Raw genomic sequence first — 61,396 nt, forward strand, 5'->3', positions numbered from 1 at the left:
TGTCCTCTGGGTTATGCCCAGCAGGTAATAATTTACAGGCTCTATTTCTGATATACAGGATCAGCTGAGCTGTGCAGCAAGAGCTTTGCAAAGTGATGTCTGGGGCCAGGTTACAGAAACTATTTCCCAACTCTTTCCCAAGCTCACAAAGCTGATACAACGCTTGCCACACAGAATCCACGCCAAAAGCTCTTCCCTCACATCTCACAGTCTCACATTTACAGCTTCACTATCAATTTAAACCTTAACTGGTATTATTAAAATACCTATAAGTATTCTGCTGTTAGATTCATAAGTAAAAGAGCAAATAAATAATAGCAAATGTTTTTGTCTAATTTTATCTGATGACTCAGTGGGATTACTAATGTTTTCTATTTATGCATTTTGAAGGTATCCAGGACTTTGCACAAGAAAAATCCTGCTATTCAAGGATTAAAAGGGCTGAACTGTGCCATTCAAAAATATGTCAATAATTTCTCCATGTCATACTATTATTAGTATTAGTATTATTAGTATTAGCATAAATATTAGTCAAGGGTTCAATCTTTCACAGCAGAGCAGTTTGTCCAACATGATGTAGGGATTTTTTGGAGTCCAGTACGTGGTTGGCAAGTGAAATTCCTGCAACAAAGACAGAATTTCCCCTGGGCATCCCCTAAGTGTCAGGAGCTCCAGGTTCAGCCACAACTTCCTCAGCAGGAACATTGCTGCCCTTTGAGCTGTGGGAAGGGGAGGCATTTTATTAACTGCAATTAGAAGAGAGTTAAGCCAGAGATGAGCACATTATAAACCTCCCAAGTGTCTTTCTGTAAATAACTTGGACATTTTTATGCCCCAGGCATATTTTATACATTATTTCTGGAGGTTATAAAGCACTTCCTGCCACACAAATGAATGCATACAATGCCATAGTGAGTATGCTTGCTATAAGTCATGATTGTCAATTAACAACAAAAGATCAGTCATCAGATTAACTTGTTTTAGCAATTACAACTTCTGATGTGTTAGAAGTCATTGTCGTTGAAGCAGTGACTTCCTTTGGGGTCCTCATGATGGAATTTAGAGTTCACAGAATAGACACTGTGCTAGAGCACTGAATTGCTGAAGTGCTTTTGCTTTGAGGAAATAAGAAAATGGAAGTGTAATTTCCTTTTTTTAGTGGAAGATTAACAGAATATTTCCAGCAGCTCAAAAGCCAGGCATCCTAAAGGCAAATTCTGGTATTATCAGCTCATTCCAAGACACAGCAATAAAACTGAGCTACATTAAATGGGTGTAAGGTGGAGAGCAAGGTCAGCCTCACAGTTAAGATTATCAAGAATCAGAACCAATCACAGGGAAAATATCAGCTCAGTCTGTTTTGTACTATTATTAGTATGTTTCAAATAAGTTTGTTAATTCTTTTGAACAAAGTGATTGGGTGATATTATGACATATAAAGGTATTTTAAATTTTAGTTTTCTAAATTGCTTTCTGATCTGTCCTTCCTGCCACAGGGCAAAAGGTTCTGGTGCTACCATTGTCAGAAATATTTCTGTATTCCAGTTAAAGTAGACTTGGAATAACTGGATTCAAGGCAGATATTATAATTAGAAAGCTGCATGTGTATAGGTCTACATATTTTTGGACTGAAAATATACATCTTAATCCTCTCAAAATCCATTTTCAGAGGTAAGAGAACCAAAAGAAATAAGTGCTCTCTTTACAGAGCAACTGTAGCAGCAGTAAACTGAATTTAATGTCACTGCAAACTGTGTGTGCTGTGTGTTTCAACATTCCCTAAATCTGGAAGAACTTCCAAGAAGCTGCCTGACAGAGGGAAGCACTGCAGCAGCTCTGGGCTGGCAGGACAGGAATGACTGCAGCAAACAGGCTGTGCTGTGAGTTCCTTGTGATCAGACAGCCCACCAGGCTCTTCATGAGCCTTGCAGCACTACCCATATAAATTTTATTCCTTGGTATTTTTTTTAGAATCGGGAATTTTAGCTGAAATCAATAAAGAAATTCAGCATTGAATAAAGGACGATGATTGCTCGCCTACAGCTCCGTCTAGATGTTCATCAGGTTAAAAGCAGGTTTTTGGGGTTTTAACTCTCATGGCTTTGATTTGCATTCATTTTATCCCGTGTTCCTTCACTAATTAAGGTTTTAGGAATGCTTTTTGGGAGCTCTGATCCAGCATCTCTGAGCGCAGTACGAGTGAGCTTCCTGTAGGGTACTGACCCATAACTGTGAACAGATGTGCTGCTTTGAGGCAGGCAGAGGTTACAGATGTTCTGCTGCCAGAAAAGCAACGCTGTTATTTCAGAGCAGCTCAGAGCACCTTGACCCATCCAAGGAACACCTTACCCTTTGCTTTACTGTGCTGCCAGCTTTTGCTTCTTTTCATGCAACGTCGTGATGAAGCTTTAATGTGTGGGAGACAAGGCTGTTGCTGTTTATCAGGCCCTTTGAAATGTCCAAAGGCATTGCCAGCGCTGGGAAGCACAAGTTTTATTGAACTGACTCTGCAGTGAACTCTCTACACCAGGGTATTTTTGCTTCCCCCTCTCCAGCCCCCCCCAGTCGGTTTTCTAATAAAGCAGCAGCTGACTCAGCAGGTATGCCCTGCTCTTTTCATTATCATTTTAGGAAGCTTGGAGGACAGGGATGCTGTAGAAAGCAGCTTTTCCAGTAAAGGGGAGTGATGGTTTTGGGGGAAGAACATATTAAAAAAATCACTTTTTAGTAGCTTTGGCTTGCATTGCTTCTGGTCTAGTTTCTCCTTCACGCTGAGGAGGCAGCAATGACAGCCCTGAGGGCAGAAGGAGGATTAAGGGGTGACCCTCTCTGTTACTCACAGCTCCCATTCCCATGGATATTGCCTGGAAATGCTGATTTTTAAGCCTACACAAATTCTGAGCTCGGTTCTAGACCAAGAAGGTTTCAGGAAGGTTTTTAAGATGGGGTGAGTCTGCTAGAAATAACAAACAAGAGAAAATATTCACTGGAATGAAACTAAAAATGCTTTTTGTGATTCGAAAACATCAAGGCAAGCGCAACAGCATTTCTTTTAAAACTGCAAATTAGAAATAAAATTAAAAAATGCCACAATTATTTTCTTCCCTACTTCAGTTATGTGTAAGGGCTGCTGCTTCCACGTGTGTGAAGATTAGAAAGAGTTTAGGCCAAAATGTTCTGCAAGAAAATTAATCTTCTGTTGTCTGTCTAAAGCATTTTGGGATACACTTGGTAATCTAAGCAGTTCTACTCCATTTCTTACTGTCAAGTTCTACATTTATCTTTGCTCACTTTCTGAGAAAATAATGAAACACTGTTTTCAAAGTGGCACAATAACAGATGTTTCTAGAAGGAGAGTGATTTCCTTTCCAGAGAATACTGCACAATTGATTTTCAGCCTGCATTAAAGCACTGAATACAGGTGGTTTGATAATAAATCCTTATAAAATCATGTAAGTGCAATGGTTAAATTTCAACTTTAAAAATAATTATTAAAAAAAAGAAATAAAAATGATCAGCAGCTAAGGGATGTTAGTACATATTAGCTTTTAACTGAGGGAAACCCACTCATTTGAGGCAAAGCAATCCTGCCACCAGCTTTGGATGATTGCTTTGCAGAGGTGCAGAACAGCCTGGATTATCTGGGGGGAAATATCACTGCAAGTCCATCCTGCCCATGCCATTGAGAACGTGAGGAATCTTAAACTGCAAGTGCTGACACATGAGCAACTTGGCAAACAAATAACTCAGCAAAAGGTGGAATATCAAGATTTCTGCTAAACACTGCAGCTGCACTGACCCAGCTCCTGCCTCCCTGGCTTCTCCATCAGCTCAGAGATTGCATCCACTGCAGGCAGCAGAGCCTCACCTGGGAGCTGCTGCTCTTCCCCAGCAGAAAGCTGCTCTGGCAAAGCGAGGTGCCCTTGCTGGGGGTGGCTCTGCAGCCCCTGCTGGGTTTGTAAAGCCGGGGTAGGTTTGGGGACACAGCTCCTTCATTCTGCTTAGCAATGGGTTCGTGTTTACTGAGGAAACCTGGTATAAACCAGCTCCCTCTTGCCTGGCAGAACTGGATCTGTAAATCAGGAAGGTATTAAAATAGGTCTGTCCTTATCCCTGAAATAGGCACTGAATGCACACAAAGGACAAACAGGAATTAGGAGGCAAAAAGAGCCACTTTAGGCAGTAAATTGAGAGTGGCTGTTGTTGTTCATGGTAATCAGGTGCTGTGGTACTTCCACAACCAACCACAATAAGAATTGAAGGTGGATGTTCTTCACCACTCATATAAAATTGAAATCCTGTGCTAAACATCACTGATTACATTGTTATTGTCTTAATTGCTACTATTTTATGATATGCATTATTAATTATTTATGTATATGCTCCATACAAAGCAGATAAGATTTGAGTTTTTCTCATATTTTCAAAGTGGGCATAGCTACATGATAATTTTATCCTCAATCCTGAAAAGCATTAGTTAAGTTCCATTTGGGAAATTTAACTGAATTTAAAAAAATTATTTGCATCTCAGATCAATGTAGAAAGAAACAATAGAAACCAATGAATGTAATGAGATGAAGAAAGAAACTATCCTGCAGAACTGTCCAGATGCAGCCAGCTGTTATTAGGGATATTCTAATCTTGCAATCAATCCTTAGTCTCATAGAACTAAACAGCTTTCTGACTTCAGAACTATGAGGTTTGTTGATTATGTCTTTGAACTCAGATAGTCCAAGTACAAAACAGCTGTTTTTCACAAAAAAATCAGACTTACTAAAAACAGCAGCATGAGGATGGTTTCTGCTAACACCACTACTGCATGTAGCCTCATTCACCAGGCAAAACCATTGTAAGCAACTAGATTAAATAAAGGGTAAATGATGGAAAAGATAGAATATTCTGACTGGAGCTGGTTTATATTCTCTTTAACTTGTCTTAATTGCAATCAAAATAATGACATGAATTGCTAATCACATCACCTTGGATTCATAAGGCATTAGAAAAGTAAGAACAACACAACAGCTACAGAGACATGTAAGTATTTCTAAACTTCAAAGATAAAAGGGAGGCTAGAGACAACTATCAAATGAACATGGAGCAGCTCAGCTCTGTGCTAATTAAGAACCACAGCACACTCTTTCTTAAAAGCACGCTCAGACTGAAGTTTTACCTTTTGAGTGTTAACTCTCTTAATGCTTTGTAACAGTCTAAGAATTTGATAACCACCTGGGTTAAGACCCTTCCCCTTTACACTGATTTAAGCTGGAGTTCAGGATCTGGATCTGTGCTATGCTGCTCTCGTGTTCATTAAAGCTCTGTGAGGGAGATGTCATTCCCCTCATCATCATCCTCCAAACCTTCATCTTCATTATCCTTCTACCTTGTAATGGGCTCAAGTGAACGGTGCCATTCCTCAATTTGATGTTTTCTGTTTTACTTTGCAGGGCAATATGTGATATATGTACTGATTCAGAATCAATACAGATGTTACAATGGTAGCACTCACCCCAAAGAGTAACTCTTCCAACAACAAGAAGTAACCAATCTTACATGAAAACAACTGTAATCCAGCTGGCTGTCCATTATCTACTGAATTGGGAAGGAGGACAGTAAAGGGAAAGCCATGGCTGAAATCGTTACCAGAGAGCTGTGTGGGGCCAGGCAAGGCCCACCAGGATAATGATGAGTGGGAGGAAACTCATCCTGCAGAGGAAAGGATTTCTGCACATTGGTGCTCACTGCTCTTGGCTGTAGAAGGAACCACGGGATGTGGAAAAACATCTTGTAGACCCACATCTGCTCCACAGAAAAAGCTTCTTGGGCCCAAGAATGTTGAGGAGAGTGCACCAGGCAGGTCCCCTTGGGTGTCCCTCATGTCAGCCCTGGTTGGGCTCCACTCAGAGCAGCTCCCTGCAGGCTTGTGCATCAGTTTCTGTGCTGGAAGTCAGGCTTTGGTTTTAAACATCGGTAGAGCACAAACCTTCAGCATCCTGCTTATGAAATTGCCCACTGAAGTCTACAAAGGTTTTGTATTCGAAACAATTACACCTTTAATAAGTGATCTAAATGTCATCTTATAAATTAAGAAGAGGGTGTTCACACATAAAACTCATTTGTTCCCATGTTTCTGTTCAGTTATTTAGGAACAAGAAAACAGAATGAAATTCCATAGCTGTACTGCATTAGAAATGCTGTCAAGACTGGCTGAAGATTACTGATTCTGCTTCAGCTGGAATTTGTACAAGTAATGTTATCTAAAGAAGAACCACATGATGGCAAATTGAGAAGCACAGAATGAAAACTATTAAAGTTTAACCTAGCGGCAAAGTAATTAAAAAAAAAAGAGAGACATTCAGCAATCCATGTGAACATCTAAGATACCCAAAGAGCAAACCAAATTCCTCCAACTTCTCTTTATCAAGCCCTAGTAAAAGTCATATATTCAGAGCATCTCATTCAATTATAGATCCACCAGTTACTTTCCCTTGCTAATGCTGCATCTGTTGATTTATAATTCATTGAAGAGGACTGACGCTTGAGAACAACAGAACATGCCAATTTTACAAAGAGCCATATGCATAAGGAAAATTACAAAGAAAAAAATCTACTTATTCAAATAATTTAACTCTATGAGTATGTATTATCTTAGCACAGGCAGTTATTATTTGATATGTACCAAACCTCCTTCTCTGAATGCTATTTAGATTAGAAGTATGAGCAGTTTAGTTTGAAGAGGGTCTCAGACAATAAATTACCTTCACTTGCAAATACTCACTTTTATTGAGTATTAATACTCACTTTTATTGAGTATTTTATCGAGTATTTGCTTGTTTAAATGCTGGAGTAGTGGTACTCAGCATTAGCACTGCTCACTATACAACACTGATGCATGTTCCATAAAATACAACACAAAAAGAGTCATGGGGTGAACAGTCACAGCCCAACATATGGCAGCAACTTGTGCAGTGAAATGGAGCAACAGTAAACCAGGAAAAGAAAGATAATACTGGACAGCACTTTCCTCAGCTAAGAAATTCTGAGCCTTGTAGTTACAGCACAAGTGAAGGAGACAGGAAATCTGGGATTTATTCTGGGATCTGTCACAGATTTCCTGCATGGCTTTAAGAAAGTCCTGTGGGGTTAACTTCAGCCATGGGCTCTTGTTCCTGTGAGAGCAGCTCATACCCCTATCTCAACCCTCCTTTACAGTGTGGGCTAATTAACACTAAGGGAGGTGATATTTGTGCAGATTTTGTACAGAAAAAACAGCAGAACCAGGTCTAATGCAGGTGAAACTGTATGATCACAGCAGCCTGGGCAATAATGGACCAAACACCAAGGCAGGCAACACCCCCTCCCCAGGAGCTGGCAGGGAGGGAGTAAAAAGGATGTGCACTGCAGTTGTGACACTGCGGGAATCAGGAAACAGAAATTTATCTCCACTGGAAGCCAAGACTTCATTTCCCTACTTTCTTCCAAGCCTAAAAACTAAAGAGGGACATAGAGGGCTTCTAATTTCTTGAGTGACACCTCCTTTCCAGTTGTCACACAGAGTGCATTCTCCTTGTGCAATCCTGCTGTGGGAAACCAAGGCAGTCATTCTCCTAAAAGACTCCTTCACATGCTCAGCTAAGTTAGCCCAGAGCTTTCAGTTAGAGAAAGCAGTATGATAATTTCAGCAGGTCAGCTTTATTCCTCCGGCTTTAAGCCTTTCTCAGGTTAAATGTCTGAGATTTGAGCAAAACAGAATAAATCCCACATGTTCCTGTTGGGACCTGATTCCCCTTTGGGTTCTTCTGGCTGGAGAGATGGTTCCATTCATTCTCTGAGGACTACCCCAAATGAAGGCAACTAATCCACAATAAACCACTTGATTTAGGTCACTTGCCTGGTGCTCCTAGATGATCCCTTTTTATCCCTTGTGTTCTGAGCTATTTTGTTTCTACTCAGTGTTGCTACCTGCAAGAGAAGTAAAACCTCTAGAAGACAGCTCAATGATGCTCTGGTGTTCAGTTAACAAGGATCTGGAACCAGGCATTACCCAACTGAATTTCCCACCCTCTAGCCAGTGGGGGTTATTGAATCACAGCAGGTGTTTCTACTTGTTTCATGATGTTAATAGATGCTTGGATGCTAACTGAGTTTGTAACACATTTGCAGCTTTTGGTTATTTATGGAAAATGCACTCTAGAAAAGCCTTATTTTGACTTTGATCTGTGTGAAGAATTTATCAAACTTCTGTAGTGATTTATTTTAGTATGTGCATCAAATCTTCAGCTGAAGAATGACTTGCTTGAACTTTCATTTTTCAGAGAAAGACAAGACTGGAATTGGACACTTGGGTCATAAAATAATATTGCATCTCAATATATTAAATCATCCTCAAGAAGAAAGATGTGGCAACATAGAACTGCATCCACATAACCCTAAATCACAGCCTTTGGTACAAATTGTCTTTATAGACAGTTGTGGGATTAAATTTCTAGGAGACCTGAAACCACATTTAACCACTGAAAATGAGGCATCTGGTTTCTCAAAGACATCCAGCTCAACTGGATCTGCTGGGCAATTGTGAGAAACCCATCAATGAAATCCTAACTGGAAACAAGTGACTAGTGATCCTATTCAGACCCACAAGCAGCACAACTCTAGAAATAAAACAGGAGGCAGGATAACAGCTTGTGTCCTGAGCTTCAGGCTCAGCTTTGAATTCAGACTTGATTATGGATGGAAATGTAAACCTTAAAATCAAAGCTTTATAACAGAAAAAAGTTCAGCATACAGGGCCACAGGTTGCTTTTGTCCACTGTAACTCTTCCCTGGTGTGGAGGTAAATCCCATCCCTACAAAGCCTTGCACTGCATTGAAATGGTTGTGTCTGTCTGCTCACACTCATCCTCTGCCTCCTCAGCCACATGTGCAGCTTCACCTTCCAAGCAGCGTGCAGGAAGCAGTCCCTGAGCAAATTCCAACATCATGCCAAACACACGAACCTCCTCCTGATTTAGGGCCACTTATTAGCCCTCTTCTTCTTCACCAGCTCCTCCAGAGACCTACAGGAATATTCCCAGTAACAGGTCTAATCACAAGCATTAAGCATTCCACAGATCCTAAAGAGGTGCAGTGTTAGACCACACCAAAATAACTGGCAATGGGCTTTCCCTTTCCTAAGGGCTCTAAGGACCCTAGAACAAAAATATTCTGGACATCATTTTTCTCTTTAAATCCACAGTGACTCTAGAGACATTGATAGTGGAAAGATTTCTGACCTGAGGTATAAAACCAACATCTTCCTAAAACCTACAGGCTTAAGTTCTATGACTCTTGGACATAGCATAGGCCATGCAAATGTCTGTCCTAGTGAAATGTATCTGATTGCCACGTATTGTTCCAACTATTCTTTCCTCTGATGCTGTATCAGAGTCTTTAAAATCTCCTCAGAAAGTAGAAAATTCAAGTTTAGGGTAAAAATCTCTTCTATGGTGGAGTTTAAGATGCAAGACAGTCAAATCTGTAGAAAAATTAAAGATTATGAAATATTTCTTTGGCATGAGATGCATTTTGTGTAAGTTTTTACATTCTCTTTTCCAGAATTCACATCCACCTATCTAAACAAACCCTGCTCACCTGCATCCACGTTTTCTAGCATGAGTTTTGCTACTTGTCCCCATTCTTGGGTGTGTGTTAAATGCAGTTATAAATCACCTAGGCCTACAAGGGGAGCTCCCACAGCCTCACACTGTTAGGGTTCAACTATTCCATGGTGCTCCTCCTTTGGAGCAAGCACTCCCTGCCTACAGCCCATTACTTCCCAGGAACACCAAAACCAGGCTCCAATTTGGAAACACAAAATGAGAAAGACTTTTCACATCTTCATTTGAGATTAGAGAAACAAGAAGTCTTTATTTATTTTAGCTCTAAGAATGACTCAAACTTTCTAAACAAAACTGAAATTGCGTGCTGCTCTTTTATAGCCTTGGTTTGTCTAAAGCACCTTGGGAAAGCTTCTCCACGCTCTGCTAACAGGAACAACATAAAAACCTCCCAGTTATGACTGTATCAAATTTGGGCCATATCTTTTTCACTGTGTTTGTGGGCCTCTAATGCTGACACCTTTCTGAGAATACAGGAGAACAAAAACACAAAAGGGAGGCTGATGGTGATGCTGCAGTGGTTGGGTCATTCTGAGCATGGATATGGGGTTCAGCTCATCCAGAAGGGATGGGCAGACCAGATTGTTCACTACATGAGAAAAGATTCAGAAAGCTTTTAATAAATATTTTTTAATGCTGTTACTGCATTTTGACAACAATCTAATTTTTTTAAAATATCATAAGAATAGTTTATTAACTCAGAGCATTCCTTCAAAATCTAAACTGAGTTCTACAGAACAGTTCCAGATAATTGACATCAGAACAGGCCCATCTGTTTTTCTTCCTGGAAAAGTGGTACCTCAGAAATGAACTGAAATTAGCAATCACAAAGATTAAAAAAATGAAAAATCTCCTTCAAAAAAAAGAAAATGTGTGAGTTAAAGACAACACAACCAATGACTGGATAATATGTGGATAATTTATACAGGACCATTGTCCTGTCTAAATGACTGGATAATATATGGATAATTTAGACAAAACCATAGTCCTGTCTAAATTACAGTATTGTAACTCTTTTATTCTCTTATATATTACAGTTCTAGATAGTTTTGTGTTATAGCAGAGAGCACCTTTAGAATATTTTAAATTTTTTTTCATTTACTAAGTCTTTATCACCATGAAACAGACCCTCAGTCAGAGTAGATTCTTGTATATAATAAACTTTATCATTTTGTAATTTTTTTGCCAGTATCTTACACTATTACTGAAAATCTTACATAGATCTTCTAGGAAGCAGAGGAAGCATAATTATCCCTTTCTAATTTGGCTTCCTTGGATTATTGGTTTAGCATGAAGATTTGTTTATGTTCACTGATACTTTGCTTAAGTTTATTCTTCATTTATTTGAATTTGCTGTTCCAAGGATATTTTACTGAACACTCCTTGTAAGACCTTCAACTGTGGCCACCCACATCCTGAAATTTTCTCTCTACCTAATCCTGCCTTATGTCATAACACAGTGTATATATATACATATATATATATATACAGTAATATGTATTTATAAAAATATATATTATATAAAATATATAAATATAATAAATAAATATAAAACTATTTATTAATATATAAATGTAATATATAATAAAGAAACAAATATTAAAATAGACATAATAAATATAATATAATCAATATAATTAATATAATATAATATAATATAATATAATATAATATAATATAATATAATATAATATAATATAATATAATATAATATAATATAATATAATATAATATATGTATATATATATATACATATATATGAAATATTGTATTTACAACACAAATTTCTTCCAGCAAAATATACTGAGTATTTTGTATGTTATTTTAAAAAGCTTATGGAGCATTGCACAGTGTGTGTGTGTATACATAAACATGTGCACTTTCTAACCTCCCTAAGAACATGCACAGAGCCATTGTTGAAAATTTTCATTAAAAGTGTGTAAAGGAAGTCCATCTGCCACAGCTCAGGATGTCCTGTTTCTCTGAGGAGCTTCAGCTATTGCTTGGCCATTTTCTCACTGAAAACACAAGTAGGAGACTTGAGGGCATTTAATCTGCTATTAAAACAAACTGATTTGGAATGGGTGTTGTGAAGAGTTTTCCCCCACCAGCTGAGAACCCTGAGGCAGGGACACCTCGGCAGACACAGCACACTCAGGTTTGTGTCCTCTGCACTGGTGCCATCAGTGGGAAGGGTGGGAGGAAAAATTCCTTCTGTAGGGAGGGCATATCATCTGGTCATTGAGATAACCTCAGAGAACAGCTTTGTTCCCAAGCAATATCTGTGCCCTGCTTGTGTTTCACAGCAGGGCCCAGCCAGGCCCTGGGGGCTGCTGGAGTGAACTGGGCTGCAGCTCCTGCCCTGCCCCAGCCCCTCAGCACAGGGAAGGCACAGAGATCCTTGGCTTTTAAAGCACTGGGGACACAGTTTGGAGTTAGCCTGTGCTCATGGTATACATCTGCCTGCTCTGAGACTGATTGCTTTGCAAGAGGATGGGGACAGCTCTGTGGCCAGTTTGGATCCTGAATTTATTTTGAATCAAAACCCCAAAATTTCAAACCTCAGGAAAGTTCTTTCATGATTCATTGGGTGTATTTTGTTTTACTTTAGCACTGCTCTCCAAAATGTTCAGCTTTAATTTTACAGTTGATCAGTCTACAGGAAGTCCCAAATCTTATTTTAACTAAACAAGGGCTTTCCTTGTTTGTGTTCCTCATTGAGAAATAAAAGATTGTAGCCATGAGAGGTTTACACTTACATACAGTTGTTATGAGGACCCAAACCAAAATGTTTTTGGTGGGGACTGGTATCAGTCCCAACCAAACAAAACCAAATGCCACAGGGATACGCCCTATTACCAGGAAAAGAAGAGAAGGACAGAAAGAGACAATGGGTGGAAAAAAAGGAAGTGCACAAAGGGTCAAAAATGTCAAAATAAAGCACCAGTGGGGAACATGGAGCAGAGAGACCAATGGCAAAGAAGAGACTGGGGGCAGAGAAGGGTCATTAATAAAGGCCACAAATATCTTAGTTTTCCCATCCAAGTTCCCTTTCCCAATGGAATGACTACTGGTGTTTATCACAAGACAGCCCTGGATGCTGCACTAGGATGGAGAAAGCAACAAGGAGACACTGGAAATCAAATGTCTGCTCTGGGCTCTGCCTCTCCTTTTGGGCATGGAAAGCAGCATTGCCTCTGAGAAGAGAGAGAATGAGACAGTGCTCCCTTCACCCTACATTCCAGGACAACCACAGGCCATGGATGGCCCTTCAATTCCATCAGAGCACAGCTGAAAGAGCCTTTTCACCCTCCTGTTGCAGAGGCAGACACACCTGCAGACACAAACCCTTCCTGCCCCATGGAGAGCCCTCCAGTGCAGGGGCAATCAACCATTCTGGGATGCCTTAAGCAAAATCCCCACCCTTGACAGCCATGGTGGGCCCTCACCATTCCAGATTTCCCCCTTGTCTGAACAGCAATAATACACTCCATGCAAAATTCCTCAAGAAATTATTTCTACCTGCCTGCCTGCAAAGTGAGATCATTGAGCCTGACAAACATAGGGCACCAGCTTATCTTGATAAAAAGTGACGCTCACAGGCTGGTCAGGAGGGAGACCTAAAGCAGAGGTAGGCTATGAAAAGGAAAAGTAGAAACACACCTCAAGGGGTTCAGCTTCATTCCCAAAACACACATAATATTTTCTATATTTTCTAGACACCCTGTGCAGGATTGGGCCCTTCAACAACTGTCAGTTGTGTGGTTTTGAAGCCACTTCTTTTGAAGTCACCCAAAAGCATTCAAACACTGACAGCTGCTGCACTGGCTGTCCTCAGGATGGCTCCATGGCTTGAAATAGGGGTACAAGTTTCCTATTGCCACCTGAGTTTTTAATGTCCATTCTCATCATTGCCCTGACACCAAGTAAAAGGTTATTTGAGGAGAGAGGGGAGGGCAACATCTTGTCATTCCTCCTTCTTCTTTCATGGTAAGGAACTCCCTAATGATGCCAGGAACTGGAAATTCTGCCTTTTGATAGATTAATCAATTGGAGAGCTTTACAGCAGACCAAAAAAACGGGTAAATGTTGTACTCACCAGTCTAACTCATTAAGAAATGTTCCCCGTGTAGTCATAATGCAGGAAAAAGGAAGTTTGCACAGCTTTTAGACTGCAAAAAAAGGAGCATTTACACATTATAATTGTTTTCATAATAAGAAGGCAATATTACAAATATTTTTGAAACACGAGGATTCTCTCACGTGTGGAGACTTTCGCTGCTGCCGTTCCCTGGATGTCGCACAGCCACATTGCCATCTAGCGCCAGAGGCCACTCCCGCAGCAACAACTTGGAAAGGATATTCCAAATTAGTTCTCAATAACAAACACAGATCAGTTTTGTTTTTCACAAGTGCAGTACTATATAATAGAACAATCACATCTAACAGATGTCAAGGAAGATTTTTTTGTTAGTCATTTTTTTAGTTGTATTGAGGAAACTATGAGGAGAAAGCAAAAAAGTCTGACTATGAGCAATGTTGAACTATCAGTTGGAAATATAATAATATTTAGAGAATATAATAAATTGCACATATTTTATCAGCATTTGGAAGAAGTTTTATTGAATCTACAATGAAAAAAAGAGAGAAGAAAGGAGAAAAGAGTGAACAACTAATTCAAATTATGCTCTCTGCTTTAAAGGCAAATATTCAGTCCTTCAGGCAGACATGTGCATTAAATGGCACAGTTAATTTTGGAGTGTTACAAAAAACCCTCCAAGCAATACTCTGCTTAATTTGCACGTATCAGTCGAAAACTCCCCTGCCTCCCTACAAAAATGAAATTGTCTCAGTGCTGCCAAACTCTCCTGTGAAATACCCTTGGCTTGGCTGCATCTCAGTAAAATACCTTGTAAGGTTTAGGAGAGGTCTGTGCTGTTGCAGAGACTCGAAAGGGATGGAATCCAGTTTGCTTTTCCATTTAAGCTCCCTTTCAGAGTCAGATCCTGAATTTCCGTGTCACAAACTACTGTGCTTTTAATCAAAATTCACAAGGAAATTATTGACTCTGTTTAGTGGCTGTTATGAAGAACAAAATGTTTTTAGAGAGGGCTTGAACAGAGGAAACAGGAAAGTCTGAGATCAGTTTTGGGCAGATATAAAACTGCATCTTGAGGTTGCAATTACCTGAAAAGCTGCTAACAAACTGGGAAGATTCCTCTTCCATTTTTTCCTTCAGAGGATCAGGAACTCAGTGGGTCCCTCTGTAACTCGACTCAGCTCACTAACCAAAAAGAAAATTGATTCATTGTTTCCACTTGGATAATATGCTGAAGGTGTTTATGAAAAGATATAATGTGTGTATTTGGTGTGGGTATAAAGGGAGGAGTCAGACACAGCCTGCCCAGAAACGGGTATATAAAAAGAAAGACCAAGACATTCCCTTTTCCTGTGCAGTTGTAAAAAAATTAAATAAATAAAAAGATCTAACCAGACAAAAACACTTGGACTTCTAGCACTTTCAACTTTAATTTTCAGTCTACTTGCTTGCTGAAGAGTTGTTTTTTATCCCCTTCCCCAACAATGAAAGAATTCCCTGCTCTGTGTGTCCCACACTCATCCCTCAGACAATGGGGACACCCTGCTCTGTGCACAGGGCAGTCAGGTCTGTCTTTTATATTTCTATCACTAATATTTCCCCTGCCATGCTTGGCTGTCTGCTGGCTTTTATTTCCCTTAAAGCATTTAATAAAACCACTACTAGATGCCTCCAGCTGCCCGGCTACATTATTTATTAAGATATGAAATATGTGCCTTCACAAAATGCCACTGCATTGCTGCAGAATGCTGTGGGCAGCAGGCAGGGCATGCAGGAGAAAGCCCTGTGGAAATGCAGGGCTCTACCCAGAAACACTCTCTGAAAACCCCCAGAAGCATAAATGCAATTGATTCCTCAGTGTACAGGCTTAAAACAATTTATGAAGAGCATATATACATATATTTTGGCCCAAATACATCAGGGATAGCACCAGCTGAATCATTTTTTGTTGTGGCTCTTCTGGAAATCATCTGGTGATGGCTCGTTCTCCAATCAGACAGTTTGTCCAAAAAATGGAGGGGAGCCTTTCTATAGCTACAGTGAGCTAATAAAATGTCAAGACGTTTATTTGGAAATAAACGCAAAAAACAATCTGGTAACTATTTGACAAATTAATTATATTTCTCTTTTGGTTTCTAGAATTTTCTTGCTTCCTTTCTACTTAAGCAAGTCAGTTAGCACAAACACAACTGGAAAGTGTCCTTATGAGACTGGCTCTTCCCTAAAGAACTGAATAACCTTTTTTTCCTGGGCCTAGACACAACCTTCATATCAAACAGGTAAATAGAGCTGTTTGATTAGCAAATGAAAATGTTTCTGCTTAAAATGAAAATGAAAAAAATGTTGGATTTAACAGGAATGGCTAAGATTTTAACTGACACAAAATTCTTTTAGCTCTGCTTCTGTGAGATAAAAATATCTTTAACTTTCTGAGGCTTTTCTTTCACTTATTTGATCCTGAAGAAAAGATAGTGTAGATTTATGTGTTGTTTGTCCTGGAGAGCACAGCTGGTTTAGCTTTTCTGTCAGACCCCCAGGATCCTGTTTTTAAAATGACTTTTTAAAATCCACAGTGGGTTTGCCTAAGCAAATTTAATTTGTATTACAGTTTGGATCCAAAGGAAAGGATGAGAAAAAAACAGAAGGAAAAAACAAACACACAAACAGATCTCCAGTGCCACCTTTAAAAGAGAGGTGATTCTATTTTAAGTAGTGTGATATTGGTATGAAATAGTTAAAAATGTTGGCCCTATCATGCAGGCTATTTATATATATGATAGCAAGCCAAAGGTACACATTGCCCTTATCAACAACAACAAAGTAAATGAAAAAGTGCAGACTGTTAAATAGCAAACTACAGGAGCTATTTCCACAAAAAATTCAATCGGGGAAAGACAAAAGAAGAATCAAGGTGACATAACAAATCCTAATAAACCCAGATGAATTCAAAGTGATATGAAGACAGGAAGGCTTAGGGGTACTATAAAGAACAAGTAAGACACTTAAAGAAAAATAATTGCATAAAAAGAGAAGTGAAATTGTAAAAGAATCCCAGACAGATGAGTCTCAGAGGGAAAAAGAACTTGAGAAGGGAATGGCATGCAGATAAGAGTAGTTTCTTGGCATCACTAAGCAGCAAGATGATTGGTGTTAAACTGGAAAAAATAAACAAACACAATTATAGAAATTGAACTGGTTTGGGAGAAAAAATTAATGCTATTAACTATAACAAGTCACAAGAAGAGAAATATATTCACCTTCTGAGGCAATTTAAGAGTGAAGTAGTTGCTTATTAATAAAATCAAGAACAAGCTGGAAGAAACAAAACTTGGCTTGAGTGGTATTAAACCAGTTTATAATTAGGAGGATGTGCTTCTTTGCCAAGTAAATTCATTGATAAAATAATTAAATAAAAAACCATAAAATGAGTCAATAGCCCAGATGAAACTTGGATCTAAAAAAGCAGGAAAACCACACCTCCAGGCTTACTTGTAAGGATCACAAAACACAACAGTGTAACTAGCAGACACACGGGATTTAGATTTTTATGAAACCTTTGACAACAGACCAGACAATACACACAACACATATCTAGGTTTAATTTGGACAGTTTTGGTTTCAGAAGATTCCCTCAGGTGTCAGGTTTCAGTGAAAAACAGATAAAAGTACAATTATGAGAACAAGGTATTGACTACTTGTGCTAGCAACAGGAGAGAAGGAAAAGATTACAATTAACCTTTGAATTGGAAGGTGCTGTCTTCTCCTAATTTTTCTGTGCCCAAAGAACAAAACAAATCAACAAATCTGCCAGAATCATTGCTCTTCCTTCTCCTGTGAAAACAAAGGGATCAGACACATCCCACCTGCCCACACATAACAGTTTGTGCTGCACACCAGATTTAGTTCACAGTGCCCTGGCAAGTGCTTGGATTCAGAAGGAAAATAGTGATGGAATGTAGAGGGAGGTTAAAAACTATTAAGACTGGAAAAAAAACCCCAGTTGCTGAAACCATACCTTGCTTTGAATAATACTGAATATGTACTATTATTTTTTTCCTTGATAACTGTTTTTAAAAGATAAGTATTACAAGAGGACAAAGGAATAATAAAATTAATTTTAAAAATAGGAACTCCTAATTCAGAGCCCGCTGAAGTTAGGAAAGGACTTTAATGGGCTTTGGCTCAAGCCCTTATAGTGTAGCAAAGAAAACAATATAAACTGGAGTGGGATTTATATCCCTACTATAAATAATGTATGTAATCTCAACTACTGGAGACGGGTTTTGTGTGTATCTAATTCATCATTATTAAAGTGAGATTACGGCAGCTTTATGTGAGACAGAGGCAAATGTGGGTCATTAATGGCAACAGTTTATTTACACTACCCGCTGCAGCTCCTCAGGCACTTCCCTTGCTCGGAGCCCTCGCTCCTGCCCCGCAGTGGCCCGCAGGAACACAGCACAGAGCGCTGCCTGAAAACAAGGCTGAAAACTGGAAATAAAGAGCACGGATAATCCTTCCTGCTTTGCCATTGCCCCCTCGAATTGCAAACACAGATGTCAAATAGTCACGGCACAAATAAAACCTCGAGGGGCATTTGGTGTACAACCTGTGCTGACTAGGAGCACTCGCTAAAAGTGACAGCACCAAAGGAGCAGCTTTGGGAGCCTTTCCATCGCATTTCCTCAGGCATCTCCCTGGGGATGTCTGCAGCAGCAGAACACAGCTGGCTGCACAGCTCCAGCTCCTGAGGTTCAGCGGGCAGCTCTGAAAACAAGCAGTCCTACAGAAAATCACAACTCCAACAATTGTAGCAAAAAATATCCACTCCCTCAGTGTACATAATGAAACAAAACCAGCCACGTGTAGTATTTAATTCCTTTAAAAACTAATAAGGTTTGTGTCATCTTTCTTATGTTAGCATTCTACGCCTTCTCTGGAAAAAATAATTTATCTTCAGACTAATCCATGCAGGTTTAGTAAAAAGAGCTTCCAGCTTGGTCCATTGTGTCCTTCAGAAAAATATTCCACAAGATTGCCAGACTTTTTCTTATCAGGATGAAGAGAACCAACTATTAACTCTAAAAAGTTAATACATGCACAGCCTGACTGGGTCCACTCTGTGTTCTTCACATAACAATTGGATGCACAGTTACCAAACCTGACATTTTGTATTTTTCTCCGTGTTTTTTCCAAGAAAGAATTCTTCCTACCAAACAACTTTTCACTACTAATTTGACATATTTATGGCTCAGGAAGACTAGTAAACTGCAGCCCTTTATTTGATCAATTAAATAGGCAGAGCAGCAACACAAGCTCCTAAGCTCCTCATTTGTCTCCTCTCTCCCTGAGATGTCACTCTCAGCAGCCATCTGATCCTTCTGATATCCTGAGGCTGCCAACAAAAAGGAAATTAATGCCAACTGTGCAGGTGATCTTGTATAGACACTTTCCCTGCAGTGGAAACCCGTTGGAACACTCATGGGTTTCACTGGGGACATCCACCCATCATCAGATAGTTGTAATTTTCCAACAGCCAACTGTCCTGGGATGCATTGAAAATAATGACAAAAGCTCAGAAAATTTCTTTATTTCATTATTGATTTTTACGCCACTCATTCTTCAAGCTGGTGTTACATTTTTAACTACATCAAAATAAAATATCCTACTTAAAGCTGTTACTTCACTACAAATTTAATCCACAATAAAATATAACCAATTTACCCCTTATAAATGATCCTACTTTATAAGTATGTTAACCTGCTATACTTCCATCTACAGTATAGTTAGTTAATATTTCCTTTCATCCCACCAGCCAAAAAGGTTAATCCTCACAGCAGCTGTTACTACTCCAGTACAGACTGAATGTGAATTTAACCTCTCCTGGATATTGCCCAATAAATTCTCTTGTTTTTCTAAGCACTTCTGTGAATTAAAATAGACGTTGGCTTGCCATCCAAACTCATGAACAGGTCTGAAGTGGCTTTTAGGCACGTCGCCAAATAACTTCCCAATTCCCTTATAGGGTATAGCTCTCACTCCAGAGATCTTCCATGCAAGAATTGAGAAACAACACCTTCTCCATTTCATCAAAATTATTTTTCATTTTCTTAGCATTATTTAAATACATTCTGCACAAAATTACATTAAAATAATATTAAGGGTTTCATTTGCCCTCTGCAATACCCAGTCATTCCAATTTAGATGTAACAAGGCAAATATGAGAAGAACATATCCTCCTGCAACCTTTTTGACAAGGCCAGGATATTGAAAAGCCTGATTAATAAATTCAACCCAGAGCACGTGTTTGGATATAAAGCTGAAAAAACCATGAATACTCCCCAGTACAAAAAAGATCAATTATAAGAAACAGTACACTTTTAAAACTTTATTTTAACTAAAACCAATATATGTTAAAAAGTTTTCATTTTCTCCCAAACTTCAATCATCATTTTCAAAAGTAGTATAGCAGATCTGGGAAAGCAATGAACAACCGTCTAAAGTTTAAAACAATTGGAGATCTACAGAGCATGAGCATCATAAGCATCTTTCTCGTGTTGCCCCTCCTGGAGATGAACTCTTTCCTGTCTCAATGGGAAGGCAGAGCCAGCTTGCACTGATGGATGGCTTTGATTTTCTGGAACTTGAGGCATTCCCGGTTCTTGGACAGAGACTTGCCTGCTGACAAGAGAATCATACAACAATCAGGACTGGAAGAGACCTTTAAGATCAAATTTTGTTTCACACCTCCCTGAGCAGAGTCTGTAAGACTGAAATTCACAATAAAAGATATACAGACTTACTAGAATAAATAATCTTCAAGTCATAATAAACTTGCAACCCCCTAAACAGGCCCAGTTATTAAGAAGTCAGTATCCCTTCTTCACAGACATTAGAGCCGATATGTCATAATTATTGAGTATAAAGCTAATTTTGGTTTTATGGTTAAGTGCAGTTATGTATTTTCCTTCCTTTACAAAAGCGTTAAAGCTCCCTGAACATGAGGGCAGCAGTTCCTCACTACCCCCGGCAGTGAAGCCGTGCCCCGGCTGACGAGGCCGGTGCCCCGCACAGTCCAGGCGTCTCAGGGCACCACGCAGGGCCGGAGTGGCACAGCCAGAGCCAGGTGGGGTTTGATGGGCGAATTCCCAGCGTGTTCGTCCCTTTGGGGCAGCCTGTCCGGCCGCAGGGCCGGGAGCTGCCTGCCCCTTACAGCGGGCAGCAGTCGGTGCAGGGCACCCACTGCCGTCCGCAGCGCCCCGGACTCGCGGGTCAACAGCGCTTTAATCCCTCACAGTGGCCTCAATTCCACCGGTTTTCCTAGTCTCCGCTAAGGAAGGAAACCCGCAGCCCTGCTCTGTGTCCCGGGCGGCTGAGGGAGCCGGGCACCCCGCAGCCCTGCTCTGTGTCCTGGGCGGCTGAGGGAGCCGGGCACCCCGTGCTGAGGAAGGGAGCCGGCAGCCCTGCCCCGTGCCCGGGGTGGATGAAGGAGCCGGGCACCCCGTGCTGAGGAAGGGAGCCGGCAGCCCTGCCCCGTGCCCGGGGCGGCTGAGGGAGCCGGGCACCCCGTGCTGAGGAAGGGAGCCGGCAGCCCTGCCCCGTGCCCAGGGTGGATGAGGGAGCCGGGCACCCCGGGCTGAGGAAGGGAGCCGGCAGCCCTGCTCCGTGCCCAGGGTGGATGAGGGAGCCGGGCACCCCGGGCTGAGGAAAGGAGCCGGCAGCCCTGCTCCGTGCCCAGGGTGGATGAGGGAGCCGGGCACCCCGTGCTGAGGAAGGGAGCCGGCAGCCCTGCTCCGTGCCCGGGGCGGCTGAAAGAGCCGGGCACCCCGTGCTCCTGCTGGACTTGTGCTACACCGGCAGAATGAGCTCCCCGCCCTCACCAGGCCCTCAGCAGCGCTTTAATGGCACAAAGGCGCTGGGAGCGCTTGGAGCAGCAACGTTCTTGCCCTTTGCCTCCGGGACAGTGCCGGGGGACCGCGTGTTTCCCTCACGCCGGGAGGAGACTCAGGAGACCTCATAACAGTCTACATCTTCCTCATGAGGGGAAACGGAGGGGCAAGCACTGATTTCTGCTCCCTGGCGACCAGTGACAGGACCCGAGAGAACGGCCTGAAGGTGTGTCAGGGGAGGTTTAGGTTGGATGTCACGAGAAGGTTTTGCACCCAGAGTGGCTGGGCGGCCGTGGTCACAGCACCAAGCCTGTCTGAGTTCAAGAAGCATTTGGACAACGCTTTCAGGCACAGGGTGCGACTCCTCGCACACGACCTGACTCTTAGCACAGGATACGACTGCTGCGCAGGGCCAGGAGGAGTCGGGCTCACTGGTCCCGCTCGGGCTGCACCGCGGCTCCGTGACTCCATTTCCCGGCGCGCCGCGGGGCGGGAAGGGGCGGGATTGAAGATGGCGGCGCTGGCGGCGCGGGGCACGGCGGCGCTCCCGGCGCGGCTGCGGCCGCTCTGGGCGCTCCCCGCGCGGCGGGCGCTGGCGGCGGCTGCGGGCGGTACGCGAGGGGACCGGGGCTTCCCTCAGAGTGCTCCCGGCTGCCCCGGCCTCGGGGTCCGGCCGCCCCGCGTGTTGGTGTGGGCTGCGGTCCCCTGGGGAGGGATGCGGGTCGGGGCGGGTGTGGGGCCGGGAGGAGCCGTGAGGGCAGGGAGTGTCCCCTCGGTGACCGTGTCTGTCCCCTCAGCCCCCGGCTAACAGCGTATGCCCTCTCCTACAGAGGGAAAGGCCGCCCAGCCCAAGCCCGCCTTCACGGACGAAGCGGTTCAGAGTCTGCTGTACAAAATGACGGGACTCGACCTGCACAAGGTGTTCCGGCCTGAGAAGAAGGGCCTCAAGCCGCCCCACTACAAGCTGATGACCGAAGCTCAGCTGGAAGAGGTAGGCTGCTCTGCTTCCTTCGGAAGTAAGTGTTGATTTTAGCAAAATACCTGTAATAGCCGTATTTCTGCCTTCCTTACTGCTGCGTTTGAAAACATTCTTGTTTCTTTTCTTCCTAACTCTGTCAAATATCTTCATCTGATATTTAAGTTATAGCCCTGGGACTCCTTTGACTACTTTTTTCCCTCTCTCTTCTTGTCTGACTTCATTTAGGATGACAAAGGGCTTGACTTAAGCCAGTTCTGCTGTAGCCACAATTAAAGCTATATACAAACTGTTGCAGTTTGTGTTTTGGGGGAAATTTACCATGGAAAAACACCTGAAATAAACTTGGTGTTTGCAACAGTTTGTCCGTTGTAGTTTTGTAACTTCCTCCAGCATTTTATCCAGGTTTTAGTAGTGGTAAATTGTTTACATGAAATTCACCTACCTAGAGGTGGAATTGGTGTCTCCTTTTTTCTCAACTGCAGAAGAAAAAAACCAAGCTTGTCTAACTGAAAATATTTGTCCCCAAATTGTATATTATCTTTCCAATGGGATGATATTTTTAGTTGTAAAATTAAACTACTTTTTTCCCCCCTACAAGGCCACAAGAAAAGCCATTGAGGAAGCTAAAACAAAACTAATCATGCCCCCTGTTTTGAATGAACGAGAGCCAATTGATGATGTCTTAGCAGAAGACAAAATCCTCAAAGGAACTGAAACTGCAAAATATGTGTTTACAGATTTAAGCCTCTCCATTCCACATCGTGTAAGTAATGTGATCAACATTATTAATTTGTTCTCAAAATAAGCTTTAATGCAAATGTAGATGGGTCAGTTTGCAGAAGGGCTGAGGAGTCAGTCTGTACAAGGCAGTAGAGAAGAATGTATTTCTAAACACCTGCTCCTAACTGATAATCATAAATTACATTCTGCTACTCAAAAGCAGGCATGGGATGGCTGTGTGGTAGGTGGTTAATTATTTTATAAGCGGGTGCTAGAAGCACTGAGTTCTTCCATGCTCCTAGAAGGTTTTTGTAGGATTGGATTCCTTTGTAAGATGGAACTACTCCACGCTTGCAAAGATCTGGAAGAGGTTTGGAAAGAGCTGTGGAAATGATGAATGAGATCCTGTTTGGGATTCCCAGAGAGCACTCGGGGTTCAGCATTCCCAGAGAGCACTCGGGGTTTGGGGTTCCCAGAGAGCACTCGGGGTTTGGGGTTCCCAGAGAGCACTCGGGGTTTGGGGTTCCCAGAGAGCACTCGGGGTTCAGCATTCCCAGAGCAATCCAGGTTTGGGGTTCCCAGAGAGCACTCAGGGTTCAGCATTCCCAGAGCAATCCAGGTTTGGGATTCCCAGAGAGCACTCGGGGTTCGGGGTTCCCAGAGCACTCGGGTTCGGGGTTCCCAGAGCAGTCCAGGTTCGGGGTTCCCAGAGCAATCCAGGTTTGGGATTCCCAGAGAGCACTCGGGGTTCGGGGTTCCCAGAGAGCACTCGGGGTTCGGGGTTCCCAGAGAGCACTCGGGGTTCGGGGTTCCCAGAGAGCACTCGGGGTTCGGGGTTCCCAGAGCACTCGGGGTTCGGGGTTCCCAGAGAGCACTCAGGTTCGGGGTTCCCAGAGCACTCAGGTTCGGGGTTCCCAGAGAGCACTCAGGTTCGGGGTTCCCAGAGCAATCCCGGTTCGGGGTTCCCAGAGCACTCAGGTTCGGGGTTCCCAGAGCAATCCAGGTTCGGGGCTCCCAGAGCACTCAGGTTCGGGGTTCCCAGAGAGCACTCAGGTTCGGGGTTCCCAGAGAGCACTCAGGTTCGGGGTTCCCAGAGCAATCCAGGTTCGGGGTTCCCAGAGAGCACTCGGGGTTCAGCATTCCCAGAGAGCACTCGGGGTTTGGGGTTCCCAGAGCAATCCAGGTTCAGGGTTCCCAGAGCACTCGGGGTTTGGGATTCCCAGAGAGCACTCGGGGTTTGGGGTTCCCAGAGCAATCCAGGTTCGGGGTTCCCAGAGAGCACTCGGGGTTCAGCATTCCCAGAGCAATCCAGGTTCAGGGTTCCCAGAGCAATCCAGGTTCAGGGTTCCCAGAGAGCACTCGGGGTTCGGGGTTCCCAGAGAGCACTCAGGTTCGGGGTTCCCAGAGAGCACTCAGGTTCGGGGTTCCCAGAGCAATCCAGGTTCGGGGTTCCCAGAGAGCACTCGGGTTCGGGGTTCCCAGAGAGCACTCGGGTTCAGCATTCCCAGAGCAATCCAGGTTCGGGGTTCCCGGGCCCTGGAGCAGCCGGTGCTCGCTCCCTCAGGGCTGAGCTCCAGCAGTGCCGGTGAATTGTCCCCGCAGTGAGGCACAGCCTGGCCGCCCTCCCCAGCCCTGTCCATTACCTGCCTCTGTTGGCACGGCATCTCTGTCCCCCTGAAAGAAAACTCCCAAAAACCAGAGGAGTTCCCCCTCCTCGCTGCCTCAAGCACCCAGCCATCAGTGCTTCTTACCAACTCAATTGGAAAAAGTTCCACAAGTAACAAGGAAAGAAAAACCCAACTCCCAACAACCATACTGAAAACTTTCCTGTCCAACAAACCTTCCCATTTGCCACCCTAAAGTAGTTATGTTTGTGAACAGATCTGAGTATGTTGTTTAATTTGTTGTATTTTTTGCCTTGCACTTGCTCTTACTTGATTCTAGCCTACCTCTTGAAAAAAGGTACAAAAGTGCACAACACTTGCATTCCTAATTTTGTAGGTGTTATTAAAAGATAAAATCAGGCTAACTGCCTGTCTGGGTGTGAATCATGTTTTCTCCATACTTCCCAGAGCCATGGCTTTCAGTGTTGGCACATGCACAGTTGTCAGACAGTAAAACCGAGGTGCAAAAGCAGCACTTATCCAGCAGGTAGTAAGGCAGAGATGAATCTGGCATATGGCCACAGTCAGCTAGAAACTGGTATGACTTTAGGAGCAGAAGGACTTTGACAAATGAGGGGTTTTTTATGATGAGAGAAGGCTTTGGACAATGTTTGGTTTTTACCTCATTTGCAGGAACGTTTCATTGTAGTCAGAGAACCAAACGGGGTGCTACGCAAAGCCACCTGGGAGGAACGAGACAGGATGATCCAGATATTCTTCCCAAAGGAAGGGCGCAGGGTGATTCCCCCAACGTTATTCAAGGACGAGAACCTTGGGGTAAGCTCTTCTTGCCTTTGAAACTGAGCACTTTTATTTCATGGCAGTCTGATAGTGAAACTCTGCTCTCTGGGCAGGGTAACTCGGAATAAGCCATTCTGCATGGGTGTGTTTAGTGCTTGAATTCTGTTTGGACCAATTGCCTTTCATTGTAACTTGGTTCAAATACTTGAAACAAAGTTCCAGGTTAGGGCCCAGCAAATCCTGGATAGGTGTAAGTACTGTGTCATACTAGAAACAATTGTCCATGTTGTCTTTTGATGAAGGGGTTACTCATTGTGTTGTCCAGAACAGAGCTGTGGCTGCTGTTTTGATTTTGGAGAGTTGGGATGGTGGGATTACATGACCTACCCCTGAATCTTAACTCTTGTTTCAGACTGTGTTTCAGCAAGACCGTCACGAAGATGTCCTGAACATGTGCATTGCTCAGTTTGAGCCAGATTCACCTGACTATATCAGAGTGAGTTCACTTTCCATTTTTCTAGCAAAAAAAAAAAAAATCCTAGTGGAGAATTGTAAGGTTTGTTTTGTAAACATAATATTTATCTGGGAGTAGAGGTGTTGGTCATGTGCTCTAATTTCTCCCACATAGACTATCCTTGTGATGAGTTTTGGGGTTTATTTTTATGCAGAACAGTAAAACAGGATTTTGCACAAGTAATTTTTACCAGCCTAGAAGGATACTGCACATACAAAAATAGTCTTTATTCAGGTGCTTTTGGTATCAAAGCAGAATTGATGGTAACGCTTGTCAGGGGCTCTGAGCAGAATTTTGCTGCTGAAGTCACACTGACTGCTGGCTTGGGAGCTCACAAAATGCATTTTGAGAAACAGCACTGTGCACAAAGTATTATTTTTGACAAAGACCAGCTACTAAAATGTAGTTCTAGCAGAATAAAATTAGTAGCTATAGCTGCTGGTAAATGTAAGTCTAGACTTGCTTTTAAAATGTTGACTTCTCTTTAAACTGTAATGTCACAGACATCTTTTATGAAAAATCCTTTCCTTAGGATTTTTCCTCTTGAGAAGCTGAGAGGCCTCAAGAACAAAATGTAAATAATGCTGCTGTGGAATGCAACAGGTGCATCTGGGATTGGTCTCATGTGGTTGTTGCTAATTAATGGCCAATCACAGTCAGCTGGCTCGGACAGAGAGCCAAGCCACAAAGCCTTTGTTATCATTCTTTTTTTTTCTATTCTTAGCCAGCCTTCTGATGAAATCCTTTCTTCTATTCTCTTAGTATAGTTTTAATGTCATTTATATCATAAAATAATAAATCAGCCTTCTGAAACATAGTCAGATCCTTGTCTCTTCCCTCATCCTCAGACCCCTGTGAACACTGTCACACTGTAATGTTCTCAGTGATCTGAGAAACTGTAATTTGTATCAGCCTTAATAATAGGCTTAATTAAATTAGATTTTTCAAGTAACTTTTTTTCCTAAGAAAAATTTCACAGCTCTTTGCTCTAGGATTTTTCTCCTGAAATAATAGATGCAGCTTGACAGCAGTGCAGTGAAGGTGCAGAGCTTATGTCCCTATGTCCCCAAAAATTCAAGAGAGACAGGATTTAGCTTCCTTTTACCATAAGGATGTCTATGCCTGAGTACCAAGGACTGGGCTGGCCTGGCATTACCCTGAATTATAACAGGTGTATGGTTCAGCATGGGGCTTACCCCTGCACCTTAGGGTCTCGAGTTGCTGTTGATATTTGCTGCCCCGAGATGTGCAGGATGTCTCTGCTTTGGCCTGCACAACTGAAGAACAAGTCTGGACTCTTCCCTTTTAGGTCTTGAGGTTGTTTATTAATTCTTATCTATAAAATTTTCTTTCTGCCCAGCTGAGATCTGCTCAGCAGGGCAGCCACAGGCACTCTGTGTTGTCCTTTTATACTACAAACTACATATAACATATTTACACTTAATTCCCAATACCCATCACCTGTGTTAGACAGTGAGCTTCTACTCTAAACCAACCCCAAAGTGCCAACATCACTGCAGAAAATGGAGAACAAGAAGAAGAAGGACTGAACACGACCTGATTCCTCCATCTTGTCCCCATAACCCCCATACCAAAAGTCCTAAAATCTACATTTTCACCCTGTGCATATTTTATTATTACACCATTCAAAGCTGTGTGACTTTCACGTCCTCATACAAAGCTGGTAACTTGCTCCAAGGGTCACAATCAAATCCCCAGGTGTTCTGGGCAGCATGCCAGGGTCTCTGAGCCCCTGATGAGGTTCTTGGCAGCTCTGGACATCCAAAGGGATGTGCTGAGTTCACAGAATCACAGAAGTTCAAGACTGGAAGAGACCTATAAGATCATCAAGTCCAGCCGATGTTCTAACTGTTCAACTAGATCATGGCAGCAAGTGCCACATCCAGTCTTTTTTTGAACTCTTCAAGGGATGATGACTCCACCACCTCACTGGGTAAATGATTCCAGTATCTGACCACTCTTTCTGTGAAATATTTCCTTCTTAATTCTAACTTACATCTCACTTGACGCAACTTGAGACTGTGTCCTCTTGTTCTGTCTGTTGTTGCCCGGAGAAAGAGGCCGACCCCAGCTCACCACAGCCACCCTTCAGGAGAGCCCGACCCCCAGCTCACCACAGCCACCCTTCAGGAAGTTGTAGAGAGTGATGAGGTCGCCCCTGAGTCTCCTTTTCTCCAGGCTGAACAACCCCAGCTCCCTCAGTCGTTCTTCATACGGCTTGTGTTCCAAGCCCCTTATTAGTCTATTAGTCTCGTTGCCCTCCTCTGGACACGCTCAAGTAACTCGATGTCCCTCCTAAAGTGAGGGGCCCAGAACTGGATGCAATACTCCAAGTGAGGACTCACCAGTGCCAAGTACAGGGGAAGAATGACCTCCCTGCTCCTGCTGGCCACTCCATTCCTGATACTGGCCAGGATGGCATTGGCCCTCTTGGCCACCTGGGCACACTGCTGGCTCATATTCAATCGACTGTCAACCAGCACCCCCAGGTCCCATTCCAACATTAGGGAAATGAAAAACATTAAAAACTCAGGTACAGGGGGAAAGCTGCCAGCAGGCTGCAGTTCTGCCATGAACAAGCCCATGTGTGTGTGTGTGTGTGTGTGCAGGTTCACCACCGCACCTACGAGGACATCGAGAAACGCGGCAAGTACGACCTGCTGCGCTCCACCAGGCACTTCGGGGGCATGGTGTGGTACCTGCTCAACAGGAAGAAGGCAGATGGATTACTCATAGACATGATCAACAGAGACCTGTGAGTACAGCCTGCCACTTGGTAATGCTGCCTTGCCTTAGAAAAGTACTGCTGTTTGGCAATAAAAACAGGATTTGTGTCAGATGCAGGAAAGTTCTCATTTGCCTGATGTTTTAGGCCAGCTGTGTAGGTACTGTTAGTACAGGAGCACCAGTTACAGTCCATGATGTTGTAGGGTGTATATGTAGGTTTCTGCAGAAATCAGCCTCCTGTGGTTTTTGTGTTTTTATTTTTGTTTCCCATGTAATTGTCAGAACACTTCCAGCTCTGAGCATTTCTGATCTTAAAGCCTGGCATTTCCATACTGAGTTCAGTTTTGCCTTATAAAGTTGATACACTCTGGGTTTTAGAGCAATTCCTAAGTAGCTTAGGAATATGTAGATAAGGTTTAAATTTAAATGGGTGAATTTCTATAAAACATGGTGCTAAATTTATTCAAAGTTCCCTGAAGTGAACAATATTCAATAGTTCAAAATGCCACTAGAGCTGGGAGAAATTAAAATGTGTACCATCAGAACTCCAGGTTGCAGTGATAGTGGCATTTATTTTCTGCTGTTTCAGTGGTCAGATCTTGCTTTTTAACCTGAGCACATGGAGAAATCAGGAAGGTTCCTGGTTTAGAATCGAATTGGTAAAAGGAAAATTCACGTATCTGGCCCATTTAACAAGCAGAGTTTGAATGTCTTTTCCTGCCACACACTTCAGTAGTTTTAAACTCAGCTGAGAGCTCTGTGTTACAGGATTTCTAATGCTACTTCTGTAAAACATACTGGTCATTGCAGTCAGAAAGTTCCACTAAACACTCATTATTGGTAATTAATTGTATTTTCAGAGGGATGTCAGCTGTATTACTGCTAAGCAGGCCAGGAGGGATAGATGTAGGTACTTGCTTGTGTATTCCAGGGACTGGATACTCAGTGGTGGCAGCAGTTTGACAGCCTGTGCTGTGCAAAGCACATCACAAAATACACTCTGTAAGTGCTCTGAGAGAGGAATTGCTAAATGAGCCTTTATTTGTTTAGGCTGGATGATGCTACAAGTTTAATTACCCTGTATCATATGCTTCACCCTGAATGTCAGTCAGCAAAGGAAGCTAAAGAACAGAAACTTCAAGGAGTTGATCTGATCAAGGTAAGCTTTTCTGCTTCTACATAACCTGCACAAGAGAGCTTTTAACCAGCAGAACCCAGTGAGCAGTTACATTTCTCCTTACCTTAGGAAGCAGATACTTAACAGAACTGTTGTACATGCCAGGCTGGGGTTTTTGTTAAACTCTGTACCTACAGCTGCACCAGGACTGCAGTTGTGAGTGATCTGCCACTGGCATGGTTAACTCTGCTGTTACATTAACCTCTCTCCTGCCATGGCTGCAGGTATTTGTGAAAACTGAATCCCAGAGAGAAGGTTACATCCAGCTGGCCCTGCAGGCTTATGAAGAAGCAATGGCAACTTCTTCAGCTTCATGAAGTAAACCTCAGCTCATCAAAAGTTTTAAGTCTGTTTATAAACATTTTCTGTACAGGATTCCACAATAAATATTTGAAAATTACTGCTGTAGAATGTATTTTTCTTTACTGAAATTCATGTGCATCACTACAGCAGTTTATTTTGAGAAGTTCTATAAGTGAACTTAGAGCAGCCCTCATGACTTGTTTTCACTGACACTGTACCCTGAGTTCAATTTTTTTATAGTTGCATCTTGAATCTAAGGATTTGCCCACAATTTGTTTTACTTACTGAGGTGAGTGCAGGGTCTGGACAGCTTCATTTAGGAAAGGGTGTAACAAACACCCCTTCTAACCCTTAAGCTGTATCACAGCGCTGTTGGAGCTTTTAGCTACAAGTGGTGTCTGAAAGAGTAACTGAGCTGATACTGATGGTTACCAGTGCTAGATGGCAGCACAGTGAAAACATAACCACAGACCTCAGTGGAGGTGCTGACAAAAGTCAGGTTAAAATAAAATACCATTTTTCAGCTACTGTGTTCCTGTTTCACAGATTTGGAATGTACACTATGGAAGCTGGGTTATTCTTAAGAATTTGAGTATTCTTAATAAATACTAGTAGTAAATGGAGAACTGAGGGAGCAGAAATTTTAAAAGGATTTATTGAACAGCTTGATAAATGAAAACTTTTTTAGTAGGTTCTGGAGCAGGTTTACATCTGGAATTTCAACATACTGGAAGCTGATTCTCTTTGTACAGTTGCTACTGTATACTTCCTTCTACATGTACATGGTCCACTTGTCATACAAAAATCAAAATAACTTGGAGCACATAGTCCACAGAACTTCATTCCTCTGGATTTTGACCAAATTATTTCCTGATTTGGTCATCTAAAAAAGGATGTTCACTCATCTAAGATCTCTTCATCCAGATTGATATCTGTGGTATCAATATCCTCCAGATCCAAGTTATCTAAGTCATCTTCCAAGTCCAGCAGTGTCTAGGGAGAGAAAAGACTGGATGAGGAGGATTCCACTATGGTTACATGTGCTGCAGCTTGTGGGATGGACCTGCACTCTGCCAAGCCCAGCCAAGGCCTCATGAGGAACACAATGATAAGGAGGCTGCACAGCAGCTGCCTGCTGGTGAGGAAGCCTCTTCCACCAGTGCAGCTTTTTACCATGGGAGCAGCAGGGTTTGAGCTCCCTCTGTCCCCTGCCTGCTGCACTGGTCTGTTACTGTGTGCAGGGCTCTGAACACTGCTCTGGGACTGCCACTGTCACGTGTGCAGCTGCTTGAATCACACTCCTTGAAGTCTTAGTGCAAAATGAATTCAGTGCTAATACTTCACCTCATCAAACTGTTTGGGTACCTTTTGATCTCTTGCTGGAAGGTTATCAGAATTCTGCACAACTGTCTTCATCACTTCTTGTTTAGGAGAGGGAACTGGTTCTTCAGCCTTCTTCTAATGGCAAAGAAATTCCTTTAGGTTTTTTTTTCAATTTAAATTCTTTCAACAAAAGCAGGTAAACAACAGCAGACCTAATGCCCCTTGCCCAGTGGTTCTTTCAGCTTCCCTCAGTTACTCTTGAGCCAGATCTTCACTGTCAGAAAATATTCTAGTCCTCACTCCACTGGAGACTATTTCCCTTCCCAGTATATCAATGGAACTGATAAAATGAGAACCTTCAGAAATTATTAATTCATTTTAAACACTGAAGTGCTGCTAGTGATTTTCAACATCCTCAGCAGGAGAGATTAAGTTAGTCGAGACTGACAGGAAATTTTAGGAGTTGCTGGGCTTAGTGTTCCAAATCCTATAATGGTTTAACACTTTTTTCTTGCTTCACTGCTGCATAAATTTTATATTAAGATAATTCATCAGTCAGTACTATTATTGAAGCAATGGTACTATTCAATTAACTGTACTTAATTATAGAATTAAACTATCTCTTACAAAATGTCCCATATTCAGCCTCTGCTGTAAGAGACAGCTGGGGTTTAGGGCTTCCATGAGAACATGAGCTGAATGCAAAGATACACTGAGGTCTTGATTTCAGCTTCTATGGCAAGCTAGTTCTCAGTTCTTTCCATTTGTTTCCATAGGTAGCCCAGACAGTTTGTTAATCATCTTTAACAAACGAGCAGACAAGTTTGATTTTGCTTTAATAGTATTTCTTTTGATGCACAAGAGGCAAAGAGTCACTACAGAGGCTTGAGAGTAACCAAACCTCTCTGCTCTGTCAGGGATGTCCCAAACTATGCTCTGTAGTGCACCTCCTATGAGGAAAAACATACAGACAATGGAGAGCTGTAGCCTTTCTGTTTCTCCTTCAGTTTCCAGTGCAGTTTTGATTTTGGATGTTTATAGCCTCAAAGAGTTGTGCCAGTATCACTGCCTTTAAGAAGCCCTCACATTATGATTTTCACATACAAATGTAAAGTGTATTTGAGCAAAATTAGAAGTTGTCATTTTCTCCTAAGGCTCTGAAAAGCTTTAAATTTGTTTCAATCTCTATGCTTACCACTTATACTTGTCCTATTTTTTGCATAAGAACTGGACAACTGAGGTGGTAAAAAAATCAGTTTGTTACTTCAGACATTGACTAGAATCTATGTTCAAATACATGAGTAGGATTCCTGGCCAGTTAGTTATGGAGCACTGTTATTCCACACCCATGGAGCACCAACAAAGAACACAGAGCATTTGTCATTGCTGTAATAGGCAAGAGTTTCCATTTCCAGCTACTGAGCTTTAGAAAACCAGCTGCAGCTGAGGCAGTGTTTGTAAATGCAACTGGAGTTACTTTTCTGTAGGATGAATTCAATGGAAAGAGTCTAGAAGTACTCACACTACACAGGGTGACCCAAGGTAAGGAAGCACACAAATCATTTCACAGTCAAGAAGCTGTTAGTAAGTGCAGATGTAGATGAAAAAGAATCTGAGGCAAAAGAACATGAAGCCAACTGCAGCACTTACAATCAAGGTAATAAAAGCAACAATTTGTCCATTACTGGTGAAATATTCTCCAGGGTAGAAGTTACTGTAAGATAGCAAAGTTCTCCCTTAGACTCATCACTGACTGACCTGAGATGGCATTATTCCAGAGGGCTCAAATCCTTTTGCTTCTTCTAGTAAGTTTCTTTCTTCATTTGGCTAAAAGGAAAAAGAACCCCAGACACATTTAAGTGTTGCAATGAGTTGCTTAGAGCTGATTTTACACAGCACCAAATGTTACTCTTGTAGAGACAGTAACACCTTCTACTTACAGTGACAAGGGGGTATTCCCTGGCTGGCCTCAACTCAGCAAGACTTTGCTTTACATACTCTTCAGCAACAAAAGCTTCCTTTAATCCAGGGAAAAGATTTTCATATTCTGTGGGATCAGCAAGGGACTCAGCAGCCTTCTGATTGACTTTGGAGAGGTTCTCCCTCCAGAGTTTAACCACCCTGGGGATGCAAACCACATTTGTTAGAGACAGCTCATTCAGACAACACAGCTCATGCTCTGCACATGCTCAGAAATTACCTTGAAACTTGGCTTGGCAAATACGTCCGTGCAAGGAAAGCAGCCTCAGGGAGACGCCCGGTTTTGATCAGCAGTTCCAAACATGAATCAAGCCTAAAAAGATTTCAAAATATGGTTTGAACCAGTAAACTTAATAAAGACAAATTTTTGTATTAGAACAGCGTTTTATTCTATTCCATTCATTTAAGGTGCTTTCATTTCAGACTTTATAGAATGAGCTTTTCTGAGAAGGACCTGTGCTCATCTTTCTCCATGAAGTTTTCAATTAGCTGAAGTTCACCACTTGAGGAACCTGAGGGTCTCTGCACTTGAGACAGCAGAACAGAACAATCAGAAGCTCATTTGTTACTTACTTTCCCTGCAGGAAGTAGCTCATAAATGCCACATTATTCTTGCCATCCTTCTCAGCACCTTCTGCCAACTTGTTCACCATGCTGGCATTTCCTGAAGCTGTGGCCAGGAGCAGCAGCCCTCCATAGTCCTGGGCATGGTGGAGACACTCCTGGGCTAAGCCAAACTGGCATTTACTGATGGCAAGCTCTGCAAGCTGCTTCCACTTCTGTTCTGACTGATTGTACAGAAAGGGGAGAGGGAGGGAAAGAAAAAAAACAAATCACTCACATTTCTGAACAGCATTTAAAGGTTTTCAGAGCACTCAGTATGAAAATAGGAGTTGACTTGTGAGGGTGCTGTATCCCATGACTACATTTGTCCTCCCATTGAGGTACTGTAATTACTGCAGCTTCCCAGCATGGCACACTGAATGCCAAGAGATCCCTACCTAGCTGTAACATTACATAAAATAAACAGCTTCTCAGTAAACATGGAGGGGGGAAGCAGGCATAACTCTGGAAGTTTAACTATAACAATATCTTAAAACTCCCAAGTTAACCCTCAGAACGCTGGAAGGCATCTGTGTCTTTAACTAAGTTAATATTCCTTCTAAATAACTGGATTATTTTACAGCAGGAACAAGGAGATCAACTCTCTGCATAATAATGATGGGACAAATCAGGTTTTTTAGTGCAGCAGTCTAAGTTTGCCAAGGCTGGAACAAAGGTCTGAAGCCTTCAGCCCTGTCTTTCCTTCTCTCACTGTTAAGTACTGGAGATTAAGGCTTGGTTCTGGGCTCAAGTTTTGTATTCTCCAGGAGTTCCAGTGGCTTTCTGAGCAGACACCGTTCTTTGTCCCTATCCCACAGCTCAGATTCCTTTGAATTACAGGCAGCAGAACTTCACCAAAGGAGTTGGAGTTGTATTGCATCCCCACATACCACTGCCTTTTCTTACAGGGCCTCTCAGACTCCTGCTAATACTCAGAATCCAGGATGAATCATCCAAATTTATATCATTACCTCTGCTTCCACTGCAAGCTGATAGGCTATTTTTAATTCTCCAAGTTGAAGAGCAAGTTCAAAACGATGCTCTGGGTCTGTAGATACTGCAAGAGCTTGTTGTTTGAAGCCCTAAAATAAAAATGTGACAGTGAAGCTGAGACCTGTCAGGTCAATCGTAATCCTAAATACTTTAACAAAAGCACTCTGAACAGAAGGTTACAGTGTTCTCAAACAAACAGGATAATTAACAAGAGTTAATGCTCAGTGGGTTTTGCTTAGCAAACTCCATTAAGAATGTGAATAAAATTATTTATTTATTTAGTTGGATAACTAAGAAGTAGTTTTCTTGCCTGTTTTTCAAGAAAATGTGCAACCCTGGTTCTCTGTTCTTTTGGGATTGTGGGAAGAACTTTGTCAGCCATGCCGAAATCCCTCCTCATGACAGCAGTTTGATATTCGAGCACTGAGACCAGCAGAGAGTAACTAACAATGTTCAGCTCTTTATCACCCAAATACAGCCTGTTGTCCTTGGGGATATAGCCCAGGAGATACATTGTTCTGGAACAAAACAAACAAAACAAAATGTCAGCTTCAACAGATCCACACAAACTGTACAAAACTATTCCAGCAGCTCTTATGGTAGCAAGAATACTCCCATCAAACACTCTGCTTTTCCTGGATGAACACTTTCACACAGCACTGTTCATCCCTCAGGACTGCACTGCTGCCTCACAACACCCCACTTGTTCCCACCCCTGCCAGGGGGCACCTTGAACCCCCTTCACTGAGAGAACCTTGAGCACTTGAACTGAAGCAGCAACTCACCTGTCCAGGTGGGCAATGGTGACAATCTCTCCTCCAACGTAGTAATTGAGTCTGTTCACAGAACTGGTGTAAATAAAGCAGTCACCAACCCACAGACCTGTTTTCACAATCTCCTGGATCTCACCAAGAACCTGCAAAGCAAATTTTGGGTAATTAGATACATTAAAAGGTACTTCTAGGTAGCAGAAAGACTACTGCTATTTAAAATATAATTCCATATTCTATACTTTAATCTGGACAAGTTGCAAATATAAGTTTAGATCTAGATTAGAAGTACATAAATTATAATTTCATTCTACATGCATGCTACCCTAATTCTTAACTAAGCCAATTATAAATCTAGGAAACAAGCACCAAACTAAGCATTAAGCAAGACAATCAAAGGTAGCTTTCTTTCTGAAATTCTGGTTCACTACATGAGGTTTTTTCACTTCTCAAACTTGAGTAACATTTCAAAACTTGAAATTTGTAGAAAAAAAAATGAATCAATGACCCAAAAGTGTGTTTTAAAAATATCTCTATAACTCTCTGACAATAATGAACAGATGGAGAGAAATGTTGGCATCAAGATCTGTTATGCTGGGATTCAGACAGGGATACACTCCTCATGAATCCCAAAAAAATTAAGTGTTCCTCAGGCAGGTGCACAATGTGATAGTAAAAATGGCCTGGAAACTAACATTTAAATTGGACTATGTTAAGGACTAAGTTTGCTGCACTCTCTTGCTTCTACCATCTCTAATCTCATTCCACTTTTTAAATAGAAGGTACCTCAAAGGCATCTTCAATTCCATCTTCAGTGACACCTTCATGTGTTTCCTGGGCTGCTGCCACTTTTTCTGACAGGTACTTGAGAATGAAGAATGACTCTTCTGTAGCAATGCACACGAGCTCACCCGAGTCAGACCAGAAAATCTGTGAGAGCAGAATCAACAGTGGCAGTGTTACACACCCCAGGCTAAGAAGGATGATGTGGGAATTAAGGGTTAAACACCCCAAGTCTAGAAGCTGTAGGACTGAGAAGTCAACACATACAGGAATTTTTCTGTTCTTTTGGCTACATGACTGAGATAAACTTAAATTATTATTTTATTATTGACAGCTTTGATTCATGCAAAAAAACCAGTTTAGTAAAAAAGAAATATAAATCAGTAAATCAGAGAGGTAAATATCTTCAGTGCCATGCAGAAACTCACATGTTTGGGCTGGATTTCAATCCTGCGAATCAGCTCTGTGTTCTCCCAGTCATAGAATGCCAGGCCATTGACAGACCTGACTCCCAAGAGAAAGCCACCATAGATACCTACAAGAAAATAAAGGTGGAAGAAATCCCCATTGTACAAAAACCATACCAGCATATCTATTTGTAAAGTATTTACCTTCTGCTCCAAAATCAGGCTTGAACGACTTCTTCTCTTTGAAATTTTTAAATATCTTTACAACACTGTTGCTCTCCCTGATTGCATACCTAAATAGAGATTAAATTGTAAATAAACAAAACAATTATTTTGTTTCCAAAGTAGTAAATTATTAAACTATAAGCTGCTACAAAGCAACTGCATTTGACTTATTTTCTAAAACCAGCAGAGTGCTAAAAACCCAAACTTTTCAAGCAGGACAACTACTGAAAGTTCATTTTACATGCATGTTTCATGGCCTGAAAACTAAACTACAGTAGCAGCTGCAAATGAAATACAAAGGAAAAAACTTGCAAGACTTACTCTGAGGAGTCATGTGCCCACACAAACTCCTGTGCAGAACCAAAACTCTTGTTCCTCAGAGCCATGGCTGTGTAGATGATGTACTCACCATCACCACACACCACCACAAACCTGGGGCAGGAGAGAGAGGCACTTGTCAGATATCTGTGTCCAGGTCAACAGGCAGCAGCAAGAAGGCAGATTATCCGTAAAGGTAAAGGCTCTCTGCCCAAGGTAATCACTGAAACACAGAGCATGAGCTTTATATATGCCTAAAATGTCATGGAACTCTATTTCCTTCTGAGTCATGCTCCTTCTGGTCTCCACTGAGCATCTCTTGGACTCTGGATCCCTTTTTTTTGAGCCTGTTAACTAAAAAACCTCAACCAGTTCAAGAGAAGAGACGAAGGAATGTGTTACCGTCCATTAGGGTTGTGCTGGATTGTCTGAGGATAGATTTCACAGCTGCCCATATCCTTCACAGCCAGTGGCAGCCTCTCTCCATCTTTGATTTCAGCATCTCCCATTGCTTTCAAGTTAGCCTGCTGGACTTCAGAATGTTTAGCCCAAATAATTTTTCCATTTGCATCCATGGACATGGCAGGTTCTTCACGACCAAGCTAGAAAGTAAGTAAGAGGTGAGGTATAGTAGGAGTCTTAGTAAAATATCTGTGTTGTATATTGAATATCTGTATATAGGCCTTGCCCTGATAAGCCCTGGTTGTTTTTGATAGGCTGCAGCTGTGATGTCCTTCATTGGGCTGCAGCTGTAGCTAGTGAAGATAACTGGGATAAAAGGGGCTGGCCAAGCCCAGCCCAGTTGAGCTGACAACAAGCAGGAGAAGAAGTCAGAGCTGTGAAGAACTGCCCCCAAGAAGTATCACCGAGAAGGTATGAGACTTTAGAAATATGATTGAGACAATATGGGACTTTAGAAATACAACAACAAGATTACAACAGTGAGGCTATGGAAAAAATACACTGTTAATTTTCTTTCCAGTTGTAAATATCAAGTGAAATAGCCAATCTCTATGGACAAATGCCAATTAAAATGCCAAAATGTCAGTATTTTATGTATTATTCCAGAATCAGATACCAGTTGTTGTGCAGACAGGACAGGATGACTCCACAGCATTAACTGTACCTTAACAATGATGCTGCCCTCATCATAGCCCAGAGCCACGTTGTTGGAGCCCCTGAGGCTGGCCACACACCACACCCTCTCCATGCCGTAGTTCAGGGTGCTCTCCAGGCGGTAAGTGCTGGAGTGCCAGATCCGCACCGTGCCTGGGGAAAAACACAGCCATGCATCCCTTCAGCTCTCTGTGAGGGCAGCAGGTGCAGCCACAGCACCACAAGAGCTCTGCCCTCAGTGCTTTTCCTGTCCTTTCTACACCACAAAATGCAAAGTTACCATCTTCAGAGCCGGTGATGATGATGGGCAGCTCCGGATGGAAGCTGACACACGACACGTTCTGAGCGTGGCCTTCCAGTGTCTGGACACAAGTTTTATTCTGAAAGCAAGAGAGAACACAATGCCACATTTTAACCCTTATTTCTTAAAAAAAATCTCCCCCAAATCCAAAATAGATCTGGAAAATTCTCTAGATTTCTTACATTTGCAAGGCGTTCAAACAACAGCACTAAGCTATTAAAAAATGATTGCATTGAGTTGTACCTCCTGCCCAGAAGAAAGTATTTCCCCTGACAGAAGTGTTTTCCTCTATTTTCAGATGTGTTTATGGCTAGAAAATATACTTTTTCAGCATAGCACAACACATTAAAGCATGACAGAAAGCTGAGTTCACTGTGAAAAAAAAAATCATAACCCAACATTGCATTACAGGTGAAAACAGATCTAATTTAGGTCTTTGGTAAGAATGTTCATTCACACAGTTGTGAAAGTCAGGCTGCTCTACTTGGGGTAACTAAGACTGGAGCATGTACAGTGTCTCCAGCTGCACATGGTGGCAAAATCCCAAGCACTGTTGTGTAATATTCATGACTGCATTGAATGCTTAAATTAACAATGCCAGCTTCAACTTCTGGGCTTGGATTTACTCCAGGGCAGTAAGTTTTAGTGACCAGAAAGTACCACCTAACAACTTCTGTCTCACCCTTCTGGCCATTCAGACACTTGTAGAGAACTCAGGAGCTCTAGGCTCCAGCAACAGAAGTGAATCTCTGGATTAGATCTCTCTTTTCTGAGGAGCATTCAAGCAGGGCACCTCATCACTCCTGCCCTGTTTGGGGGTACAAGCACTGCATGGCTGTGCATGCAACACATGGGGCTGTGCCAATGTGCACAGGATGAAACAGGATGGGGGAAGCTATAAAGGATGAAACAGGAGGAGGGAAGCTATAAAGGATGAAATAGGAGGAGGGAAGAGCTATAAAGATTGAAGAAAAAAAAGAAGAATAGCTTAATCCACAAACATGAGGCCTAAAAGGCAGGGAATCGATTTGTCACAGGAAAAAAAAAAATCTAACAACAGAAACTGAATAAGAAATGTGGCACAAAGGCTTCTGAAGAGCTGAGCACACACCTGGTAGTCCCAGATCTTCACCAGGCGATCATCTGCCCCAGAAATGAGGTATGGCTTGTCCCCACCACTGTAATAGTCAATGCAGTTCACTCCTTTCTCATGGCCTTCCAAGGTGAAGTTGGGAGAGGATGATCCAAGCTGCCACACCTGAGCAATGAAACACAAACACTTGTACCCAGCAACCTGCTGTGCCCAGGTCACCCTTGGCACACACAACAGGTGCCCAGAAGTACTTCACAAGTCCAATGAGAAATAACACAGAATTCCAAAGACACTGTTGTTTTCTTAGGTGAAAAACCTCAATAACTGCTCAGCAAACTACAGTCCTTCCCCCAATAAACACAAATAACATGCTGAATTGCCCACGCTCTCTGCTCATACCTCTGAACATTGAAATTGGTTGCTTTACACTTTTTTTAAGGACATGAAGCCATATAAAGAACTGTTTTTAAGAACTACTATGTGTTTATAAAAGTAACTAGTTGAATTTCCTCCGTGTCCTGAATTTTAATTTTTCCAGCTACACTCAAGAATATCAAATCTCATGTTAAATGAGGATACAAAATGAAGCAAGTCAAGTGTAGACATACTAGTGTTTTCTCATGTTTATCACATCAAATCAACATTTCCATGCACCTGATCTCAACATCTGTGGCCATATGAAATCAGTGCTGGCTTTTTACAGCCAATATACTGATGATGTACAGGAAATGTGAGGAGGTGTCCCTGCTCAGTGGCTGAAAATCTGTAGTCATAGATATTTAATAACAGCTGCACTGCAGATGAGACCATGAGAAGGCCAAAGGCATCACTGGAAACAATTCCATGCACAGACAGCCAAGGACATGCAAATAATGAGAGAGACACCTTTACCAGGGTTGTTTTTTCTTTTTAGTGCACAGTTAAAGATACAGCACTTAGAAAAGTTTAAAGAACAACTTTCCAATTGTTAGAGACAAGAGGTAATCTGGTAAATTTACTGAATTACTTAGCAGGTGCCTGGAGCAATGTCCAGGTCTTTGTTCAGTCAAAATTCTATTATTGCACCTGTTTTTAAGAATATGACCCATCATCCATCCAGGATTATTGCTTTGTGTACACTGATAATCACAATGACTAAAAACCCCAAATACAGCTTCTGTACCTTAATTGTCCTATCCAAAGAGGCACTGGCAAACTGGTTGTTGTCTTTTGGGTTTATGACAATCTGCATGACGTAATGGGTGTGTCCTTCAAACACCTGAGAACAGGACCACTTCTTATCCCAGTCCCAGAGCTTGATCAGCATGTCATCTGGAAAAAACCACAAACAACCAAGCTTCAGTGGGTGATAACAACCTCCTTAAAGTGCATAATCCTCCAGAAGTTCGTGGTACAGGCTGGAAAGGAGGCACTGCTAATAATCTATTTGCAGTGCCTCTTTTCCAGCCTGTACCATGAAGTTACCTTCTGGTAATCTGTAGGATTACTAGTCCTTCAGAAGGACCAAAGGGAGATGAAAGCTGTCTGTTGCTTTCAAGTCAGATTTCCCAGCTAAAAACTTACTCCAAACCACAATGAAATCTTTTTAAAAACACAACTTGAGCTGTTATTTGAGAGTTTGCCACACACACAAATGTCTCCTCTGGCAGATATTAGGAGAGAAAGCTCTTTTCTCTGACAAGAACACAAGCCATTATATTTTAAATTTTAAGTGCAAACGATATACCATGAAAAAAAAAAAAATAAACACATCTACCAAGAAACAACAAAATGACAACTGCAACGTTGGCTTCTTGCTCAAGGGCTCCTGAGTCTCCCCAGAGGGTGCAAGCCCTCACCCCACAGAAAACAGGAGCCTGGGCAGAGCTGAACATGAAAAGACCCCAAAGGACTCTCACCACTGCTCGTGAGGATGAAGGGCTGCGTGGGGTGCACTGCAATGCACCGGATGTAGTCAGAATGAGCCTCAAACATGTGAACTCTTTCCAGGGTGTTGTAATTAAAAACTCTGATCTGCATGTCATCCTGGGAAAGGGAGAAAAACCATGTGAAAAGAAGGCTCTTGTGCAGTGCATCTTCTATGCAATGCAGGGGAGCTAGGAAAGAACATTCCACCACTGAAGACAACAAAATGTTTAAGGAAGTTTGCTTGCTAATGATATAAATTATACTTGGATTCAGAGGGCTGTAAATTACTGCTGTTTCAAGTCATTTATGAAATGAAAAAAGCAAATTTTCATTTTTACAAGTGACTGAGTCATGGCAGCATATGGTAATGAAATGAAAACACATTTTTACTCTGGGTACAGGGCAGAAGACTAGGAAATGAAAGTTGAGAAAAAAAACTATTTAGGCATTACCTTAATTTAGTCAAAAAATATTCATTCCATAGAGAAAAATGTGTTACCAAGATCAGAATACAATTATTCCTCTCAAGGTACACTCACTGAATAAAAGCAGGCATTTTTTTCTAGTGATGAGCAAAACTAAAAATTATTTTTAACATAACCAAGAAAAAAAAGTAGAAAGCAATTTCAAATTCATTTTACCTAGGATTGTCAACAGTTTCATCTTAGTTAAAGCAGCACTGAGTCAGAACTCTGTGCTGAGTATGTTCCAGCTGGCAGTAACAGCTGAACTCCATCTACCTGGCATTACCTGCAGAGTCAGTCACCTTAGCAGGTTGCTCTTTTTTGAAATGAAAATTTAAGCTTCTAAGCTTCCTTAAAGGAGAAAACTTCTGGGAAACTGTAGTGCAGTATTCCTTTCTCCTCTACAAATTCAGATCATGTTATTACATGATGCAGAAAGTAATGGCATGAAAATTGACCAGAGAAAGTGCAGCTGAACAGGAAAACACAAGAGGAAACAGCTTACAGCTCCAGTAACAACCCAGTTCTTCCTCGCCACGAACTTGGCAGCTCTCACAGGCAGGTCACACACTTCAAAATTCTTCACCAGAGTCTGAAAATAAAACCAGTTAAGTTTATAACACTGGGGAAAAAAATACCAACTTTGAAATGAGCTCTATTTTCTTAACAGTGTCCAACATGTCACTTCCTTGTCTACTGATACCATGACTCTCGCACTCAGCCAGAGCAGCACAGTCAGTTATAACAGCAGTGACTGAAGAATCTGTACAAATCCCATTTCCAGCACCAGCTACACAGTCATGCACACTTCCCAGCAAGGCCCTCACCTGTGTCTCGTGGTTCCAGACACAGACACTGCCGTTGTAGAGGCTGGCCAGCATCCATGGCTCCGTGGGGTGCAGGTCCACGCTCTTGACGCGGTCGGAGCGCGCCGTCAGCTTCCGCTTGATGTCCAGGCGCAGAGGCTGGGGGAACAACGGGAGCACCGGGTGACACAACAGCAAACTGGGACAGGGAAAGGGGCAGGGAAAGCTGCAGTTCACTCTGAGAATGCAAGGATCCAAGCCTGCTGCCTGTGCACACAGAAGGTTACCACTCTTTTCTATCTATCTGCGTGTCTGTTTTTGTAGAAGGCGTCACATCCCCACCAAAGGCAGTGGCGCTGCTTCATTTAATTCTGTGAAACTCAAGATTTTCTTGCAAAAGTACCTCCAGCAGAGTGAAAAAAAAAAAAACAACCAAAAAAAGATGCACTGCACATCCTCCTGGTGTCCCTGAACTATGATAGCAAAGCAAAGAGAATTTGCTCCTAAGACAAATGTTAGAAAATAAATCTTCCTGCTACTTCACCTGGCAAATCAGGAAGAAAACTCAGTTACCACAATAAAGCACATTTGCCCATTGCAAATTTACTTCCGTTCACAATTCCAAATGTTAGAAAATAAATCTTCCTGCTACTTCACCTATTTGCATCTATAGGATTACTAGTCCTAACTGACTTTTCTTCCTGACAAACCAGGAAGAAAAGTCAGTTACCACAATAAAGCGCAACATTTGCCCACTGTAAATTTACCTTCATTCACAATTCCAAAATTATGGCTTAGAACGGAACACTGTCTGGTAAAAACTGAGAGCAAGGAAAAGTTTAAGTCTTTCCCTTACAAAGAAGGCTCTGATCTTCCGCTTTAATCACTGGCAATGTAAAGCTGTCGCCACAGAGCAGAGGTTGCTCCTGGCCCCTTGCTTCCCCTTAGGGGGATGCTGGAGATTGCTGCGAGCTCTGCCCGAGTCTCCTGCAGACTGAACACACCAAATGTCCCAAAGCACTCACACAATATTTAAAAGGCATGAAGTCCAAGTGATTTTCTAAGATATCCGAGGCATTGTGGATTCCTTTAGACACTCACTGGAGATCATTTAACGCTGCTTTTATCTCAGACAACTCAGCGGATAATGGCTGACCAAAGAACACTACACGCATTAATAAAACCTGCAGTTACCTACATTAGACACTGCAAGGAAAAAAAACACCTGGTTATCAGGTAGTGCCTGAACCACGGCTATGACACGGGATGTGGAGATGAGTTTGGGTTCTCTCCTGCTACAAACACCAGCACGGCAAGCACAGCTACGCTCGGCTCCGCGCTTATCCCGGGAACCGCCGGGAAGGGCCGCTCCGGGGGCTGAGTGCGACACGCACCCCGAGCCCCGGGACAGCCGCTCGCTGCGGCTGAGCACAGCACGGGCAGCACCGCGCCGCGACCCCGGCCCCTCAGACACCCGCTCCGCCCATCGCGGGGCTGCGCCGCCTCGCCGGGGCCGGCTGGGATGGTCACCCTCCCGCAGCGGGGGCGAGGCGCTCCTCGGGACCCTGCGTGTCGCTCACCATGGCCGCGCTGTGCCCAGGTGCCGCCCGGTGTGCCCAGGTGCCGCCCGGTGTGCCCAGGTGCCGCCCGCTGTCCCCGGCCCCGCTCCGGCCCCGCTCCGGCCCCGCTCCGCCCGGGCTCGCTCCGATCTCCGACGTGGAGCTTCCGGGCCCGCCGCTCTCGCGACAGCCCCGCAGCGCGCCCCTCAGTCTCGCGAGAGCGAGGCGCTCCCGTGGGATGCCGGGATGTGTAGTCGGCGGCGCGGGGCAGGGTGGGAGTTGTAGGCGGCTCGTGGCCGGGGAGGCACCGGGCGGGACGGGACCCGCCGGGACTGTGGAACCCAGCCCCGGGTGCTGGCACCGCACCTCGAGCGGCGCTCCGTGTGTCTAAGAGCGCTTACCAAACCCCTGAACCCTGTCAGGCTCAGTGCTGTGCCCACCGCCCGGCGGAGCCTGTTCAGTGCCCAACCTCCGTGAGAACAGCCTCAGTGTTTCCTGACCCGGTTCTCTCTCTGCTGTTCCCTCAGGTCCTGTCGCTGTCACCACAGAGCAGAAATCCCTACCGGCCCCTCACTTCCCCTCACGAGGATGCTGGAGATTGCTGTGAGCTCTCCCTGAGCCTCCTGCAGGCTGAACAGACCAAGTGTCCCAAACCGCTCTCACGGCATCCCCTGCTTGTGGCCTCCTTTGGACACTCCTGAATAGCTGAATGGCTTTTTCTGTACTGTGATGCCCTGTGGGAACTCAGTACATCACTCCGGATGCCCCGAGTTGCCGAGAACCCTCTTGGGGGGCTCGGAAGTCTTGGAATGTTGCCAGAAGTGCCTGGTGGCTTGACTTTGATCCATCTAGGGATGTGCCACCTGTGTATGAGGACATGAGAGGCACTCGGGTTTGAAGGGTGCAGGAATGATATATTTACAGGGTGAAAATATAGATTTTAGGGGTTTTGGCATAAAGGGTAATGGGGACAAGATGGAGGAATCTGGGCGTGTCTTGTCCTTCTTTCTTCTTCATGTCATCCATTTTCTGTGATGATGTTGGCACTTGGGGATTGGTTTAGAGTAGAAGTGCACTGTCTAACATGGGTGATAGGTATTGGGACATAAAAGTAAATATGATATATGTAGTTTGTAGTATATAAAGATGCCGCTGCCTCAGAGGTGGTCAGAGCCCCCTTGGCTGCCTTGCTGTTCAGACCTCGGCTGGGCAGAAGGAAAAACTTTGTAGATAAGAAATAGTAAACAACCTCAAGATTGAAAACTGAAGAGTCCATTCTCATCCTTCAAAGCTCGGGCTGCCTCTGAACCATCCCACGCACCTCGGGGCAGAGACAGACAACCGCTCCCGAGAATGCCCCAAATTCCCCAAAAGAATGCCCCTCAGTGTCCCCTGCAGAGTCCCCACTGTGACCCTGGACCCCTCAGTGAGGAGGCGTGGTGACAATGTCCAGGAGTGCCCGGCTGTGCCCGGTGCTGTCCCCCCGGCGCTGTCCCCTCAGTGTGGTCTGGCCGTGCCCAGTGTTGTCCCCTCAGCATGGTCCGGCTGTGCCTGGTCCTGTCCCCCCAGCGCTGTCCCCTCAGTGTGGTCTGGCCGTGCCCAGTGTTGTCCCCTCAGCACGGTCCGTCTGTGCCCGGTGCTGTCCCCTCAGTGTGGTCTGGTCTGGCCGTGCCCAGTCTTGTCCCCTCAGCACGGTCCGGCTGTGCCTGGTCCTGTCCCCCCGGCGCTGTCCCCTCAGCGCGGCCATGGTGGCACTGCCAGGGCACAGGAGCCTGGTGACAGCGCTCCGGGGCCCCTGCCAGGGACCCTAGCGTGCCCATTGCCACCAAAGGCGAACACTGAGCCTGGCCAGTCCTTTACACCCCGAGACAGGCAATAGGACACTTTTCTCAATCATTGTGCCAGCTGAAATTGCTGCCAGTCCAAACAGCATCTAAAGAAACACAGGGAATGTGAGGGTTCCCACGAGGAACCACTCCTGAGGGAATTCCTCCTACCCCCACTCCCAGACTGAAGTTCCATCACTAAAATTGCATCCCCCACATTTTGTTGTATAAAGGAGAGGAATAACACAGAGTGTCTTTATATTTATTGGGATCCAGTTAAAGATAATTCTCTTTTTGATACAAGTGTTCAGCTGGGGATTAGGATCTCTGTGTCCTCCATCCCACAACACTGCAAGAAGGATTACACCAGCCTGGAGTGTTTACAGTCTGAAGGACATAAACAAACAAAAGCCAGAGAGACAACAGTTACTGCAATTCTTGTCATTTTCACTCCGAGTGAGAAAAGACAGATAATTAAATCTTAAAAAAAAAAAACCCAGAAGTCTGATGAAAAGTGAGAAAAGAAGCAAGAAAAGGGGCACAATATTGTCAACTGCTATGGATGAATTTAGACTTTCAGCTTCCTTTAAATCTTGCTTTCCACTTTGAATTCATCGCAGTGATGATTCTACAATGTAATGAATAACACTTAAAATGTTTAAGTACAGAATCTGAGGATGCAGAATCTGGATAATCCTGCCTAAAAGGAACAATTTGAGTAAAATATATGAATTTTGAGTGTAGTTCAGGATTTTTAGGCTGAGGTGGAACGCTGAAAGAAGAGATGGAGAGGAAAGTGACCATAATAGAGAATGTAAAGTGACCATAATAGAGAATGTAGGTGGTGGGGGATATACAGCACACACTGTGTGTTTTTCCTTGAAAAACTCAATGCAGTCCTGTCCAGAGAGAGGTGAGACTATTACAGGGCAATTAGAGATGGTCAGCAAGGAAAGAGAAAGATGAGGGAGTAGAGCTTGTTAGTCAAGGAAACAACAGCAGAGAAAGGAAGAAATTATTTTGCTGTTAGCTTCTCCTGGGAAGTTGTAGTTATAGAAAAGCTAAAGCAGAGAGAAAAAGCACAGGGTGTAAGCCAAGATTGACCTTACAGGAGGAAAGAAGACATGAAATAAAAGCAATTAAATTCGAAATAAGAAATATCCCTCACAAGCTGTAAGAGGCAAGTTTACCAGCTGGGTATGAGTTCTGAGTCCAAAGCATGATCCATTGTGGAAATTAAATAGGTGTACAGAGGGAATATACTATTTATTTGCTTGCCTTTCCTGTGCTTTCCCCTGTATGCTGTACTGACCACTGTTCCACCAGGGGCTGCATACAGAACAGGAACTGTGCTGTGTCCCTGAGAAGCCTTTCAGTGCAGGGATTACATGAGAACACAATCTCTGCTTCAGGTTTTTTGTGTAACTCAGCAGCTATTCCTATGCTTGTTTACTGAAAGATATTTTTCAGGTAAAAAATCCCCGCACAGTGTTTTATTGCAGAGCAGGCACACCTGGGCTGGGCATTTGGCTCTTTCCTCCCAGGCCTGGAAGAAATTGGACATTTTCTTTACTCTGGAGGAAGGGCACAAACCTGAGTTTGCCTGTAGCTATCAGATATCTTACAGACCACAGACGGGGAAAGGGGAGAGGAGAGGAAATGCAAGGAAATGATGAGATGGCTGCAGATAAGAAGAATGCAGCCTCAGGTCTGGATTCCTTCAGAAACCAGAATAAAGGTGTACAGGACATTTTCAGTGCAGTGGGACTGGCCAGTCCACAACTGCCTTTTTGTTAGGAACACATTGTGTAAGTGTGGATATTTTTGTCTACAAGTGTATAACAGAGGAACTGCTGATAGGGTGTTGCAGGACACATTTCCTGTAGGTGCCAAGCTACTTTTAAATCTCTTGAAAGTTCTCAGTGCAGAGCATTAAAAAGCATTTTTTATTACCCAAATACTTGTCTCTCAGAAAAGCCAATCCACTCAACCTTACTTTTCTGAGATTTATTTTGGCTATGATATTATTGGTGGGTTTTTGTCAATACAAAGGTTTTTTGGGAGTGGGATACAGCATTTTGATGTTTATAAAAAAGGGTACAGTATCATTATTTCAGAGAAAAAGATGAGAACAGTTTGGGATACCAATCACAAGCACTGATTGTTTATTTTTAGTGTACCAAATGAATTTTAACAATAAAATACCAGTTCACTTTCTTTTTCTCTCAAGTAAAGACTAGAAGTCTGGAAAAAAGAGTCATGTCTAACGTGGCACATCCTGTATGTGTGAAAATTCCTATTCAGCTCTGCAGTGCTGTCAGGTAGAGCCATATCCAAAAAATAAATAATAAATGCAATTTATTATTAATATAATAATAGATGTAATAAATATATGCAATGCATATGTATTAGGTGTAATATTTATATGCAATAAATATGTGCGCTGCTGCTTGCTGCAGTAGGCAGCTCAGTCCTGGGGTCCAGGGTTTCTTTGCCCTGATTGATGTGCCCAGGACACAAATTCTTTCTCCAGGCCCTGCTGGCTCTCCTCGCAGGGAGGCATCTCCTGGGATCTCTGCATTTCCCCTGGAGCTCAGCTCCCCAGGCCCTCGGGGCTTGGCTGACTGAGCTCTGTTGGGGATTACCAATTCCCTAAGTGAGCTACCCTGTAACCTGAAATTCTCCTAAGGTCCTTGCTTTTAGGAGACACAGAGGCACTCACCTCTTCAGGTCAGCTCTACGGGATTGTGAAGTGTTTATTTCACGTGGAATTAATGTGCTGTGCTGCTGATTGCCAGGAGTTAATGCTTGCAGTGCACTGAACCGGGGCAAACTCGTTGCAGCCTTAACTTGGCAGCCAGTGAAGATTGATGGAACGTGGTGGGTTTAAAGGAAAGGTGTTATTAACGTGTAGGAGGCAGAGCTGGGAGACAAACCCTGCTGTAAATCTGAATTAAAGCCTCCCTTGTTAGGACAGCATTTCACTCTGTGGTGGCTCAGGGACGCTCAGTGGTGTGGAATGCACTTTGTCTCCTTTAGTCTGAGCTGCCCAGCCTGTCTCTAACTCTCCAGGAAACATCCCAGCCTTGGATACAATCCTGACTCACACGCCAAACATTAACCTGACTAGAATAATGAGGAATTTAAATGCCAGTAAAAAATAAAAACTGTCAAAAGGCCAGAGCTCAGATTAGAAGAAACATAACCCCATCCCCCCCAAAACCTGCAGCCTGCCTGTAGCAGCCTGATGGTGCATAAAATGATTGTTTCCAAAAATGGTTGTTCCTTCAAATGCAATCATGTATGTGGTGCATGCAGAGGAACAAGCTACTGCAATCAGTAAAGGAGAGACTGGAAGTTTTGTATTTTGTGTCATCTAAAATAGTATTGCCTGACACTTTCATTACAGACCTCACAATTCTGCCAAATCTCAGCCACCTGGGTTTGGATTTTTTGTACTGGGTGTCTTCATCTCAACAAGATAACTATTTCAGACTGTTTTCAAATTTCAGTAGAAAGGTTTACTATTTTTAAGGGGATTTCAGTGAGCACAAATACCACCTTCTTTAAAATCAGCAACAGGATAATCAGCAAACTTTCAGCAACATCTGATATGGATTTAATTTAAAGAGAAAATCCAAAGTATTAATTGTGGTAGCACTGTAGTATGTGATAATGCTAATAACAAGGAGAGATATCTTTAAACAGACAACTCTGAGGAAAAAAAGGTTGTCAGTGAGAGAGACCAAAGTGTTGTACATAATAAAAAGACTCCAGTTCTTGACATCTTGTCCTACAGCTTCTTTGGGCCCCTTTGATTCATTAGATAAGTGCTATCTTTATGTCATTCATGTAATCACTTAGCAAGAACCATCCTGATTGACCCGTTAGTGCTCCTGATTTATTAACACTTGCTTCTTGTTTTATTTCCTGGAGGCCACAGTTCCAATTCTGGCATGATTCCATTTCCATTAAGATTGGTGGCAATAGGGCAAGCCTTAAACCACAGAAGTGCTTTGGAAGGCAGCAGTTTATATCCTCCCAGGTATTCCAAGTTTGGAGCTTGTAATTTCTTTCTTTATCAGATTTACAATGCCTTCCACTATAGTTGAATCTTGGTGCTAATGTTCTTTTACTGAGTTTTGAGGCTTCAGATAAACTTATCCCATTTTCTCTGCTCATCTTCAAACCTGCCAGACTGCTCCTAAGATCTGATTCAGTGAGCAGTTTAGTTTGCTCTGAATATAGTCTTGAGATAACATGAACTAGAAATCCTAAAATGATTTCCTCTTGTCCGAGGAGTATCAGTCCAGTAGCTGCTTAAAAATTTCTGTAATGACATTGATTTCAGGACAGAGAGATTCTGTGATTTCCATTTTTATTTACTATTATATATTTTTAACTTATCGTTGCTGAACACAGAGTAGGAGCATTCTTGGGAAATGATTCAGCATCAGATTTTCCATAAGCTTGCAAAAATTGTTTATTGAATAGCATGGGTTGCCAGCACCCTGGAAAACTGAGAACACTGTGTTTGTTTTCTATTAAAGTTACACAAAATTGACATAGAGTTCTTTTTTTATCCAGATACAAAGTGGTAATAAAAGGAAATTTAGGAGCAGCACTATGGACACTGAGTCAACATGAAAGGTTCACGGCCAGACTTTGATAATTGACTGTGGCTTGTGAAGGAAGGAATTTGATTGTTTTCTCTTGATCTGGCAGGTTTGCATTTTTCACATGCAGAGGTGAAGCTTCAGCTCCTACTGCAACATCTGTACAATGTCCAGAACAATCCAGAATCCAATATCCTGTCCAACAGCCTCCAGGTGACTGCCTCAAAGGAGCAGCAATGATGGAAAACCTGCTTTTGTGGCAGTCCACTGATATCTGACAATGCCTTCCACATGTGCATTTCATCAGCAAACAAAGGAAAGGGTTTAAAGCACAGATGTCACTGTTGTCACTAAGATCCCAAGGCACTAAGTCTTTTCTCTTTATCATTTGATAGCAGTTGTTTCCCCATGGGCTCAAATGCAGCTCAGCCTTGTGGTGTGCTAGGCACAGAAAGCCAAACCCTTGGGAATTTGCACAGGGTGTCAGAAGAACCTTCTAGAAACCCCAAATGTGACCATAATCCAACACTACTCTCCCGAGATATGCCTGTCAAATGGAAGGTGGCTTTGTCAACAGGTTTGGAACATTTTTTTGAATCTATTACCATTTCTAAATTACTTTACAGCAGTGTAATATGTAGGTGTTTTTCTAGGAAAGGTCAAAGCCCTCTATATTTATGATTGGAGTTGCATAGTTACATGGTTTATGAGTTTGCATTGTGTTCAGAAAACCAGCAGCACATGGGATTCTGTGGCATTTCTGCAGCACTGAATGTGTGTCTTTGTATTGGAAGATTTTTCTTCACAATAACCCAGTAACAAGTTGTTTATGTAGGAGAGCAGGCTGTGATGAAAGATGTATTAAATTTTATCCTTGCTCTTTTACAATAATCACACATAAATAACATATTGCCAGAGGCAAATGTAACAATATATTTATATGTACTAGTCTTATACAAGCACTGTTTTTTTGTTTTTCCATTTCTAGTAGAACCTGAATCATTAATTTTTCCAGAAATACAGTCATATTTTAAAAATTCAACAATATTAGTGTGTGGTGTGTACCTTCTTTGTGCAGTCTGAAGACTGCAAGTTATCTCACCAATCTCTGCCCATTGTTTGAATTTCTGAACTCAGACTATAGCAATGAATTCTTTTAGCTTTGAATACCTCTTTTTCAATCCTTGCTCAGTATATTGCATTCATAGAACCTGACATAGGATTTGCAGCATTCAGATCTGGACAAATTCATTCCCAAAGATGAAGTAAAAAAATCTATTGATGAGTGAGGATCAGTACAGAACCTCATTCAGACTAAAACAGTTTAGGCTTTTAATGCTACAGGTTTTTGGTTCAACTCTTCTGCTGCTGTTCTTGCCATTCTGTAATACAGTCAGCTTCCCCCTCCCTCCAAGCAGTGATAATAACCATCACCCACACACACTTTCATATCTTTTAGCAATTCTTCAATCGAAAATGGAGATGGATTATTTCTTATATGGCTTTCCAAATTAAAACTGAGGAGTATTAACAACATGTAGCCAGTATGTTGTTGGAATTTCATCTCCCCAAAGTAAAAGCACTTGGAAAGTTGTGGTGGGTTATGAGTAAAAAAATTATCTTAACAGTTCTGTTCTTGCAAATAAATGACAAGGATGTTATTCAATTTTCCACAGAGGTATGAAAATAATGACTATTTTTGGTTTGAGGGAAGAGGGCAGTGTGAGTACAAGATTCACCACTCGATGGCGCCTTGATTCTGTACATCTCCATTTCGTTTTCCTCTCTGAGGTCTGGACACAAAATCCCAAAACTGGTTTTGTAGTAAATCTGTCTGGGAAAAAATACTTATCACATATCTCTAAGCGATAGCTTTTAATGTCTTCTGCAGAAGTAAATAAAATTATTAAAATTTTCACTGGTACCTTTTAACTCTTTCAATGAAAAAAGGTGAATTCCCTCAGTTTTGGTTCAGCAGCTCTTCAGTGTAAATATATGTGGGCAGACAATGGCATGGGAACGGTTCCTGGCATCAAATTGGCCAACAAGGCTTTTTTCCTTTGTGATAACTTTTTCTGTGTCCAGGGGCTGCACTACATCCATGACAAAAACCCCAAATATAACAGATTTTAGGATTTTGCTCTGTTCTGTGCCCACTTGTCCGTTTTGCTGACAAAATCAAGGCTTGCTGAATGGGTTTGTAACTGGAAGAGGTGCCATGCACTGTTTAAACTTTTTAAAATTAGTTAAAGAATTACTTGAATGAAAATGCAGTCTGATTTTCTATGTGAACTATTCCATGACAAGTGATGAATATTGCACCATTCAATGTATTAGAAATTAGTGCTGGAGTTGTTTGAAAGCTCCTCTGAGATGGGATTCAGAAGATTGGCTGCAAATAGAAGCTGGAAATGTTTATAAAATAACACTGGAGACAATGTCATTCTGCCAGCAGGGTCATTAGTGATTGTGTGTTGGCTGAGAGTGTTCTGCAGTTTGGGAAATAGATTTGATTTGCACAAGACAAAAACTGGGCTTTGCTGGCTGTCATCATGTTTGTGTTTATAGATTTGTGACAAAAGGAGTTTTTTTGCAACAAACCTTTGCACTTTGAGGAAACTTTTCTATGTTGAAAGACTTTGAGGAAATTTTTCTATGCTGAAGGTAATAGTGTAGAAAAAATGCACTTATTGCACTACTCATATAAGTGCTCTTAAAAAACCAATTATGACTAATTTAAGTATTTATCTCCAGAGCAGATGCTGCAAATTCTTCTGTGGCTCCAAGTAACTTCTAAAAGTTACAACCTCACACTTTACAGAGAATGACAGAAACCAAGATTCATTTCTTTTACTCTCTAAATACTGAAGACCTGACATTGAACTGGATATAGAAATTCTCACATGAAATCTTCTCCTACCAAAAGATGTTCTCTGGTGCTGCTTTTTTTTTTCTTTTTTTTTTTTTCTTCTATATAATCATTATAATGCAGGGGGAAATTTGTGATGAAAGCACCTTTATGCTCCTCACTCAGTGGAGATTAATTACTGCTGAGGCAGCTGGCAGGGAAGGATAGGATAGTAATGGTTTATTGGTTTCATTACCAAAACCTATGGAGTGGTCAGGGAAGAAGGATAAATTACAACCTTTTAACAAAATGAGATCAACTGATAAAAATATTTTCATATTTTGGTCCTTAAGTCCGAGTGGAATCCAGAAAAATAAACAAAACATGTTCCTCAAATGCTTTAGCATTGACCTAATATTTGAGAAAATTACTTATTTAAGAGGAAACTGTGTGAGGTGTGAGGCTGTGAACTCACTTGGCTGCAGAATTCTATCCAGAGTGGATGGACTGAGAACTCTTGGTTGTTCTATTGCTGCCCATCAAGGCAGGAACTGCAAATACTTGGAATAAATTGCAAGCCCAGATGATTAGATAAATTGCTGCACTGTTGTGATACTGATTTATTCTATGATATAACTTTGATCTGTGTCAATTCCATTAGGAAACAAGCTTGCAGGGTGAGGTGAGATATTTGGGCCTTATTAAACCCATCCCAAGGTGCCTGGGGCTGCTTCTTGTTTTGGATGACACAAGTCCCCTAAACCAGAAATCCTTCAGTTCCGATCATCCTTGCTGTGGAAAACAGTTATTTTCATTTAGCAACTCTGGCTGTGCTAACATTTTAACTAAGTGCTCGTGTTTGCTGTGTATTCAGTTTATGCCATCAAGGAAAGCAATTTGCTGTAATGCTGCACAAGGCACCCATTAGTAGCAAACAGCAATCTGTGTTTTCAGAGAACCAAGGCTGTTATTTCACAAAGGGAGCAATTCAACTCTGCCTCAATCCTCTATCCAGTAAAGCTCATCCTCCAGGTGTTTTTCCGGACTATTTGACTGCTTTTGGCTTCTCAAAAGTGTTTAGAAAATGGAAGTCTAATTTAAATTAAGTCGTACATGATTATTAAAGAAATTCAATATGGTACAAATGTATGCAAATAAATGTAAATTCTCACGTTTTTATAAAATGACAGAAAAAAATGCCATATGTCACATGCCTTTATTTTTAGCTGCTTCTTTTCAATATCTAAGCTAAAAGAAAAATGTTTAACTTAAAACCCTGTCTCTAAACTTTCAGGAACTTTGTTGCATTCATTTATTGTATCAACAACAGTGAGTAGCAAGACACACTTTTCTGACACTGATACTTTGAATGCATGAAATTCAGCAGCTTCAGAGTCTACAGTCTGTTTTCAGTAGAGGCCTGATCAGGATCTGATCTGCCTGAACTGAATAAATGACTCCCTGCAAGTGCTCTGACTTAAGCAGAGCCACTTGCAAAATAAGCTCCAATATATAGTTGGACACCCTTATAATTATTTCAAAAGCTGAAAATTAACTAAAACCATATCAAGAAAAGATAAAGTTGTGTATTTTGAGAACCTGTTGTCTCACTTGTTACACAAATGGACTTTTATGGCACCTCAAGAGAAAACATATTATTTTGTTATTAAAGTTATTTTCCCCTACACATATGTAGGGAAAGATGAGCAAATTTTTTAAAAACAAGTCAGGTCCTAGAGAGACAGCCAGAAAAAGACAAATCATATCATTTAGTAAGTAGAAAAAATATTAAATATTGTAAAGTAGACAATGAAACAAGTACTGCTGTGAGCAGCAGAACCACCAAGGCTTGGTTTCTAGGGGATTTTATCTCATGGTTGAGTTCATTGGCATCCAGCTGAAGGTTTTCCATGGTTACAGGCATTTATCCTAAATTATTTTCTGGGACTTGATAAACATGAGCTCACCCTGTAGCCTTTTACTGGAGGCATTCTATCAGACTATTAATTTTCACATAATATTATAGAAATATTACATTTAGAGACTGTATACTTTACTTTACTTTGCTTGACCAGTCTGCCCTGGGCAATTGGTTCAAAAGATGTGGGGGCGTAGGCAAACAAATATCATGGGCACCTATGAACCCTTCTACCCCTGGATGTAAATACACGTATGTAAAGATGCATAAATAAATACATAAATATATATATACATATACACATATTTCTCTCCATGGATATGGTACATGTGTATTGCATTCCCATTTCTATTTAATGGTGACTGAAGCACTGCAGTGTGAGGTATAATTAAAGCAAATGTGCTATTTAGAGAATAACTGATGAAATTTTTGCAGCTATTAAAAAGCTTGTCTCATTAGTATTATTTTAAACCTAATTTTCACAAAATGATTTCTTCCAATCCTCACAATCTGCAGAAGAAAGAAGTAATCAGCAAGCTGAAATTAAAGTAGCTGCAACCTCTGCCCTTTAAGTCAGTCACAAATTAAAGAAAATAATCTCTTCTAGTGGGAAAAAAAAAACTTGCTAAAGAAATCCTTTCTATCAATCTCTCCGCACTAAAGGAAAATATATACCCTTGCTTAGAAGAATACGAATAAATCTTATTAAGCAGCACTTTTTTTGTTGAATTTTGTCTCCATCAGATCTGCTGATTTAAAAACCTCAGACTTCTTGGCAGATGGCAGTGGAGTATCTTTGACAAGCAGCAGAGCATCCAGGCTATCCATGGCAAATTGAGAAGGCATTCTGTGCCTGTGTGTGACCCTGCAGAGCTGCAGAGGAAGGCAGCACTGCAGGGCTTGGCCACAGAACACAACTGGCAGCAGCTTCAACAACATTATTCTACAGCCTCTGCCTGCAGTGTTGCTCTCTCCTTTTAGCAGCTGGCAATAAAATGCTTAACTTTTTGGAAGAAAAACTGGCTCAATACACAGCCCGTTGGCTCAATGCAGAGGTTTTTAGAAATTCCGCCATAAAAATTTGTTCTGCACAGCTTTGCCATTGTCATTTGAAAAGCCCAGTGACAGGCAGTGGTACTGGTTTCTTTACCCAGTCCTGCACTCACGAGGAAGTGGTGTGGAGTTGCTCAGGCTTTTCTGTTCTGGATTTATTGTGTTTGCATGGCCAAGGTTTGGCAGGGTGGAGCTCCAGGGGTGGCTCCTGTGAGCAGCTGCTGGGAGGTTCCTCTGTGTCCAGCAGAGCCAGCCCTGGCAGCTCCAGAGGAGGACATGCTGCTGGCCAGGGCTGCTCTCTCAGAAATGGTGGGAACAGATCTGAGAAGGGAGCAAAGGGAACTGCACAGCTGTGGCCAGAGTGGGGTGGGAATGTGGGAGAGGAGCAGCTCAGCAAGGGCAGGGAGGAAGGGGGGCAGGAGTGCTCCAGGCACCAGAGCTGGGATCCCTCTGCAGCCCGAGGGGAGGCAGCTGTGCCCTGAACCCATGGAGGAGCCAGAGATCCACCCACAGCCTGTGGAGATCCACCTGCAGCTCATGGAGATCCACCTGCATCCCTTGGAGATCCACCTGCATCCCTTGGAGATCCACCTGCAGCCCGTGGAGGCATGGGGGAGGCAGAGATCCACCTGCAAATCATGGAAGAAGATCCACAGGGATGTGGAGATCCACCCACAGCCCATGGGGATCCACAGGGATTCAAAGATCTACCCATAGCTCATGGAAGAAGATCCACAGAGATTCAGAGATCCTCCTACAGCCCATGGTGATCCACAGGGATGCAGAGATCCACCCACAGCCCGTGGGGATCCACAGGGATGCAGAGATCCACCCACAGCCCGTGGGGATCCACAGGGATGCAGAGATCCACCTGCAGCCCGTGTAGGAGCCCAGGCTGGAGCAGGGGAATCCTGGAGGAGGCTGTGACCCCGTGGGAGGCCTGTGGAGAGATGGGCCCTGCTCCCAGGCTGGAGACCCCTGTCCTTGGAGAACTGACCCCTGGAAGAGTGACTCACACTGCAGCAGGTTTGGGAGGACTCTGAGCCTGTGGGATGGACTCACACTGGAGAAGTTCTGTAGAACTGTCTCCCATGGGATGGACTCACACTGGAGAAGTTCTGTAGAACTGTCTCCCATGGGATAGACTCACATTGAAGAAGTTCCTGGAGAACTGTCTCCTGTGGGATGGACTCACACTGGAGAAGCTGAAGTTCCTGGAGAACTGTCTCCCATGGGATGGACTCACACTGGAGAAGTTCCTGGAGAACTGTCTCCTGTGGGATGGACTCACACTGGAGAAGCTGAAGTTCCTGGAGAACTGTCTCCCATGGGATAGACTCACATTGAAGAAGTTCCTGGAGAACTGTGTCCCATGGGAGGGACCCCACGTGCGGCAGGGGGAGGACTCCCCTCCCTGAGCAGCAGGAGAAGCCAGGGGTGAGGAGCTGACCATAACCCCCATCCATCCCTGTCTCCTGGCACCACTGGGGCAGGAGGTAGAGCTGGGAAGGAGGGAGGAGTGGGGGCAAGCTGTTTTCAAGATCTTATTTTGGTTCTCATTATCCTGCTCTGTTTTGTTAGAGATAAAGTCAATTAATATCTCTAATCAGAGCCCGTTTTGCCCGTGATGGTATCTGGTGAGGGATCTCTCCCAGTGCTTATCTCAGCCCATGAACCCTTTGTTGTTTTTTGTCTCCCCTGTGCAGCTGCAGAGAGGAGTCAGAGAGAGAAGCTCTGGTGGCTTCCAGGAATCCATCCAGGGTCATCCCACTACACTGGATCAGAAGGTTGCTGATAAATTCCCTTCCTGGGGCTGTACTTGAGCAATATTCTCTGTGAGGAAAAGAATAAAGAATCCATGCAAATGGTAATCCTTCAAAACACCTGAGACAGCACTGTGTGCCAGAGGGCTGAAGGAATGTGAATGAACATTCTTTGATTTACCAGCAAGGTCTGTTCCTCCAGCACAAGTATTTAATCTGCTGACAAGGAGATAAGGGACTTGGAACAGCTTAGAGACCAGCCTAACATCACAAATATGATGCAAACAAGGATAACTTTGGGAGGAATTATAATGCAACAGAATATCTCCTCTGTCTCCAGCACTGTGCAGTTGTAAAGGAGGCTGCAAGTTCTTGTGTATCAGTCTGTGCAAAAAGAAAATGTTGTTTTGGAGAGTAAAAAAGCTTGCATATTTCCTCACTTTCTGTTAGAAGTTTTCATTTTTGAGCTAGGCAAAAAAAAATAGAAATTTTCATTTTTGAGCTAGGCAAAAAATTAGGGTCAGATCCAGTTTCCTCCCAGTCAAAGTCTACTTGTGCTCAATTTCCTGCTTCCTTTACTTCTGAACCATAACCATTAGCCAGAACTAGTGAGCATAATAAGAAACCAGTTAAAGAATGTTTGCTTTCCCTCTTCAGACTCATCATTGATGATAGTACCTTGTGATATATATGAAAGGTTTTCTTTGGATTTATGGTTTGGTGTGAATTTACAAACAGGGTTACTCCTGGCAAGAAACAACCAGGAGAAATGTCACTGATTATAACATGCACATTTTGTTTCCTAGTGATTACATTCTGATAATAATTTGAAAGCTTAATGAGCTGTGGTACTTTTTTATCCTTGTAACTAGCAGAGACTGAGAACTATGAATTGAATGCATTTCTACTGAAAAGTCCAGGTCAGGGCTGAATAAGTCAAAATAAGGAGTTTACTAACTCCAAGTGCAGTTTCTTCTGTGCAATCTAACATGAAAGCATTGCCCAGGCAACAGGCACAGGAAGTTTGATACCAAGTCAACTTTTATCAGGAGAAGCAAAGTCCAATTCATAAAAATATCCTGACATATGCACTTGTATGCCTGTCGTGATTTAATTCCAGCTGGCAACTAAGCACTACAGAGACAATCCTGGAGAAAACTCCAGGGCTGAGCCAATGACAGTTTAATGGGTGAAGAAAAAGCTGCATGCACAAGCAAAGCAAAGAACAAGGAGCTCATTCTCCGCTTTCCAGGTGGGTGTTCAGGCATGCCCAGGGAAGCCCAAGGAATTATTGGGGAATGCCATCCCAAACACAACAGTTTTCCCCTTCCTTCTTGCAGCTTTGTATGCTCAGCATGATGTTCTGTGGTGTGGAAGATCCCTCTGGGCACTTTGGGTCAGCTGTGCTGTTTCTGCTCCCTCCCTCCTCACAGGCAGAACAGGGAACCTGGAGCCCTTGGCTTAGAGGAAGCACTAGTTAGCAACAACTAAACCATCAGTGTGATATCAACGTTATTCTCATGCTAAATCCAACACACAGCTCTGTACTAGCTACTAAAATGAAATTTATCTCAATCCCAGTGGAACCAGGCTAATGGCCATGGCCACAGAAGTATTGGTGGTACATTCATCAGATTTTTTTCAGATGTAACCTAGTTCAGCTGGGAGGCTCCCTCCTTTCCTACCCTGAGCTATTGACAGTGAGTGGGCTGAGGAGCAGGTGGAGATGAGGAGAAAGCATATGCTCCTCCATTTCTGCCAAAGCTTTTTCACATATTTTCTGTGCTTCCACAGAGCCACTGATGTGTTCAGTGGATTTTCACTCCTCCCATACTAAACAGAGGATGGGAGCCTATGGACATGAGGGAACTTAACAGTGCTAAAGCTGATGTGGAAGTTTTTACATCTGAAAGGCAAGGTTGTAGGAAAGACAGTGTATTTTACTAGAATAATTCATGTCATTAGAAAAAGCAGATGAGCTTTTGGGCATACAAGCTCTTCTGGGGAAGGTGTGCACACATTCTGTTGAATAATAAAAGTTTCTGTCTACTGAAGTAGTGTTCATCATCCATGGTTAACTTAAACTTGCCTTTAGCAAAGAACATGAATTCTTTTGAAAAACCCTGAATAAAACTGAGAAGAATTGCATGGAAAAGATTTTCCTTTTTACAGTCTCTGAAAGGTGGTACAAGGTGAAGATTGCAGCATGCTGGGCACTCTCTCTGCACAGGGTACA

General features: G+C 42.7%; 2 protein-coding genes across 3 annotated transcripts; one reads left to right on the plus strand and one right to left on the minus strand.

Annotated features, from left to right (window-relative positions):
* Positions 1–22,152: 22,152 nt before the first annotated feature.
* On the plus strand, positions 22,153–30,584 carry MRPS22 (mitochondrial ribosomal protein S22). The gene is made up of 8 exons (XM_063166520.1): positions 22,153–22,252; positions 22,472–22,632; positions 23,219–23,383; positions 25,638–25,781; positions 26,158–26,241; positions 28,890–29,035; positions 30,058–30,166; positions 30,409–30,584. Exons 1-8 carry the CDS (start codon positions 22,153–22,155, stop codon positions 30,499–30,501), a joined length of 1,002 nt encoding a protein of 333 aa, XP_063022590.1. The 3' UTR covers positions 30,502–30,584.
* A 540-nt stretch (positions 30,585–31,124) lies between these two features.
* On the minus strand, positions 31,125–45,255 carry COPB2 (COPI coat complex subunit beta 2). 2 transcript variants are annotated; one of them, XM_063166519.1, is made up of 22 exons: positions 45,158–45,255; positions 43,599–43,736; positions 43,277–43,363; positions 42,298–42,424; positions 41,562–41,710; positions 40,418–40,564; positions 39,286–39,385; positions 39,016–39,158; positions 38,292–38,491; positions 37,893–38,003; positions 37,551–37,639; positions 37,368–37,474; positions 36,943–37,086; positions 36,172–36,302; positions 35,697–35,904; positions 35,365–35,475; positions 34,364–34,578; positions 34,011–34,103; positions 33,751–33,931; positions 33,569–33,637; positions 31,853–31,942; positions 31,125–31,480 (listed from the first exon to the last, which is right to left on the minus strand). In XM_063166519.1, exons 1-22 carry the CDS (start codon positions 45,158–45,160, stop codon positions 31,385–31,387), a joined length of 2,739 nt encoding a protein of 912 aa, XP_063022589.1. In that variant the 5' UTR covers positions 45,161–45,255; the 3' UTR covers positions 31,125–31,384. The 2 variants fall into 2 exon arrangements, with proteins under 2 accessions (XP_063022589.1, XP_063022588.1); XM_063166518.1 differs by having other exon boundaries at positions 31,853–31,945.
* Between the last annotated feature and the right edge of the window lie 16,141 nt (positions 45,256–61,396).

This window comes from Melospiza melodia, chromosome 12 (genome assembly GCF_035770615.1).
Source record: "Melospiza melodia melodia isolate bMelMel2 chromosome 12, bMelMel2.pri, whole genome shotgun sequence".
Classification (NCBI taxonomy): domain Eukaryota; kingdom Metazoa; phylum Chordata; class Aves; order Passeriformes; family Passerellidae; genus Melospiza; species Melospiza melodia.

Coding starts and splice junctions, on each gene's coding strand:
- MRPS22 (XM_063166520.1), top strand. CDS start 22,153: ATGGCGGCGCTGGCGGCGCGGGGCACGGCGGCGCTCCCGGCGCGGCTG. Junction 26,242..28,889: donor ATTCACCTGACTATATCAGA/GTGAGTTCACTT, acceptor GTGTGTGTGCAG/GTTCACCACCGCACCTACGA. Junction 30,167..30,408: donor AAGGAGTTGATCTGATCAAG/GTAAGCTTTTCT, acceptor CCATGGCTGCAG/GTATTTGTGAAAACTGAATC.
- COPB2 (XM_063166518.1), bottom strand. Junction 35,905..36,171: donor ACCATTGCCCACCTGGACAG/GTGAGTTGCTGC, acceptor GTTTTGTTCCAG/AACAATGTATCTCCTGGGCT. Junction 33,932..34,010: donor TTGCCAAGCCAAGTTTCAAG/GTAATTTCTGAG, acceptor TTGCATCCCCAG/GGTGGTTAAACTCTGGAGGG.